Source organism: Schistocerca cancellata, chromosome 1 (genome assembly GCF_023864275.1).
Source record: "Schistocerca cancellata isolate TAMUIC-IGC-003103 chromosome 1, iqSchCanc2.1, whole genome shotgun sequence".
Taxonomy (NCBI): Eukaryota; Metazoa; Arthropoda; class Insecta; order Orthoptera; family Acrididae; genus Schistocerca; species Schistocerca cancellata.
Window position 1 is genome coordinate 55960350 of NC_064626.1, and position 72089 is coordinate 56032438.

A 72089-nucleotide genomic window follows, 5' to 3' on the forward strand; every position below is an offset into this window, starting at 1 on the left:
AGGTGGGCTGCTTTCAACCATGCCGACTTCTTATGTTCACTAAAACTGATAGATCTTGTCGAGCACAGAATCAAACTCAGCTACAACCACAATCGTCCATGCAATTCCTACTCATTCAATCGAAATGTCGGCACACGTGTGGTGGCTGTACTGGAAGTTACTTTTAATGTGACGTATTGGTCTCTAAAAACTCTGTTACCACCTAAATCAATCAAAAATTCACTGACCGTTGCCCACATAGCCACATTTTCACTTGTCTATAAAATAAGGAATCCTAATACAATGGTTTACGCAAAAAGTAATTGGTGGCTCTCACGTATATTGTAGCCCTGGTCTAAACAAAGCTCATACATAATGAGAAAAATAATAGATGGTCCACTCAACTGACATTTGTCCTTTGACAGTTGGTAAATGCGACATTCTCACTGCACTCTTATACATATGGGCTGTGAAAAGATATTGTGCATCTGAATTACACAGTCATATTGTTGAAATTGCCGTGTAAAAGCAAAAAACTGTGTAACACCTTACAAACAGGAACATATGTATAAATACAGAGTAGGAAACTTGAAACTCTGGATGTTGAATTAAACTCTGATTACTGTAGCCACTAGGAGGCGGCACACCACTCGCTCAGTTTAAGAATACTGTCAGTCAGTCAGATTTTAGCTCATGACCTCAGTGTTCCCCAGTACCACATTTGGTATGTGTTGTTTATGACTTTTTTACGTGATGAAGTTGTGGGCAGCATCCTCCTGTAACAGCAAGTGACGGCTTGAACCATGTGTCACCGAGTACCTGAAAATTTCAACAGTGCAGGAAATACAAACAATAATTTTCGTATACATTGTGACAGTCGCAAGAAAAATGTTGATCCTGAGTTGTGTATCTTACCAGAATGGTGACATTAAAAAGAAATGATAATATTTTGAATAGTGTACTAACATCAAGACTGAATGTTACAAGAACAATACAGATAAAATTCACGTCACATTGACAACTTAGATAGGGGACAGTTAGAAACTGCAATAATTGTGACGGAATTGTGGTGTATTGACTGAAACAAATTATGATCAGTGCAAAGACTTCAAAAGTATGTCGTGTAGGTATAGGTGTGGCAAATACACACACACACACACAAGGCAATGATAACTGTAGTCTTCAACCAGGAACATGGTTCTTTGTGGCGCTGCCCCAAGAGTTAATATTTTGGTGGGAACTGATTGTGTTGTCCCAGAAGGTAGTAAGTGGACACAAACGAAGTCTAACATGGAAGGCGGTGAATCAGTAGAGAGTCATATACAAGCATGGACTATCTCGCTAACACTTATCTAACGCAGGATTTCTGTGTTAGACTGCACTGACACGGAAGCGTATTGGAGTCACTGTGTTTGTTGAGTGCTGAAATGGGCAGGGGCATGACAGTCCCCAACAGGTGTATCACAGGACATGACTTGAGCAGCTATCTGCAGTGGGTATCACCCGACGTCCCTCCATCATGGCCATTTAGTGCAGAACAGGTGGCTCTCACAGTGGGTATTTGCAGGTGGCTGCACGTCGGCTCGACGTGGACACATCGACCGGCTGCGATAGAAGCATACAGGGTTAACCCTTTCTGGTAGTTGGATCGGTGCGTGTGCCCCTCCTACAGTGGACCACATCGTTTTAGCCACTCCCTTAGTACCCTTAGTCAGGTGTCAGAAGACTGTGACACTGGACTCAGCCACGGACAAGCAAAGAAATGCGTAGTTATAAATGAAGTGGTACAATTGTCCTGTCGCTGCCGTTCAGAACCCACAGAAGCAGACCAGCAGATCGCCTCATGTTCATGGGCGATAGGACATGGGTGCTCTCTCTCTAGGAGAGGAAGAAAACAATTAAACATGGCGCCCCTAACTGCTCAGCATTGGGCCGCTTTCCGGAATACGTTGACTTCAAAAAGTAATGTTTGATGCATTCGTCTTTGCGTGACACGACTCGTGGAGTCATCGCAGGTGACGCATGTGAGATTACCATAAAAGAGCCTCTTGTGTCCATCGTTTTCTGTCACAGTGACGGGTGTCTCTGGATTGAGCGCCTAAACAGGCGCCAGGTAGTCTGTACCTCGAGTGCTTGTACTCTAGCCGTCTGCCGCAGTGGCAAGTCCTTTCCCTGTAGACTGCCTCGGTCCCACAAACAGGTAGGCAGAGGTGGCTGCCCCGCTTACGAAACGCTGCAGAGCCACACCCAAGTGAGATTCGCGAGAATATGGGGTGCCCCATCACCAGTGTACCAGCGTCATCTGGATCTGCATCTGCGTCGAACTGCTGCAGGCGAGTGCCGAAAATGGTTCCCTCACGTTTTTCTGGGAGCCGCATTTCACCATCTGCACGTTACTATTGCCAGCCTTTCCGGTTGTCGTTCACAAAGCGTTGCTCAACTACTGTTGAACAGTATTGCTAAAAAATTGTTGTTACAAAGACATATAGGAGTTTTCTACAACTTTATAATACCTTCCACTAGTTTACACACAAAAAAAAACTACGGAATTACACATTCTGAAATGTATGCTACATCTAAAACTCTTACAGTATGACACACAGGATAGATATCTATTTATAAACTATGAATAGTCTTACAATCCACCTATTGTATCGAGAAATGTTTTGATAACACATACCGTGTAAATTACCAATCAGATGACCCTACGTTGAGAGCCAAATTGGGATTTCTTCTCTGTTCCTTGACATTAAAGGAATGGCAGATGACTCCCACATTTGGATTCAATAACTGATGTCAGTAATAAAATGAAATCAAGCACAAAAGACTGTGTGATTAGATGATTGATAATCCAATGGAACAGACTACGTAGATGAATAAAATATGAAATTAATATATTTTAGTAACTTTTGAACACAAACCGAAACAAAAATTACTTTTCTCAGGGTCGATTTGAGCCGGCTTGGACACGACTCTGGTACTAAGTGGAAGGAGGGGTGGGGGTGGGGGGTGGGGGGAATCAATCATCTGACCATTCTCCGTGGATGCTGGCTCGGGACGGCACTGTGCGGTGCTGTGCGTCGCGAGTAGGCCGTCCTGGCCAGTGGTTTGCATCCGTGCGGCGTGGCCGCAGAACGATGTCTGCATCGACAGGTCGCCGTGTCTTTCCGCAGTGGAAGCAGCGTTGTCACGGTGTCGGAAGGCAGATGGAAGAGACCCCATGTCCTCTTCTTTCCTCAATTGATATCCAGCACAATTCTCACATAGAACCTTTCCTAAAACAAGATTTATTTCTTTTCTGTTTTCAAGCTTAATTCTGTTAGGGTTTAGGTTGGCAAGGATCCAAGTAGATGAATTTAATATTGAAGTATAGGAAGTACTGCTTTCCGTTTTTTGGTCTTATTGTCAGGTAAGTACTTTGACAATGTTGTTGTATGGATGACTGACAGTAATGACCGTCCTCAGTATATTGCTATTCACGACTTCCATGAGTGAGCGTGGATGCGTATAGACATCTATGGTATGCTTACGGCTCACAACAGACGCTTGCTGTTATGCAGGAGCGTGGCCATGTTATCCGAGTGCTGAGGTTTCAGATTTGTAATGTGTGTCGAATCCTAGCTGACTTTGCGATATTGATGACGTCGGTGCAGCTTGCTCTTTCGAGTGAGGTTGAGCACACATCACTTGCATTACGCCAGTTTTCGAGAGATTTTCGTGGGAGTCTGGTTAAGCCTTAGTTGTCTTCCCCCAATTTTCGTGTTAGTTTCGGTTGAGTATGACTACGCCTGAGTATCTTTCGGCTCCTATTTCGTGGTGACAATGTGATGCTAACATGGTTTCTGAGCCCGCCCAGGCGACTGTAGCGTTGGTTCCATCCTCGTTGAAGTCAGGAATTTTTAGTAAATGTGCCATGTCTGCAGACGTGTCCATTTGATCGAGTGTCATTGGAGACAAAACGCGTGGGTGTATGAGCTGTGTGGGTGTATGAGATGCAACTCCTCGACAGCGTCGTGACTAAGGGTCGAGTAAATAAAAGGTTTACGATCAAACATTACCTCGATGTAAATTCGCTCGAAGGCAGTTACGTTAATAAGGAGAGGATGCGATATTTTATAAAAGCCTGACTATCTGCACACTTCGGCTGAGACATGTCTGAAACTTTCAGTAATTGTCGTTTAGATGTACGAGGGTGATCCAAAGCCAACATCCCTACTGACTGCTGCCGAAAGTCCTGTGATGCAACACACGGCCAGCCACTGAAAAGAGGAAAATCTATAGTAAATAACGTCGGTCTTCCTAGAGTGTAAGTATAACCAATCATTTCATATGTTCGGGCTCGCAGAATCCATATTTATAATCCTGTCACATTACTTTTAGTGTTTTTGTGTTTGGTTTCATTGTGTTCACAGGCTGACATGCAGGAAATTCTCAAGGTCGTTCGTTGCCATGAAGGAGATACATAGCACAGTAGTTAATTAGATTTAATATTAGTAGTTAGACATAAGTCTTAGTGACGCACAGAGTTACCTATCATTTTCAGTAATTGACCCGTATGCAGATGTATGTACTTGTTGACACTGTAATCAACTTTCAATTTAGAATATGCGATCACACCACTTTAGTTCATTTTCCTCTTTCGTTTGGCGGTAATGATTGTAAAAGTGTAACTTTCATAAGTCTGTGTACACATTAGTATTAGCCTATAAGGACCCTGAAGCAGTCGTACAACACAGTGTGATACCTCCACTGGGGCCCACTTCCACCAACTCAAAGCGCCAGACGCCTGGGACGAGGGAACATGCGGTCCCCATGCGGCGAGCGCCTGAAACGTGGACACTGGCAAACGCAGTTGTGTGTAGGCGGGCAGACGCCCTCACCTCACCTATCAATGGACAGCTTGCGAAGAGGCTGCCTCGAGGACAACTGAAAGTGTGCCGAAAACTTATCTACTCGTGTATCCATAGGGACAGAACGTCAAGAATGCGCACATGAAAGCATGGGAATTTTTCTGGCCTGTCAGCAGCCATTTTACCTACATTAGAAACCAAGAACGTATTCACAATTCCAGCACCCCAGCAGACACAATAGCGCCAATAATTTGCACGCGTAGGCATGTAACACTAAAGAACTGCGAAAGAAGTAAGTCTGTATTAAGAACGCTTCCTGCAAATCATGAAAGCAGCAGGTTTTAGACGAATCCCAAACAAGAGACTGTCCAGTCATAGGGCAGAGAAATCCGTTACAACGAAATGTTGTGTGACTGCTTCCACAGCAACTTAGGAATACAGATAAACAGCGAAATAATGTACGACCAGCGCTGGGAACAGCCTTGACAGTGAAATCGCGAGGTCGATGGCAATTCTCGAGTAGCACAACAGCCCACATAACCGAGGAAGTTTCCACTCTCCACTTGGTGTCGTCGTCATGAAACGGTGATCAGTCATTGTCCGGCACTGAAAAATTAGTCCGCAATGACAACGTCGAGAGCAGGAAGATTTCGAGGAGTCGTTGAACATAGAGATGGATGATGAGTGAGGAGGAGTCGATGAGCGGACTTCACTGTCTCCAGTTCGAACGCATTCTGGTTCACTACTCCGCACTCGGAATGACCCGTTGTACACTGAAAACAGCTTGTGAAACATTTGTATTTCCTTCTTGAATAACCAAAAGGATTCTGCTAACACCTTTTGACCTACGGAAAACTGTCGCTCACAAGCTTCCATATCCCTTTGTTGTTTCCTGTTACAGCCTGGTACGTGAATCCTTTGAAGCACCTGCTCCACAATTTTCCTGCACTGCTCCATTGTCTTCGAAGAAAACTCTATAGTTTACCTATGAGGTCCTGGTTCAAAAATGGTCCAAATGGCTCTGGGCACTGTGGGACTTAACATCTGAGGTCATCAGTCCCCTTGAACTTAGAACTACTTAAACCTAACTAACCTAAGGACATCACACAAATCCATGCCCGAGCAGGATTCCAACCCGAGACCGCTGCAGTCACGCTGTTCCAGAATGAAGAGCCTAGAACCGCTGGGTCACACCGGCCGGCGGAGGTCATGTTGTTATCGATTATGCAGTACTGTAGCAAGTGCAAATTTTGTGACTAACTGTGGCGCCTAATTCGTGATATTCTGAAACTCTTTTAAGAAAATATAGCACCAAGTATGCTGTCTGCTACAGTAGAGCCTACAGAGATTTTCTTGTTCTTTCATCACGCATTCAGCCCTGTTCGAACTCAGGTGATGTGATGAAACACAGAGTAGCTCAATCCTATGCTTTCTGAGAGTCACTGTCCTATTCCTTGATGTGAGCAGTGGTCAATTATCAGAAATGATGTTCTCTGCATGTTCCACCAGCAGTAAGACGCCTTTGCAAAGAGGACGCGACACAGTCAGATTCTCGGCTCTCTTAAGTGGCGTAAGCATGACGAACTTGTGAAGTAGTTCTACAAACAAAATAATATAGATAAATCCGTTCTGTATCTGGGCCAATGGTCCGAAGAAATCGGTTGCAGGTAAATGTTTTAATTTATTCAGTACTATGGGGAACAATGGTGCCTGCATGTTAACATCAAGTGCTTGGCCTTCTGGCAGTCCTTACATACAGTTAACACTCGCCGAATTGTCACTTTCATGTTCCCGAAGTGACAGCGGGTCCTAAGTTTTAGGTAGCATATCCATGTGTCAAAATGCCCACAGCTCAAAAGGGGATGTCATATAACTTTGTTGATCAGATCATCAAGATGACTAAGGCGCCACAGTGTTTCCCATACATTGTTCCTATGGAGCAGGATACGTTTACGTAACAGACAGAACTGACGAATGGTAGCTTCTGTCTGATGTTTTTACTTCTCCTTTAATCTTAAGAGCCTTCTTTTCGTGTCCGTCATGCTGCAGTATATCTACCTTTCGCAGGCAACCTTACGCATATAGTAATGTCTAAAGCAGCTTCCCTCAACTCCCACTGGCGAGTGTAGCAAGGCATCTTATAATACATTATTGCTTCCCTCTATGTGCGTGGTAGCGAATTCATTGTGCTGCACGTAGACTACCCATCTCTCTGGTCTCTTCTGCTACAATTTGGCAGTGAGTAGGAATTCTAGGGCCTTGTGGTGTGTATACATTATAGTCTTTCTTCCATAAAGGAAGAATCTGAAGTTTTCGAACCCGCACCAAACTGACAGTGCCTCAAGTTCCATTAATTAATACATCCTTTAGCTTTTCGTAAGTACCCTGCTCATGAAGTCAATAGTTTGTCGGCCACAGTTCCCTTCGTTCACGTTGTTCTGCAATAAGCCATGACGCCTAGACCGGAATACGAACTGTCTGTGACCATGCAAGATCTGCTAAATTGGGATGGGAGAGAATCGACTTTTCAAGTAGTGCCTACTTCAAAGCCTGAATTCCTTTTCCGCATTGTCGTCCCAGAGCCACGCAGTTTCTTTTCCAGGAAGATGTCTGAAACTTGGACTGCTCTGTGTATCTACACGGATAAATTGGTTGTAGAAATTAACGATTCCTAGGAACCCATGTTATCTTCTGCTCGTCGCTCGTTCGAGCATTCCCATGTCCTCGATCTCCTAGGGGTTGTGTCTTATACCACCTGTGGTAACGACGTGGACCAGAAATTTCGCATTCGCCGTTCCAAAGCAGTATTTTTCGATATTTGCCATCACGCCGTTCTCGTTAGAAATGAGAAGTAGCTTGCGCAAAACTGCAGTGTTTTCGTGCCACGTCTTTTCTGCTACAACGTATAAGAACCTCGTCCACGCAACAAGTCGCTCACGATTTGAGAGAGTGAGACAGGATACTACGAAGACCCCGCGTAAATTGCGGTAGATGAAATGTTTAGTCCTACCGGCAGTCTTCAGAACTGGTAGTACACTCCTGGAAATTGAAATAAGAACACCGTGAATTCATTGACCCAGGAAGGGGAAACTTTATTGACACATTCCTGGGGTCAGATACATCACATGATCACACTGACACAACCACAGGCACATAGACACAGGCAACAGAGCATGCACAATGTCGGCACTAGTACAGTGTATATCCACCTTTCGCAGCAAGGAAAGACTGCGATGGAGATCCGTATGCCACGACAAACTGGCTGACACTAACGGCGGCGGTGCACAAATGCTGCGCAGCTAGCGCCATTCGACGGCCAACACCGCGATTCCTGGTGTGTCCGCTGTGCTGTGCGTGTGATCATTGTTTGTACAGCCCTCTCGCAGTGTCCGGAGCAAGTATGGTGGGTCTGACACACCGGTGTCAATGTGTTCTTTTTTCCATTTCCAGGAGTGTATTTACCAAACACAAACAAGGCCATGTACTGTATGCAGTTTTTATGGACTTCAATATACCAGACACTGGACTCGTGGTCTACTGATGAGAAAACAGAGACCCGGTGAAAATTCTGCAGAAGTTCCTATAGCTCCTCAGGTCTGTCAGTTTCTAGATCAATTATCGTATTGATCTGATGAGAGTCTAACACGAGCTGGATCAATCCTTCTTTCTTTTCTACTATAAGTCGTTGTTGTACAACGATCTTGCAGGCCCAATTTCACCACCTCCCAGCATCCTCGAGATTTTCATCGCTAGTTTATCCCTGTAGACAAGCGGAATAGCGAAGGGTGCAACAAAGAACTTTTTGCGGTCCTTGGTTTAGGCAGAGAAACTTATTGTTCTGCAGAAACATGTCCCGAAGCTCGTGACTTTCTCCATACCTTGCACCGGGTACTCTCTTCACTTTCTCCTCCGTAATATCAGTGATTTCTAACAACATTTCTCCCTTCTCTCGTTCGCCCCAGTTGTTGTAGTTGGTACAATTTAGTCTCGAGCAACTGACAGGAAGTTGTGCTTGAAGTGCGTGTTCTTCATCACGGGATTACTCTGAGACCCTTCTGCGTATGCTTGGCGTCAGTTTATCAGCGGGTTTGATCCTGTCGTTCACGGGTAGGATTTGGTCCACAGACCTCCACCCCCTCTCCTCCCTGGTGATCTATGTTGCTCTCACGCCAGTTGTGATCATATTGTCGCCCGTTGTTGCCACTATCGAATTGACTGTCAGAGTACGCTCCTGTCCCTTTTTGTCTTCGATGCCGTGCTCGCTTATGTTCTCATTTTTTCTGCGCTGATGTTTGGAACTTCTCATTTTTGTTCCGTTTTATTTGTCTCGCGTTCTGCTCTTCAATTATAAATTCAAGTTCGCGTAGCAGGCTTTTAGGTATTTCGACGCAGTTTCTGCATCTGCCTGCCAGAGCCCGCTAGTAGTTCGCTCTCATTGCATGGTGCGTCTAGGAACAAATTTTTCTTCAGAAAACCCTCAGCCATTTTTTCTGGGCTCTTATAACCGGACGACTCGAAATTCAAGCCCAAAATGATTTCCCCTTTCATCCTTTCTAGCATTTCATCGAATCAACAGATCCCCAGAAAGATGTCATTAAATTCCATTTACGCACGGCAAGTGACTACTATTCCACACTTTTTCTCCACTGCTGGTCCTACGATATTCCTACAGAGTAATATGATGTAGGAGAGAGGCACACTCGGCACTGCACTCCATAATCGGTATGCAATTCTGCGTATGTTCGCTCTCCGTTCTTTGGCGGGTGGCTTGTGCCCTGCTCCCATGTGGCGAGCCCGTGTGCGCCGAGCATACTGCCGGAGACGCGATTCTCTGCGCCTCTTCCATTAAATCAGAACGTGCTGTATCATTTCGCAGTTACTGTTCGATCTGAGATAAGCACTCGTCCACAAGCTAGAACCTTTATAAGATCCCTGGCAGTTACACCGACACCCTGCGGTTGATGTGATGCCAGCGCTACACTATTAGCACTTGCCGCGCGCCTAGCTTGTCTGGCACTATTATTTCAAACTTTAGCAAATTTCGTAGCGCCTACCGCTTGTATTCTGGCCAAGACAGCTTCTTTCCTCGGCCTTAATGCATTTTGGTTAGCATTTATACCAATCTTGCCTCAATGTTCTGCTCTAATTCGTACCCTTCTCGTTCGCACTTGCTTTGCAAGTCCTTGGATTCTGGTTCTCCCTTCTGTTTTGCCTCCCTCTAATTCCTTGTGCTCGTGTTGTCTCTTCTCTTTTGTTCCCTTCAGTATCTGAAAGAATAAATTTGGTTCTAACCGGTGCTCTGTCGCTTCTACAGGTGACGCAGCACGAGATTCCAGTGCGCTATTGCATTCATGGGAGAAGATAGACTTATTCACGCTATTGGCTGTATCGTTCCGGAAAAGCACTGTAGCATCAATATGTCTATTAACCTCACCCATGTCTTCTCCCTCGTTCAGTTCATTAATTCCCTCCAAAACCTCCAATTTTTCGTAATCTTCAGCTCCCATTCGTACTCACGGCTTTCTGCTCAGTGGTATAGTGCACCGTCTCATCCCCAGATAAATTTTTGTCCCTATCCCGTGCATTCTCCATTGTCTTCTTGCATACTATCCGATTCCCACTTTCTTCTAATCTAGGCTTACTTCTGGTTAACATTACAAACTTTACAGTTTGTGCATGACACTATAGAAATGAGCCAAAAAATTACGCTTCACACTTGAAAACTCATTCAAATTAATCAAGAGCGCTGTTATCGACGCCATTGGTCAGCCACAAGGTAGGATGTGGTGCAGAAACCACAAAACATGGAGATGTTCAATACACAAAATAACAAGTAGGTAAAAAGAACCAGCTAAAACAGAATGAAAGAAACACACGAATTAATCAATTCGAAGAAACAAATTATTCTACTGCAGAAGTAGGAAAACGGAAAATGATTGTGAAATTTGAATTAATTACTGATTGCCGCTCAGCCTCTTCCTGTTAAAGTTCTTGTCCTGGGAGGATCGAACCATTTGAACAAATGCCTGGTGGAAAGGTGAAACTAGTCCTTAGATTTGAGTGAAACCTATTCCTTAGTGTTGTGAAGATGCACGCTACACCCAATAACTGTCACTCTACCTCTTCCATGCAAGAATGTCTGTATGCGAAAGACTGACTGGACCTGTCTTCTTGACAGCTCAAGGGTAATTTGTAATACATTGAATAAGCACCCCCATAAATGTGATAAAGTGTAGGAGCTATAATTACTAAAATGATAGATTTAATATCACAATTAGATGTATTGATTTAAAACTCAAATCAATCGAATATTTAAATATTATGACAATATGTGGCTATTCAAATAAATGACAAGTAATAGAAGTTTCCATTAATAATTAGTTGCCCAGTTGAAATGAGGGTCTATAAAATAATTGTCGTTCCCATTTCCTGTATTACGAAAGGGATGAGTATACTAACAGATGCTAATTCGCTAACTTGTGGTACAGTGATCGAGTAATAGAACTCATCTATATAATGCGAAAAATAAATTAAATTTGTTGTGGGCTCTATGTAGGCATGCACGGTTTCGGTGACGTCAAACTAAGTTACTGAATCTCTACATTGCTGGAGCTGCCAAAAGCATTACTAACCGTCATGCTCGATTCGTACTGACTCAGCTATCGGCAATGGGCTGCACTGCTGCACAAGAGGTAGCAAGCAAGAACCCTGACCACCCTGACAAGCTGCGACCTTGGACCATGTTCTAATTTAGCTGCGGTATGGAGACTGAGTTACGATGACCGGCTGTCTGTATCTGCACTAACGAAAAAACTCTGTCCAGGCTATCGAGACATTGAATACTCTTGACTGATTTCCGGTCTCTACTCCACGTAATCTCTCTCCAGCGGTGTGGAGTGAAGTTCTCTGAGAAAATCCCGTTCTCTTCTGAAAGTCCGAAAAAATTAAGTTGCACTGGTCTTAGCTCCATATCACATGTGTGCAAATCGCTACACATAGCCCCTCCAAAAACTTGAAGAGAAGTCCTACTGAAATTGAGAAGTTTACTGCTAAAAACTAACGGCGCCTTGTTACATTGTAAAGCATCACGAACTGTTGCTCTTTTAAGGTGCTCACCGGAAGATAGTGGTGCAGAAGGAGTAAACGACATACAAAAGTACTGCGCCCACGTGAGGTGCGTGCTTGGCGGACACCCCACTGTCACCGAGTCGCCATTTTAAAAATACAACAATGCAAAGCCCGAACACCCTCGCTTAGGTGCCACAGCGTCGGGCTGGCAGATTACGTGCAATCCTCGTTCCTCTCTCTCTGCCGAAGAGAAAGCTGTGGGCCGCTTTGAAAGAGAGCTCCTCTTATCACCACTGTTGTCAGTGGGCCCGTGTTTCCTGGAACCTTGTGGACACAGCCGCACGCCAATCCCTTATCCAGCTCGCCTCTTCCACACAGAATGTCCACCAACATATCATGGAAATTATAACAAATGGAGTAGGACCAATTACCTTATTTAATCAGAAGAAAAGTGTAACTATGGTCCTTATTGCCTGATCATGTTACTGTCATCTTCCTCTGAGAGGTCAATTAAAGAAAATAAATGAGAGAGGACGAGCCAAAAGTGTGTCATGTCTTTCACAGTTTTGATTAGGAATAATTTTCCAGCACAAACCTCATCCCATGTAATCATATTCAACTATAGCCATTTGCCCATGTGACCATTTTCCTGTGTAAAACTTTTCCAGTGCAACTCTGCCATCGTAAATATTTTGTAAGTGTAATGTAATGATTGTCCAAATGGCTCTCAGCACTAAGGGACACATCTGAGGTCATCATTCCCCTAGACTTAGAACTACTTAAACCTAACTAACCTTAGGACAATACACACATTCATGCCCGAGGCAGGATTCGAATATGCAACCATAGCAGCTGCGCCGTTGAAAACTGAATCACCTAGAACCCCTCGGCCACAGCGGCAGGCAATTATTCGCTACCATAACTGTTTCCCTCTATAACCAATGTGAAAAAGAAAGCTAAAACTTGTTCCAGCAAAAATTCTATCTTATTGCAAGAAGCGAAAGTGATTAGTCAGCAAGTTGGAACTTATCGAAAATATCATGCAGTATATTAAAATATGTGTAAAAACAAAGTAAATTTTTTAGTGAAAAATATGAAAGTGATACTTAGTAAGTGCATGTTAGCTTCAAATGAAATGTTTGCACGTTTGCGAGTGGAAGCTCACAAATAAAACATGACGGGAAAGAATCAAACAGAAGAACAAGAGAGACATCAAGTCGGAGTAGCATATAGCAGCCAAAATTATTCATAATACATGTGTTCACTATTGTCAGGTATTATGTCAGACAGAAATATAACAAATTGTTTACTAACTGAACACTATACATTATTGATGATTTGGGGAGTGGCTCCCACTGTCTACTTCCCCTGACACAAAAATAGACGAAACATTCTGCTTATGTGATCTTCGAAGAAAAAAGGATCTTCAAATTTGATATGGTTCATTACTTACAGCACAGTAAGGCATTAACCAAGAGTCCGTGCAACAGCTCAACTCTCACCCCTGTGCTTCAGCTGCCGAGAGATCTAATATTGACTATTCAGAATTACGCTACTGGCCCTTAAAATTGCTACACCAGGAAGATGACGTGCTACAGACGCGAAATTTAACCGAGAGGAAGAAGATGCTGTCATATGCAAATGATTAGCTTTTCAGAGCATTCACACAAGGTAGGCGCCGGTGGCGACTCCTACAACGTGTTGACGCGAGGAAAGTTTCCAAGCGATTTCTCATACACAAACAGCAGTTGACCGGCGTTGTCTAGTGAAACGTCTTTGTGATGCCTCGTGTAAGTAGGAAATGTGCGTACCATCACGTTTCCGCCTTTGATAAAGGTCGGATTGTAGCCTATCGCGATTGCGGTTTATCGTATCGCTACATTGCTGATCGTGTTGGTCGAGATCCAATGACTGTTGGTAGAATATGGAATCGGTACGTTCAGGAGGGTAATACGGAACGCCGTGCTGGATCCCAACGGCAGTCGAGATGACAGGCATCTTATCCGCATGGTTGTAACGGATCGTGCAGTCACGTCTCGATCTCTGAGTCAACAGATGGGGACGTTTGCAAGACAAGAACCATCACCACGAACAGTTCCACGACGTTTGCAGCAGCATGGACTATCCGCTCGGAGACCATGGCTGCGGTTTCCCTTGACGCTGCAGCAAAGACAGGAGCGCCTGCGATGGTGTACTCAACGACGAACCTGGGTGCACGAATGGCAAAACGTCATTTTTCGGATGAATCCAGGTTCTGTTTACAGCATCATGATGGTCGCATCCGTGTTTGGCGACATCGCGGTGAACACACATTGGAAGCGTGTATTCGTTATCGCCATACTGGCGTACACCCGGCGTGATGGTATGGGGTGCCATTGGTTACACGTCTCGGTCACCTATTTTTCACATTGACAGCACTTCGAACGGTGGACGTTACATTTCAGATGTGTTAGGACCCGTGGCTCTACCCTTCATTCGATCCCTACGAAACCCTACATTTCAGCAGGATAATGCACGACTGTATGTTGCAGATCCTGTACAGGCCTTAGTGGATACAGATTAGATTACATTGGATTAGATTAATACTTGTTCCATAGATCATGAATATGACACTTCGTAATGATGTGGAACGTGTGAGGTTAATAAAAGATGTCTGTACAAGATATTACATTACACAAAATATTGCATGGCACTAATGTTTAAGTTGTTTTTTTCCCTTAATTTAAATCTAAAAATTAAGCCAATGAGTAGAAGGAGTTATCATCTAGAAATTCTTTTAACTTATTTTTAAATGTTAGTTGGCTGTCTGTCAGGCTTTTGATGCTGTTTGGTAGGTGACCAAAGACTTTTGTGGCAGCATAATTTACCCCTTTCTGTGCCAGAGTCAGATTTAACCCTGCATAGTGAAGATCATCCTTTCTCCTGGTGTTATAGCTACACACACTGCTATTACTTTTGAACTGGGTTGGATTATTAAAAACAAATTTCATAAGTGAGTATATATACTGTGAGGTGACTGTGAGGATCCATAGATCCTTAAATATATGTCTGCAGGATGACCGTGGGTGGGCTCCAGCAATTATTCTGATGACACGTTTTTGAGCAATGAATACTTTTCTATTCAACGATGAATTACCCCAGAATATGATGCCATACGAAAGCAGTGAATGAAAGCAGGCATAGTAAGCGAATTTACTGAGATTCTTATCAGCAAAATTTGCAGTAACCCTAATAGCATACGTAGCTGAACTCAGACGCTTCAGCAGACCATCAATGTTTTGCTTCCAGTTTAGCCTCTCATCAATGGACACACCTAAAAATTTTGAAAATTCTACCTCAGCTACAGACTTCTGTTCAAATTATATATTTATTACTGGAGTTGTGCCATTTACTGTACAGAACTGTATATACTGTGTTTTATCAAAATTTATAGAGAGTTTGTTTGGTGAGAACCACTTAATAATTTAGTGAAAAACATCATTTACAATTACATCACTTAGTTCCTGGTTTTTGGATGTTATTACTATACTTGTATAATCAGCAAAAATAACTAACTTAGCATCTTCGTCAATGTGGAATGGTAAGTCATTAAAGTATATCAAGAACAGTAAAGGACCTAAGACTGAACCCTGTGTTACCCCATACTTGATATCCCCCCAGATTGAGGAATCAGCTGTTGTTTTAATATTACATGAACAACTTATTTCAACTTTCTGCATTCTTCCAGTTAAGTATGAATTAAACCATTTGAGCACTGCCCCCCTCAAATCATAATGATTTAGCTTATCTAAAAATTTCCATGATTTACACAATCAAAGGCCTTTGAGAGATCACCAAAAGTACCAATGGGTGATGTCCGGTTATTCTAAGCATTTAATATATAATCAGTGAAAGCGTATATAGCATTTTCTGTTGAAAAGCCTTTCTGAAAACCAAACTGACATTTTATTAGTACTTTATTTTTACAAATATGGGAGGCTACTCCTGAATACAATACTTTCTCAAAAATTTTTGATAGAGGTGTCAGAAGAGAGATTGGGCGGTAGTTGTTGACATCCGACGTATCCCCCTTTTTATGCAATGGTTTTACAATGGCATATTTCAGTCTACCTGGGAAAACACCCTGCTCCAAAGAGGTATTACATACGTGGCTGAGAATCCTACTTATCTGTGGGGAACAAGCTTTAAGTACCTTGCTGGAAATGCCATCAATTCCATAAGAGCTTTTACTTTTCTGTGAGTTTATAATTTTACTGATTTCAGAGGGAGAGGTTGGTGGAATTACAGTTGTTTCAAGCTGCACAGCTGTGGCCTCTTCTATTAGTAGCCTTGCCTCTTGTAGTGAAGATCTGGATCCTATTTTCTCCACAACATTTAAAAAATGATTTTTGAAAATATTTTCAGTTTCTGATTGTTTGTTAGTACACTTGTCATTCATTTTTATGGTACTAAAGTCTTCTTGTGCCCTTGGTTGCCCTGTTTCGCTTTCAATAATATTCCATATTGCTTTAATTTTATTATCAGAGATACTGATCTCAGACATGATAAACATGATTCTGGACTTTTTAATAACTTTTCTTAGTACCTCACAATAGTTTTTATAATATTGAACAATTTTGGGGTCAGTTCTCCCTCTTGCTGTTAGATGCAGTTCTCTTTTATGGTTGCAAGATATTCTTATTCCTTTAGTTAGCCAAGGTTTTTTATACACTCCTGGAAATTGAAATAAGAACACCGTGAATTCATTGTCCCAGGAAGGGGAAACTTTATTGACACATTCCTGGGTTCAGATACATCACATGATCACACTGACAAACCACAGGCACATAGACACAGGCAACAGAGCATGCACAATGTCGGCACTAGTACAGTGTATATCCACCTTTCGCAGCAATGCAGGCTGCTATTATCCCATGGAGACGATCGTAGAGATGGTGGATGTAGTCCTGTGGAACGGCTTGCCATGCCATTTCCACTTGGCACCTCAGTTGGGCCAGCGTTCGTGCTGGACGTGCAGACCGCGTGAGACGACGCTTCATCCAGTCCCAAACATGCTCAATAGGGGACAGATCCGGAGATCTTGCTGGCCAGGGTAGTTGACTTACACCTTCTAGAGCACGTTGGGTGGCACGGGATACATGCGGACGTGCATTGTCCTGTTGGAAAAGCAAGTTCCCTTGCCGGTCTAGGAATGGTAGAACGATGGGTTCGATGACGGTTTGGATGTACCATGCACTATTCAGTGTCCCCTCGACGATCACCAGTGGTGTACGGCCAGTGTAGGAGATCGCTCCCCACACCATGATGCCGGGTGTTGGCCCTGTGTGCCTCGGTCGTATGCAGTCCTGATTGTGGCGCTCACCTGCACGGCGCCAAACACGCATACGACCATCATTGGCACCAAGGCAGAAGCGACTCTCATCGCTGAAGACTACACGTCTCCATTCGTCCCTCCATTCACGCCTGTCGCGACACCACTGGAGGCGGGCTGCACGATGTTGGGGCGTGAGCGGAAGACGGCGTAACGGTGTGCGGGACCGTAGCCCAGCTTCATGGAGACGGTTGCGAATGGTCCTCGCCGATACCCCAGGAGCAACAGTGTCCCTAATTTGCTGGGAAGTGGCGGTGCGGTCCCCTACGGCACTGCGTAGGATCCTACGGTCTTGGCGTGCATCCGTGCGTTGCTGTGGTCCGGTCCCAGGTCGACGGGCACGTGCACCTTCCGCCGACCACTGGCGACAACATCGATGTACTGTGGAGACCTCACGCCCCACGTGTTGAGCAATTCGGCGGTACGTCCACCCGGCCTCCCGCATGCCCACTATACGCCCTCGCTCAAAGTCCGTCAACTGCACATACGGTTCACGTCCACGCTGTCGCGCCATGCTACCAGTGTTAAAGACTGCGATGGAGCTCCGTATGCCACGGCAAACTGACTGACACTGACGGCGGCGGTGCACAAATGCTGCGCAGCTAGCGCCATTCGACGGCCAACACCGCGGTTCCTGGTGTGTCCGCTGTGCCGTGCGTGTGATCATTGCTTGTACAGCCCTCTCGCAGTGTCCGGAGCAAGTATGGTGGGTCTGACACACCGGTGTCAATGTGTTCTTTTTTCCATTTCCAGGAGTGTATGTTTTCTTGGAATTATGTTTAACTATTTTCTTGGGAAAACAATTTTCAAATACCCTTAAGAATGTATCGTGAAATAAGTTATATTTCAAGTTTGCATCGTGTTCATCATACACTTCGTCCCAGTCTAGCTGCTGTAGGCTTACCCTAAAGTTTTCAATTTTTATATTGTTAATTGAATGCACTGCTTTGAAAGTCTGATTTAATACTCTGCATGGAGCTATTTCATGTACTGTAACTAGCTGTGCACCATGACCTGAAAGACCATTCTCAACACTATAAGCATTTATGTCCTTAAACTTATCTTGGTCTATAAGAAAGTTATCTATCAATGTACTGCTGTTTTTTGTTATCCGAGTAGGAAAATCAATGATGGAGCTCAAATTGAAAGAACTGTGTAATACTACAAGGTCATTCTTCATAATACACTCTTTCAGGGAATCAACATTGAAATCCCCACAAATGGTAATTTGCTTCCCGCTGTCTGACAGATAGCACAACAAAGCATCCAAGTTTTCTAGAAATAGCTCGAAATTCCGTGAGGGGGACCTATACACTGTTACAATTATGAAAGTGCCATCATTTAGTTTAAGTTCAGTGGCACATGCTTCCATATGTTGCTCCACACAAAATTTTTTAGTTTCTAAATTTTTTTACACTGTGGAAGCTTTTGACATATATGGCAACTCCTCCCCTCTTCATATTATCTCTACTTACAAGTGCAGCTAATTTGTATCCATTGATGCTAACCTTTTGCATATCAGTGACAATGTGAGCTCAGACAGGCATAGTACATCTATTACATTCTCAGTTTCTATATCTTCTAAACAAAGCAGAAGCTCATCAGTTTTATTCTTCAATCTCCCAATATTTTGATGAAATATACTAACTTTATTTTTCACTTTACTTTTGTGAGTATCTTGAACTTTTTTAACATCTTTAGTACTTACCTTGCCGAGTTTCCCACTGGACACTGAACTTACACTAAATAAGAGTTTCCGCCATGAGATGTAGTTCCTCTCCCCTTTAAATTTCCTGCCATCAGCCCAGCCAGTTTACCCTTCCCTTTCTTGTTGAGGTGTAGGCCATGTCTGGTATAGTCCCACCTACAGAGTGAATCAACAGGAACCACACCAATGTGTGACTCTGCACCAGATCCAAGTAGCCGTTCCAACTCCAAATTAACTCTCCTCACAGAAGAGCTCAAATGAGGTCGGTCGTGGCGCTCCAGAACCGACATAAACCCAACACTGGTATGACTCGATGTTCATGCAATCTTTGCCAGGTCACCCTCTATGCTGTACCCCGGGTCTCTGTCAATACTGTTGCCCGGCCCACCCACAATAACCACGGTATCTTCATTAGTAAAGCCTCTACATAGTGAACCTAAATCCTCTGTAACCTGCCCCAGTCCAGCACTAGGTTTGAAAAAACTTGTGACCTGGTATTCTGACCCTAATTCATCCTGCACAAGTTGGCCTACACCCCTAGCATGCGAACTAAGTAGCAACAAGACTTTCTTTCTCTTGGCAGATTTCCCTACATTCTTATTCAATTTTCTGCTGAAAGCTTGTTGAGCCCTGTCTACATCTACTTCTGTGAGAGGCTCATCAGTTTCTGACTGAGGCAACAGGTCAAACCTCTTTTGTACATTAATAACAAAGCTGTCAGAAGAATTTCTTGGCCTGTTCCTAATGCCTGTTGCCACTTCCCACCCCTGTTTACCCTTCTCCCCCCTTAACCTGCCCAGTTCTCGCCTAGCCTCATCTAACTCAGCCTGAAGGGCAGCAATTTTCCCCTCCTGTTCCACAATCTTTCTATATATACTGCATAGCCTACAGAACCACTGATGAGTCTCGCTCATTTTCCCAATTCCCACGCCATTACAATCGCCCCAATGAAAAAAGTTACTACATCCATCACACCAGATCCCGGAGCTATCGATTCTACGACACGTCAGGCACTTTACACTCATGGTACAAATCGATTTTAGTGACAGAAAGACAATGAAGGTACCGGAAAACAATGAAAATGCGTGTACGAAAACTTAGGCCTACTCGCGACTATGTAAACAGTGGTTCAGAAGCTTTTTACTGGAAATTACTTAAGACATGACGATACTCTACAGATATAAAGGGGCAGCAAACGTATTTTGCACACTAAAATACCAGTAAATGCACTTAAAATTGCGGTATGAAGTTCAATCTGAAAGCTCTAAAGTTCGGCCTGGCCGCGATATGTAAACAAAACGAACTTTACTTGATTACTGTGAAAATACGCGAGTAAGACAAAAACCTTTAATGGTACGCTTGAATAGCAGTATAGTTAACGTAATAAATGAGTTTGAAGTGTTAAAAACAGTTTATTACTACTTAAATTACTTATATTGTACGAGAGCTGTGACTCAGACGTCCGTATAGCAGGCGCACGGCTACCAACCGCAAATGTTCGACTGCTGCCCAGGCCAGCACATTCTCCAGATCTCTCACCAATCGAAAAGATCTGATCAATGGTGGCCGAACAACTGGCTCGTCACGATACGCCAGTCACTACTCTTGAACTGTGGTATCGTGTTGAAGCTAAATGGGCAGCTGTACCTGTACACGCCATGCAAGCTCTGTTTGACTCAATACCCGGGCGAATCAGGGTCGTTATTACGGCCAGAGGTGGTTGTTGTGGGTACTCATTTCTCAGGATCTATGCACCCAAATTGCGTGAAAATGTAATCACATCTCAGTTCTAGTATAATATATTTGTCCAATGAGTACCCGTTTATCATCTGCATTTCTTCTTGGTGTAGCAATTTTAATGACCCGTAGTGTGTAAGCATGATTATCAAAGCCTCTATGTGTACCAGGAATTGTGGAACAAAGAATGACCGGGGTTTTCTTGAGCTAAGGGAAGACCTACGGTTCCACACAATAAACACGTTCATACCCGCTCGTTACTAGTGTGACGACTGTCAACTATGGAGGAACGTTGGAGCACTGCACACCTGAGATTCAATTGTGATCGCTTTAGGAAACAAGTGAACATTGTCAGCCGTACACCGTCCTCGCAGAGTGAAGTACTGAAGAATTTTGCGCCAACTCAAATCTTTTTCGGTACTAAAATCGGAATGATACGCGAATATTTCGTGTGATCGAAAGCTGTACTTTCCGTCCTCCCTCGTCTCTCAGAAATATATTTTCGTGGTCGTAGTCTGAAACTATGAAACGCATCTTGCTACCTCACTCAGTGCATCACCAGCTATAATGTAACATTCATTTCACACTGTACGTATTCTGGAAGGAGCGTAGTTTCATCTGACCATCCTCTCCTCACACGACATACTTTCTACATCATAACTACTAGCTATATTAACACATTCATCCTGCGTAAAACCACTACCACTAACAGTGTTTATATCCACACTCACTGTAAAAACATACACCATAAATGTAGACTCATGTTTAGACGAAACAGAACACCTTGAGCGACTAGAGATATTCAGAGCATATGAACTGCAGTAAGTTTCGCATAAATCATTAAAATTTTTGCTACATCAGCTCAGCATGTGTTCTGTTGCCTAATAGGATCAGGGTTCGCCACGGGCTCCAGTAACTTGTTCCATTCTCGATGGAATCGACGTGTATACGGCTACAGCCATCTACGCTTCACTTACCTGACTCGAAAGTTTATCTGTGGCGTTTTGCGTTGCTCACAGCGCTGCTCTAGTAACTTGTTCCATTCTCGATGGAATCGACGTGTATACGGCTACAGCCATCCATGCTTCACTTACCTGACTCCAAAGTTTATCTGTGGCATTTTGCGTTGCTCACAGCGCTGTACCCGTCGTTTCACCATGTCTGACACATTTTCGATTGTCGACAAGTCGGGTGATCTGGCGGACCAGGACAAAGGGCAGACGTACTGTGACACCAGGAATGAATGTTTTCGTGCTGCAACATGTGGTCGTGCATTGTCTTGCGGAAAGGATATGGCTACGAGCCGCCGGATGTCATTCACGTTGGTCACACTGGTCACTGTGCCCTAGACACGCCCCAACTGTGGTTTGCGGGTGTACTCGATAGCACACAACACCGTATGGCTTGAAGTTGGCGCTGTATATCTTGTGATGTCACTGTGATTCCTCTCCCGCTGTCTGCTGCGAACAAAGATGCGGCCGTCATTTTCAAACAAACAGTACCTGTTTCGTCCGGAAACATTATCTGGTGCCATTCACGTCCCCAGTGACGGTACATGCACCATTACTGTCTATCACGTTTATGAACTTCCGTCAAGGGTAGCGGGAGAATTGGGTGACGCGCACGTAACACATGCCGTAATAAACGGCGACGGACTGTACCCCTGGTAGTGTACAATGTATTACACTGTTGCGGCAGAGCCGTGGAGGACGCTGGTCTGCCCCCAATACCATTCGGCTGAGGTAGCGATTTTCTCAGGGGGTGGTCTGGGTGGCGCGACCTGAACCATGTCCACGGGCATGTTCTATGGCCTTTTGTGAACCATTCGGCACAAACCTGTTTCACTGTCGAGAAACTTCGTGCCACACGAGCAGCAATTTCCACGATGGCTGCATCACATTCTCTCATGTCAATAATGCGCCCTCTTTCAAATCCACTGATTTGACAGTACCGATGGTGCATACGTCTGTGAGGCACCCTGAACGTCTGCTCGAGTCACACTAATCCATTACCTTCGGTTTATGGCAATAACGAGAGCTGCAGACAAATTATATCGGTAGGTGGTGTGGCACCAAAATATCGATGAACCTGCGAGCCAGTAAGACTGAAATACTAATTGTTTCTGCAGAATATACTAATGCATTTGTCTTGTGAATATGAAAGGCCTATCTGTAGTCTTTCAAGGTGTTCTGTTTTTTTTAACATGCGTGTATTTGGATTTTATTAATAATGAAATGACAATTTATTAGGTATAAACCGTCATACTTGGTAAACTACGATACATCAGTGATTAATGGGTGTAGGTTTAAGGGAGTTTGCTGAGTAGATAACAGCGTAGAAGACGTACTCACCAGCTAATGCAACAATGCACTTCTGACTTCCTTGTATAACTACTTCATTATTTAGCATTATATTCGGAAATAAAGAAAACTATCGAACTAACAGTTTTGTAGACGCCTTAGACACGAAAAAAATTATAATCAACGTTCACATCTCAGTTTTCTTTGCTCAGAAGTATCCAAAACAGCTGGGTATTTAGAAAAAAGAAGCTGTTTTACAAGGAACTATATTAAAAATGGCAATTAACACAAATAGTAGAGCTGCCCAATCGTGGAACTGCATTGCAGTATTGCTTCAGGTGATGGCTAAATTACTGGAGAATTCAAACGGCCGTCAGTGTAAAATAAATAGTTGTAGCACATTGCACAATAGATCTCAATGCTAAATTAAGGTGTAAATAATATTCTGAAATTGAATCCTTGTTCGGATTTAATGTTCTGCTTTAATTCATATCTTCACTGAATTTTTCAGACGGTCTACAACAAAAGGGAAAGATAACAAACCTAGGCTTGATCTAGTCCTGTTATTGATCATTATTTTATTCGAATTGTGTTACGATTTGACAGCAAACGTATTACAGCTATAGACAGCAACAACATGCAAGGTAAGAAGAGCTATTAAATTTACGACACAACTTTATTTGCTAAATGTAATTGTTAGATGACTGAAAAATGATAAACATGAAGGGTGGCACAGTCTGAGGTCATAATAATGTGTGGTAATTATAATAATGTATTCTGTGCAGTTTCATATAGCACAGAACAGTTATATGTTCTGTTTGTTTCATTTGGTTTGTCCTAGTTCGTTACAACATGTATAAAGAGACTAAACCATTCATGTTGAAGATGAAGCCAGTGAGATTCAATCTGCAGGAATCTGTAGTATCTGTAGGGAGTCACCATAGGGATACCCAACATCACCCTGAAAATCAGCGGGGAAAAATTACACCATCTCAGAGTATTGTCCCTCCAATGATGAACAGCTAAGCGAGAGGCCATCATAAATAAAACTGTAACCCGGGAGGTTATGTAGAGATGTTGCTGACATGGCATCTGCATGAGTGTTCTCCCAGAATTTGATTTGTCAGGAACTATCAACTGACAGTTGCAAACCACCTCAGATTCCCAGTGCAAGTGGAATCCAAAGTGTCTTCATTGGTGAGGCTTCCCTCACCCGACTGACGAGTCGCTACCGTGGAGGTGTTCCTCTTACCTCAGCAGCGCATTTCTGCTAAAGTCGCAATCGTATAGATGAGACTAGGCGGTCAGCCGAGAAGTAACACATTCACAGTGTAGTCTGCAACGGAGAATCTTCACTTCTGTAACGTCCCCGGTAGTTTTTGGGCACTACTGTGAAAACAGCAGCTCTGATAGGTTGTGTGAAAGCCACGGGCGGCCAATGGATGCCAAGGCATTGATAGACTAGTACCATCAAAAGGTGACATAGCTAAAGCGCAGCGCAGCAGAATAGTCTAGGACGTTATAATATTCTTGAGTCACAGAGGTGTTGCTGGTATGTAGTTAGCAGCACTGTACTGATTTAAGAATGCAGTATATACACTCCTAGAAATTGAAATAAGAACACCGTGAATTCATTGTCCCAGAAAGGGGAAACTTCATTGACACATTCCTGGGGTCAGATGCATCACATGATCACACTGACAGAACCACAGGCACATAGATACAGGCAACAGAGCATGCACAATGTCGGCGCTAGTACAGTGTATATCCACCTTTCGCAGCAATGCAGGCTGCTATTCTCCCATGGAGACGAGTGTAGAGATGCTGGATGTAGTCCTGTGGAACGGCTTTCCATGCCTTTTCCACCTGGCGCCTCAGTTGGACCAGCGTTCGTGCTGGACGTGCAGACCGCGTGAGACGACGCTTCATCCAGTCCCAAACATGCTCAATGGGGGACAGATCCGGAGATCTTGCTGGCCAGGGTAGTTGACTTACACCTTCTAGAGCACGTTGGGTGGCACGGGATACATGCGGACGTGCATTGTCCTGTTGGAACAGCAAGTTTCCTTGCCGGTCTAGGAATGGTAGAAAGATGGGTTAGATGACGGTTTGGATGTACCGAGCACTATTCAGTGTCCCCTCGACGATCACCAGTGGTGTACGGCCAGTGTAGGAGATCGCTCCCCACACCATGATGCCGGGTGTTGGCCCTGTGTGCCTCGGTCGTATGCAGTCCTGATTGTGGCGCTCACCTGCACGGCGCCAAACACGCATACGACCATCATTGGCACCAAGGCAGAAGCGACTCTCATCGCTGAAGACGACACGTCTCCATTCGTCCCTCCATTCACGCCTGTCGCGACAACACTGGAGGCGGGATGCACGATGTTGGGGCGTGAGCGGAAGACGGCCTAACGGTGTGCGGGACCGTAGCCCAGCTTCATGGAGACCGTTGCGAATGGTCCTCGCCGATACCCCAGGAGCAACAGTATCCCTAATTTGGTGGGAAGTGGCGGTGCGGTCCCCTACGGCACTGCGTAGGATCCTACGGTCTTGGCGTGCATCCGTGCGTCGCTGCGGTCCGGTCCCAGGTCGACGGGCTCGTGCACCTTCCGCCGACCACTGGCGACAACATCGATGTACTGTGGAGACCTCACGCCCCACGTGTTGAGCAATTCGGCGGTACGTCCACCCGGCCTCCCGCATGCCCACTATACGCTCTCGCTCAAAGTCCGTCAACTGCACATACGGTTCACGTCGACGCTGTCGCGGCATGCTACCAGTGTTAAAGACTGCGATGGAGCTCCGTATGCCACGGCAAACTGGCTGACACTGACGGCGGCGGTGCACAAATGCTGCGCAGCTAGCGCCATTCGACGGCCAACACCGCGGTTCCTGGTGTGTCCGCTGTGCCGTGCGTGTGATCATTGCTTGTACAGCCCTCTCGCAGTGTCCGGAGCAAGTATGGTGGGTCTGACAGACCGGTGTCAATGTGTTCTTTTTTCCATTTCCAGGAGTGTAGATGAATTTAGCAGAGATATGATCCCTCCGTTAGCACCTACAATTGCGATAGAGCCACGCCTGTTAGTACCAGGTTATCGGCTAACAAGGAGCTGATACCGGTGTCGGCCTACATCTCCGCCAGACCATCTCCCTGTACTAGCCCAACTCTTGGGAATTTCGCGATGTGTGACTGATGAGCCGTTCCCAGGCTCCCTGCAGCAGCAGCGGAACGTGTGCATTGGAGGGCAATGATTCCCGTGAAGTTCGGTGTGGCTGCCTGCTCACTAACACCGGGAGCGAGCTCTTATCCCATGTTCTGACAGTCTCCACGAGAATTCTGGCATTTGTATGCGCCGCTGGCACTCGGCGGATGACATCTCATTGAGCAAACTGGCGCACGTGTTCCTTGGCGGGCAAAACAAGTGTCAGAACCGCTGGGCACCAACGTAATAGCCATCCACGCCGCTGGCAGCCGTATTCCGCAGCTGTCAGCTGCTTCTTCCTGCCGCACTCCTGAAGGGGTGTGGCTCCAGCATCACAGAATTACGAATGTCGTAAAGCGAGTTGAGTGAAATTGTTTATGTTTTACTTTCCAGCTGTGTTTTCCTAGTTACCAGTAGCTGGAATCTCGATCCCCCGCCGCCCATTCACCACTACTCGTTAGTGTATACAGTACAGTCAGGCGCAAGATGGCAGGTGGTGCCAGCAGACTTCACCTCCACACAGCGTGACAGCACAACGACAGTAGACATTATCGTCACAGAGTGGGCTTGTGAACGGCTACCTGTTCTTTTGATGGCTCTCCCTGTTTCGTGTGCACAGAAAATATTTTCTAAGAGGGGAATTCACCGGAGTTTGAGGGTAATTTTAAGGCAACCATCAGAAACGGATGTAATTTCTCAGTTCCATGGTGATACCAGACAGCAATATTTGCAACCTGTGATTTGTACCCGTTGTAATTGTCTAGGTCATTCTGCAGTGTGCGATGATTCAGAAGCAGCTGTTTGTTTTAACTGTCGTAGTTATGATTATGTGCCTAGACAATGCACGGAGACGAAATGGCTTGAAAGGAGACATAGGTCTGGTGTATAAGCTAGCACTCAGTGCTTCTCTTTTTTAGTTCGTGTGTATGGAAGATTGACATCAGACTCTACTTTGTGTTCTGCCGTACGGCAGGCCTTGTCATGGGGGAAACCTCATCAGGGAGGTCCACCGCATGACCATCTAGGGAAGTGGTTCCAGTGGTGGTTGAATTGGCTCTGAGCACTATGGAAATTAGCTTCTGAGGTCATCAGTCCCCTAAAACTTAAACGTAACTAACCTCAGGACATCACACACATCCATTCCCGAGGCAGGATTCGAACCTGCGACCGTAGCACTAGGGCGGTTCCAGACTGTAGAGCCTAGAACCGCTCGGCCACTCCGGCCGGCCTCCAGTGGTGGCTTCCCATTGCCTTCCACTGGTGATGTTGAAATTATAATTAGGACAACACCCAGTCCCTGAGTGGAGAAAATCTCTGACCCAGCTGGGAATCGAACCTGAGCCCCCTGGCGTGACACACCACCGCATTGACCTCTCAGCTATCAGGGCGGATAAAGACTATACAGTAACTACATAATGGTGAAGCACAAATAATTGCAGGTAAAACAGTCTTAATTGAGCAGCTTGCAGCTAAGGATAAACAATCAGCATCAGCCAAACAAACTAGATCTCCAGTAGATCCATCCACTATCAATTTGACCACTATGGTCTCTGGAAAGTCGACTGAGGGTATAGCCCCTTTATTGGGCGATATGAGATTAGCAGCTACGATGGGAGGTTGGTAACTGCAGATAGTAACGTTACCGCTGATTGGGGAAGAAAAAACTAACATCAGCTGTGCAGAGCATCTAAGAGACATTCAGACGTTTCCTGGGTTGTAAACAGGCCTCTGCCCAAAATTTAAACTGCGCTAGGGGTTTCCTCTAGCAGTTGAGTATTATAACGATGTATGACTGTGAGCCAGCGGAAAATTTTGCGGGCAGAATACATAAGATTAATGTGTCTACATATGACATGGGAGAATTATACTGGCGGAAAAAAACATAACACAAAAAATAATAAATGTAGAGTGATGAAATTTCTGGGATGTATTTGTCTAGAAACATATTTAAGTGACAAAGATTGCAGGATCTTTGGTTAATATAGCGCAATATAACCTATTGAAAATGTGAAATGCTGATACATTAATAAGCGGTGTAACGGCCAGAAAGTTGAAGCAAGCACGTAAACGTGAATCCATTGTGTTGTGCCGGTGCTGGATGTCAGTTTGTGGGCAAGAGTTCCATGGCTGCTTCGCTTTGTCGATCAATACAGAGAGAGTTAATGCTGTTTGTAAACGACGTTGGAGATGTCGTCCAATGAGGGCCTACTTGTGCTCGATTGGAAACAGATATGGTAATCGAGCAGGCCAAAACAACATGTCGACGCTCCGTACAGCATGGTCGGTTACAACAGCGGCTTGTGGGCGAGCGTTATTCTGTGCGAAAACAAACCCTGGAATGTTGTTCATGGACAGCAGCACAACAGGCCAAATCACAAGACTGCCTTACAAATTCCCTGTCAGGGTGCGCGAGACAACACAAGAATACTTATGCTGTCTTACGAAATCACACCCCAGACAAGCACGCAGAAAAATTTGCAGCAAGCCCTCAACTTGTGTCCCTCTAGAGCTCTTTCATCAGGAAACGCAGCATACCTCCACCCTGCCCTCAAATCAACTCTACCTTGACGCCACTGAAGTGTCCGCCCCCGGTAGCTGAGTGCTCAGTGCGACTGAATGTCAATCCTAAGGGCCAGGGTTCGATTCCCGGCTGGGTCGGAGATTTTCTGCGCTCGGGGACTGGGTGTTGTCCTAATAATCGTCATTTCATCCCCATCGACGCGCAGGTCACGTCAAAACGAAAGACTTGCACCCGGCGAACGGTCTACCTGACGGGAGGCCCTCGTCACACAACATTTATTACCACTGAAGTCGGAAACAGCGGTGGTGTGGGATCAGTGGAATTCACGCTACAGGGCGTCTGGCTCGGAGCTGTACTTGTTGTAACCGATTTGTAACAAGTCGTTCTATCACTGAAGTGTCAGCTGCTGCTCAGATTGCTGCTACAGATGCAGTACGCTGCGTCTGAGCCATTCTCTGGTAGCGCCACCTGGCCGTAAACAACCCGGTCTTCTCACGACCTCACATTCTCGCGACCACCGCCGCCCACAATTACATACAGTGGCTGCATTCCTAGCAACTAGTGCTGCAGTAACACCGAAATAACATTCATCTTCTCGTAGCCATATTACACGATCCCATAATAAATCAATGAGGAGTTGATAATCGCGTCTTTGCTGCCTTAAAGGCATTCTTGACTAAGATCAAATCATCACATGCAATCTCAAAGGAAATTAACACTCACGACCGCCACAGCGTGTATTTAAATAAAACCTGCTTTGTATCCTCATAGTATTGCCAGTAGCACTACTCTTAATGCGCTTGGAGCGGAATTTTAATACGCATCTCCATGCATATGTAGAAACACTCCCACCAACTTTCGTTTATGTCGTGCAACTCCCTCTTGGTACTGATTAATTTTTTTTTCGGTCAGTGTATTAGGCAAGCAGAGCTATATTCAAGGAAGCTAAGCTCAACATAGGGCACTAGATGCATGTCTGAGGCTATTGCTGTGGTGTCACCGCCAGACACCACACTTGCTAGGTGGTAGCTTTAAATCGGCCGCGGTCCATTAGTACATGTCGGACCCACGTGTCGCCACTGTCAGTAATTGCAGACCGAGCGCCACCACACGGCAGGTCTTGAGAGACTTACTAGCACTCGCCACAGTTGTACGACGACTTTGCTAACGACTACACTGACGAAGCCTTTCTCTCATTTGCCGAGAGATAGTTAGAACAGCCTTCAGCTAAGTCCATGGCTACGACCTAGCAAGGCGCCATTAACCATTTCTAGAGAGAGTCTCACTTGTATCATCAAGAATGCTGTATACAAATGATGGATTAAAGTTAAGTATTCCAGCAGCTACGTACTTTTCTTTATAGCATTCATTACGTATCCTGTTTCAGACCTAAGCAAGCCTGCGTGAATTAAGCGCGTGCCCTTTCGGCATCCTCGCCCTGTGTCTAGACTGTCTTGTCTAGACACAACAATTGCCACCAGATATGTCTAGAAGGATTAGGAAAGGTACTCCGAAAGACTTGTACACCGTTGTGTGGCTGGTTAAAGAGTGTGAGGTAAATAAGTTCCCTCCCAATTAAATTTAAGTTAAATTATTGTGACTGAATAATATCTAGTTATCTGAATGGAAACTTTTGCGCGAGTTGCTTCCCCAATATTTTTACACAATTACCTTCCACACTTCCAGGTAGAAATTTTGTTACTATTTTGAATTCTCAAATCTACAGGTCATAATCATACTCTGACCCTCCTCAAAGTCAGCACCTGGAATTAAATCTCTGTGGCTCTACAGAATTCCGCCGATCGTCGACTTTGATGATTCTTAAAATAATCACAGGCATAATCGTACGCCGTGCGGAAGCCGTCTTGTTTGTTATGACGTACTCACACTGCTGCATGGGAATCGGAGTCAAAGTTCAGTATCACTTTCGATAAAGTGCAGAATCTAATCTCTTAAAGTAGAACGTAAACGACCGTGGTGTAGGCTCTGCTGATTTCCCGGGGTACAAAGTTCGCTACAACTTATGACGCACCACGTTCCTAGTCTCAGACAAGGGAGAATTTCAAGTAACGAATGAAGTGAACGTTTTTTCTCCATTCATGAAATTATATTTTTCCATAAGTGATGTTCCTTGCTGCACTTCAGTATACAATACATCATCCTCTGTATAAGATGAAATGTTATCGTAATTCATCAAATTACATTAGCTATTCATAACTGAAGCTTACAACAATGCCGCTAATTACAATTTCACTGCGATCCTACTCTCCACAGTTCTTAATCAGAAGTAGTCAGTCCATTGTATAAGTGATGGCTCTGAGCACTATGGGACTTAACTTCTGAGGTCATCAGTCACCTAGAACTTAGGACTGCTTAAACCTAACTAACCTAAGGACATGACACACATCCATGCCCGAGGCAGGATTCGAACCTGAGACCGTAGCGGTCGTGCGGTTCCAGATTGAAGCACCTAGGACCGCTCGGCCACTTCGGCCGGCGTATACGTAATGTTCCATATTATATCCACAGAGTTTTTGTATCACGAGTCGGAGGTAATCCGTCCCGGGCAATTGTCATTAGTCTTTAAGGCATATAAATCACTTGCGATGTTACGCACAAAAATTAGACCAGACATTGCAGGTAGTTGATAACAGAAAGGGAGCACATTATGAGCGGGCTTTTGCCGCTAGTGTGAAGTTCTATATATGTGGAGTAACATAGCTAGATGCTAAGCCCGCAGCCTCAACGGAATAAGTGCGCTGTAGCCGGACACAGTCATCTCGATTGTATAGGGTAAGTGAGGATCGAAACAGACTATTTTAAAAACAAGAGGAAACACCAAATCCGCAGAGCGACGTTACTGTTAAATATAGATGCTACATGTACGTATTGAGAAGTGGAATCTGGTTCGGAGGGAGCTATGAGAGTCAAGAAGTACAACTTTTTTGTTGGACACAGGGGGCAGATGTGTAATTGGCAAATGTTGACCTTGTAGGTCGCAGGCGACTGAATCAGTTAGGTTGTTGTAACTGGATGTTACTATCAGTTTAGCCCAAACACTTATTTGTACAGGACTATAAAATGGGTGGCAGTGTACACTAGGTCTTACTAATCAAACAGTTGTTCGACAGGCTGGCATTAGAACAGAAATACGCCAACACGCTAAGAAATAGCCAATAAAATTTAGTAACTGTTATGATACAAAACTGTACTTTTCTATAATAAAAGTTAGCAGCATGGTACGTGATCTCCTACATGTAATACAATGAAATTTAAATAACTTCTCTGTCTGTTGGCAACCTATTCCTTTTCAGTATGACTGAAAGCAATAACGCAGACACTCGTTCCTGATTGTCCTAGATCTCCATAAATAGCGACCGCTAAGTTGAACTGCGGTCTTCTGAGCGGAACTGGCAGAACTGTACTCTGTAACATAATTTACAGGAAATGTGGCACCTGCTGGAATGGCTGATTGGAACAAGCAGTTGGCGCCGTAGGGCCTGAACTGCGAGCGTGTCTGCGGTGGTGTCCTTTCTGCCCGTCGGTGGATCTCCATCTCTGCCAGCACTAAATGGAAGAAAAGTAGTTCCTGGTTGACAGCGCTCTATCTGGTGGCCAGCAATATTATCGGCGGATGAATACGACGAACTGATCGACGGAAGCAGAAAGTGGTCCCGAACAGCGACCACCATCTGGAGGCTGCTACTCGGAACTGAGAAGGTGCCAGTCGCTTGATGGACCTGTGTCGTGGCGGCTGCTCCTGATATTGTTGTGCACTTGTTGAACCATGTGTACAACAAAACACACTCTGCTATAATCTGCTTGGGGTTGGGTATGGTAATATGGAATCTTTGGTTTCAAAAAAATTCAGATTCAGCAAGAAAATTTTAAGTAATGTGCAGATATCGCGCATCGTGTATCTGAAGGTTACTGCATGATTCTAGGGTTAGACATTCTTATAACACAGGATGCCTTTTGACTTTAGTGATGTGTGGTATAACTTAGAGGGCAACATTCTGCCTAGGGGAACTTGTCAACAGTGAAGTGCTGTCCCAAGTATCTTTCGTGTTAAGGAGTGAATTCCTTGAAACGTGAACAACAGCATTAAGGCTTAACTCGCTTGGTATAAGACAATAGGTAGTTGTTTCGGGTGATTGTGGAGCCGGAGTCGCCTAATATTATGTTGTGTACGGTAGCATCACTTGCAGAAAATAATTCACGGCACACATCACATTGATTTGCAAAAAGACGTTTTGTACATGCATGTCAGAAAGAGCCCTTTGGGTTGTCACCACCCCCCTAGGTATTGACCATTCCCCCTTTGGCTGATCATCACCATTCCCCACAGGTGGCCACAATTTCCCCTTTGGGTGGTCAGCATTCTTCAAAAGTGGCCACTCTTGCCCGTTTGGGTGGCCGCCATTTCACCTAGGCACCCAACAATTCTGTAGGTGGCCATCCTTCCTCTAGGTGCACACCTAGTCACCTTGAGTGATCACCATTCCCCTGATGAATGGCTAACATGGCCACCTCCTTTGGGTGGTCACCAGTATGCAACTTCTCAGGAGGTTCCTTTAAATGGTGCTACTGTTGCCCATCTACTAAAAATTCTTAATAAACAACAATTGGATACACCAAATAGGACGTACCTTGCTGCTGCATAATCAATCAAATGAGGCATTTTACGTAATACTATACTAACACTCTCACTCTCTTGACGCCTAAGCAACGAGTGACAAGATGGTTCATATTATACCTGCCAAATACTGGAGAACATTGTGTTCACCATCGTAAGTGACATTGTCAGCGGCATTACTTATTTTTACAAACACTCTTGTTCTATAGCTTTCCTTCTTGGTCTCACAACATACGGTACATCATCTTGATGGAGTCACTGTCTCAATAATTCTCCTATTATGTGCGATAATACAAATAAATATTGACGTTTTATCATGGTCTACAACGATTAATTTTCTGTCCCATAAATTTTTATGCAGCGCCCCACCTGTAAGGACTTGCTTGGTCGTAGATAGTGTAAAGGTGCACATGCTTTCTGGATCATTCTTCTTGGGACCGAGAAGAGTAAGAGGAGGGATTATCGCCTTTATTGCAGCATGCATGGAAGATCATAAAGACAGGAAATTCCAGGAGGAATCCCCTCTTGATGATTCACACAATACAATTAATTATACTGCAGAGGCAATAGAGTTTTTTTTCCAAATATTTACTTGAAAAGGCTGAACTCGGTATTTTTGATTCAGCTTGCTTAATCTACATCATGATTGGACTTGCAGACGTCTGCACATGCATATTGATGCATTCTCCAAGCATGTTATATTTTGCCGGATATGAAAGTTGATGTGTGGGTGATTTGTTGCATTTAGTTGTGATTGCTGTCTAACAACAATGCATAAACACGGAATACATGTCATAACGCTATATTAATTTTGTCACAAAAAAAAACTTGTTATACTTTTAAGAAAACTAATAGTTTTACGTAATTCTACAACTGCTTCACAGGCTCCGATAGATTAATTTATCACGTTACAGTTCTAAATATCTGGCTGGAATAAGGAATGGGATTCCGCCAATGTACGTTTTGAAATTGAATAAACTGTCGTTCTATACGTTCTAGACTTCCCTACCTCAGACTACCTGAGGTGATAAGAGGAATCGGACCTGGGTCTTTCCACAACGAAGACAGCGACACCAATCACTCGGTACACAGATGGTCGATTTTATTGTACATGTAACAATCGTGCTAACGATGAATAAAACTGCCTCTCGCCCTACTGCTTGCTTTAACGATGCAAGAAGCGTTCCGAAAATTGACTTCGTTTGGGCTTTAAATAGAAACTTTCCATGGATGAAAATATTATATACACATTATAACTTAATTTTTTTGCTATTTTTCAGCATAGCATTTTAAGTTAATATATTTATCATAGCGTATCATTAATTTACAAATTCCTTGTTCGTAAAGTTTGGCCACACGGGCGCGTAGCTATTCTCTCACAGAAGTTCGAATTTTGTTATCTTCATCAAAGTGCTACGATGCAAACCACTACTTCATGCGAGCGAAGAGATGAAACTCACTTGGCGCCAGGTATAGGCCATATAGGGTATTATCGGAAGTGTTCCAATTAAATTTCATCAAAATTTATAAAGTTTTTAGGCGTTGCCAGAACAAGTGTTGTCACGTAAAAATACAACACCGGGGGTCAATATACAGCGATGTTTGTTTAGAATGGCTCACTTCATTTTCTTCACATTTTCACAGTAGACGTCTAATGTGACCCTGGCTCCAAGCTCCATGAATTCAATCAGAAAAATCTCTCGGTATCCCAAACAACCGTAGCTACAACCTTCCTCGAAGACAAAGATTGGTGAGCTTTTTTCGGATTGATGGAGAACTGGTAACGGCCCCAAACTACTCTCTGATACTTTGTTTCGGCGGTTACGTGTGACACCAAAGTTTCATCTCCAACCGGAGTTCTCTTTAAAACACCTTCTCCTTCCGCAGCATAGTGTGAAAGGAAGTCTAAAGCATAGCCCATTTGTCAGGCTTTGAGGAATCCTGTGAGCAATTTCGGTACCCACTGAGCACAGAACTTTCGGTACCCCTACTTATCGGTTATAGCTGCGTACAGAAACATACGGGAATTGTGCAGAATGTTCAGAGGTGGGGAATCCTCGATTTTCACGAACTATTTCGTCAGTTTTCTTGACCAGATGATTCCTAACAACAGCAGGCGTTCCACTCGTCTGTTCATCATAAACGTTTGTTTTGCGTCTTCTAAAAAATCCAGTCCATTGCGGCACAACACTTTCACTCATATAGTTTAGAATATATACGGTAAACAATTGACGATCACTGTCTGCTGCTGAAACGTTCTGCGCCTAAAGAAATCTGATTACTGATCGAACTCTCCGTTTCGCTGGATTTTTTTATTGAAGCTCGCACATTTCGAGATTACAATAAGAAAATGCTCGAAAGAGCAAGGTTCGCACGTTCACAGCTGGAGGCTTACTGTATCAGAGGAATGCAGATGTAAAAATGGCGGCCCTCCGCACACAAATACTAGTGCCCCGTTAGAACGGCAGTTAATTTGCGACTGCTCTCGTATAGTGTAGAGAGAATGAGAGGTTATTACGTTTACTTTAACGAGGATATAACAGTTTTCCACTGTGTAACTGCAGAGGTTACAGTACTGTGCTGGTGGTAGGCATTCTGATTATATTGCTATGCATTCCAAGATGTAAGATGAGCTGTCTTCTGTAGTTTTGTAACTGTTTACCTTGACAGTTCTCGCTGTGAGCTAAATCTGCAGCAGCGATCTAGATGAAATTAATGTTCTGTGTAATTTAATAAATAGTGCGAATAATTTAGTTGCAGAAATATTTAATGTGCTTGTATAGGAGATTAATTTTTGGTGAGTTTTACACAGGAGACTGACACTGTTGCATTTTCAACTGTTGATTTGCCGTCTTCCTTACGTGTAACTAATTTTTACGTATTTTGATGAATTTAACTTGTGGTAATCAGACTGAACCACGATTATATACTAAATTATAATTTTTGTATGCTGTGACAGTAGGACAGTTGCGTGCATTTTAAATCGTATCACAGGCAATTTAGATGTGAAAACATTTAATTTCAAGGTTCACTGTGGTTGAAAAGCGTTCGCAATCTTACATGTAATAAAAGTTTTGCTCGAAATGCCTTATGGGTCTGTAATTAGACTTCTGTATTATGATACCCAGCCTGCAAGTGTGTGTGTGTGTGTGTGTGTGTGTGTGTGTGTGTGTGTGTGTGTATGTGTGTGTTTACTAGATAAATGATAAACAATTTTACGAGACCCTGCTGAAAAGTAATGCCTCGGAATTTTTTATGTGAAGACTCGTAAGAATTTTAAATAAGACAAAGGTTATTTGCCATTCTACGTCTTTATCCTTCGTATTTACATATTTGCAGCCCTCTTGTGATAGAGGGCTCCAAATTGTAGTGTGTGACGTGGAGGTGTGTATCGTAATTATGTCACTGTGTGGGAAACAGCGTGCTGTAATCGAGTTTCGAATTCTAAGAGTTAATCTCACATCCTATCCTTCAGCATGACAATGCCGGACCATGCACGAATTCTGAAACATCATTAATAATTCGATTCCTCGAGTTCACTCTCATCGATTGTATTCCATACAGTCCCGACGTAGTCCTATCCGAATTTCATCCCTTCCAATACTTAAAGAAGACTTCCGGTGACATCACTCGAATAATGATGAAATTGTGCAAGCAGAGACGACGTGTCTCTCTGAACAAAGTCAAACAGTCGCTTGTGACGCTATCAACGAACTGGTCTCTCGTGCCAAGGTGACTATACTGAGATATAAATGTGTAGACATGAAGAATAAAGATGTAATATATTGATAACGTTGTTTTATTTAAAAAACTTTAAGAGTTTCCACAAAATTAACGATGACATTAATTTCCAACATGCCCTCATATTTCCATTGGTATTGACCCTGACATTGTCTTTGGAGGCGTAACATCTGTATCACCATTTTCTTTAGTAGTCGGGTGGTTGTGTATAAACAAAGCATATCATTCTGCAGTTAAGTGATATATCCTAATCAAACACCTTCTTCCTTCCTAGAAAGGAAGTGGTAAAACCATCTTCTTCCATTCTTAAATTGAATGGTGTACGATGACATTTACGTTACAAACTGGTGTGGTTGATCACCGTTTTAGAGAGCCGTATTCCTGACTGCCTTTATACCGTTTTGTACTTAATGTCGAATAGGTCTATTAATTTGTAATATTATCCATCGATTATATTCTTCTGCTGATACGTTGTCGTTTCTCCACGCCTGCAACACCCATAAATTGGCGATGAAAAACGATATGTGACGACATGTATTTATGTTGACTACATGTTATGTGTTTAGATATTATTGTAATGTAAACGTTTGACCTTAATTTTGTCAATGGCGCATTTCAGCACACATTTTTGAATACTGTAACATTTAACAAGCGTCGTAGATGTGAAAAATAAATAATTTCGAACTCTGTTGTATCTGAAACCTAGAATGGTACTCATATCACTGTTTTTAAGGTTATTAGTTGCAGACATATACTGGCAGAGACAGGCAACTGGAGGAGCATAAATCAGTAGTTGATTTCATTTCGTACATATGGAGCTTTGCACAGTATTTAAAGGAAAAGCTATCTTTAAAAATTATGTAACAATAATTAAATCTGGTTTCGCTGGACAGACCGTATCAGGTTATGGTTGTGGAGGGGGTCGTAATTAGTTGCTGTTAGTTCCGCAAAACACACAAACTTTATTTTCCTAAGAACTGCTTATTTACACATTGCCTTAAAAGGATTAAATTAAAACAATACAGTTAAAGGTCTAGTCCAGAAAACTTGCAATATCTCCTGGGCTGAAGGCCCAAAACCACACCAAATACAAGAATGGCCGAAGTCCTGAACACAAGTTATAAATGAATTGCTTTAAAGAATGCATTCGTCTGAAGGCCTTATTTTATACAACTATTTCATGTAAATACTCGGCTTAAGGCCACGCACAAGTCATTGAGAAACTCAGGGCTTAGGGCCTGGATAGCATGAATTTCAGAGAGAACAAATTTTTAAAAATGTTAGTTTTAAACAAATGAATTTCCAAACTTTTAATTTAAGGCGGCTGAAGGCCAAGCACTGTACTTCAGACTAAAATGAAAATCACAAACTAAAACCAACAGAACGGTGGTGCTCACAAGTGCTCCTAGTGTTGGACCTAAAGAAGCTCTAACGTAAGGTGATTTGAGACAGGCAGCCAAGAATAAGGTTAAATAGTCAGATGGCAACCCGACCTAGGGACGGCCGAAAGACCGATCAACAACCTAACGAATTCCCTTCTGACCGACCAATGGTATGACAACGGCAAATATCAGCCGAGGACGAAGGTACCAGCGGCACTATGTCTTGGCGTCTAGAAACAGCCAAGGCACAATAACCACTCCTTACAAAATTTAAACAAACAACGAAAAGGCTGTCGAACTACACGCCATGCTGGACATCATCTACACAGCGAGGGAAATGCACTGTGGAAAACTACGCTAATGACCAGGACCGGTAAGTGGGATGTTAATGGCCACAAGGCAGAAAAAACCGCTGGTGCACTTCACTGATAAGGAACAGGCAATTTAAGAGTTAAACACCATACAGGAGGACGGCTATAAAATTTCCCTGACTCCAACACACCATACGTTGCTGGTAGCCGGAACAGCCCAGGAAGCAACAACCAGCAGTTGAGGTTTCATAACCGGTGAATTGATCACTCAACTTCAGTGTCCAGGTTCGGTGGGCAACGAACTCTGTAGCTCTTGCAGCTAGCACCTCACAATCCGACTGCGCGTGCACACCGCCAGCAGTCCCAGCCTGAACTCGCGCTATGGAGATTTCTTCACTGCTCTGTCCCAACCGACCGACTGCCACACACACCTCCACATGGAAATATAGCGGTCACACCAAAGATGGTAGAGCAGTGCTAATATCCATAAGCGCTGGTGCTGCCACTGGTGGAGGCAAGTCATCAACTCGTTATGTTAGTAACTCAGGGAGATTTAAGATGCCACTCGATTGCGACAAATATGATAAAGATCAAACAGCATGAATGCGAGCCAGCCATGGCTCAAATAATTAGTTTGTTACACTGTATAACCAAATATTGGCTTTCTAACTCTTTATGGAAAATATACTTCTTCTCGTTCTAGAATTCCTAACTGAATGACTTATAGTTTCCAATTAAATAAGAGGATGTGACTGTCTAGCCAGTCCATGATCAGCTTTGTGTCGTCAGTAATGAAAACATAGTTGAAAAAATATTTGGAGTCATTTTATGTAATACTGAGAACGTAGTGTTGTTGGTATGTATTTTAGGTCATTCAGATACTTTTGAGCAGAGCCTAGGTTGATTTACATTATGACTGGCTGCATTATTTTAATGGCTGCTAATATACCGTACTAAGTTTTGTTTGGGGATAAGGGTGTGGAGGAGAGGGCTGCAACAGACGCGTTATGTTGTGTGTGTGTTTGTATGTGTGTGTGTGTGTGTGTGTGTGTGTGTGTGTGTGTTTGTGTTTACGCTACTTTATGTAAATATCACAGAAACAATGCACCTTGAGGACATGCTAATGTCTTATTTTAATGCTATGACTGGAATGTCTGGAACGAGGAGTGGGGGGGGGGGGGGGCGGAGGCATGGGAGTGTACAGCACAGTTTGGCTAGTTCGATTTCTCTTCTAATTTATTTCTTAAAAATACAATCTAATTGTATATCGTAGTACTTCACTGTGATTGGTTTGTAAAGAGAAGGATGTGGTGGAGCATAAACCACAACTCATTTAGTTATGTCATCTTGGATTTAATGACTGTGTTGTAATAGGGGAAGAGAAGGGGAGGGGTGGAAAGGCGAGGGGACGGTAGAAGTTTATTAATTTCCCATTAACACATCTGGGTTAATTCAGACATTGTTCATTTTTTGACTGGCTATTTCGTTTTTATTAACATATTGAGATTGATTGACAATAAGAGGACGAGGAGTGGAGAGGAGGATGAAGTTGAGGGAAAACGAAGGGGCTGGAGAGGCGAATGGAGAGGGAAGCGGCTTGTCACTCATAAGGATGATGACATAACAGGTAAGGGTGATGATGTTATGAGTTCAAGGTTATTGACCACTTTATGTCTAAACGTCATGGCCATGTGACAATCATGTGATCACTTTGAATCTCATTTTAAGGCAATTTGGAATGGAAAGTCTAAGACTATACTATTATTGAGGCACTGCATAGTATCATTCCCAGTCACCCCTTTGTATACGTGGCAGTGTCATGCCGTACAAGATCATCTTCATTTTAACCCTTCCGTCATTTCCATTTGCAGTTAATGCTCGTGGTATTTTCTGTGACATTCGTTTCTGATCTTATTTTACACATCAACATGTGCTGCTCGTAAGCAAGTGTCGTGTATGTTCCATACGGAAAAGTACATTTACACCTATGTTCTCTCAATCAGTCCTGTTTTCACGTTTAATTTCTTTACCACGCCACAATGTCATTTGTCATTCATCCCTTCCTGATAATAGGTCGTGTTGCGATTTATGTCTAGAATAGTTGGTAGGTGTACCATTTGAGACCCATTCTGCCTTAGAAGTGCAAAGCTCGTGGTCAAGTGTCGGCACCTGTCGCACCACACCAGTTGTGAATAACTTCCACCAAGTGCCCCAATGCTCCAGCAGGATGCCACATGCGCCATGGTGGGAAACTGAATAGCTGAAAAGTATCAATAAATGACTCGAACTTCCCTAAACATAGGTTTTGTTGTGACTTGTGTCTAGAATAGTTGGCAGATGACTCATTTGAGACCCATTGTGTCTTAGAAGTGTAAAGCTCTAGGTCATGTGGCAGCACCTGTGACACCACACCAATTGTGAATAACTGAGACCAAGTGCCACAATTCCCCAGCAAAATGCATATACGCCACAGTGGGAAACTGAATAGCATAAATGTATCCATGTATCTTCCACCTTCCCTGAAAATAGGTTTTGTGTGTCATATGTCTAGAATAGTTGGTAGGTGTATCATATTTGAATCTTTCTGCCAGAAGTGCAAAGCTGTAGCTCTAGTGGCGCCACCTGTCGCAACTCACCAATTGTGAATAACTTTCACCTAGTGTCACAATGCTCCAGAGTGGTGCCATATACGCCACAGGGGGAAACTGAATAGCTTAAACGTATCAACATATCATGCGACCTTTCCTGAAAATTGGTTTTGTTGTGACTTATGTCTAGAATAGTTTGTATCATTTGAGACCCATTCTGCATTAGAAGTGCAAAGCACTAAGCCTAGTGGTGGCACCTGTCGCACCACATGAATTGTGAATAACTTTCACCATGCGACACAATGCTTCAGCATGGTGCCTAATAGGCAGCAGTGGGAAACTGTATAGCTTAAACGTATCCATATATCTTCGACCTTTCCTGAAAATAGGTTTTGTTGTGACTTATGTCTCGAATAGTTGGTAGGTGTATCATATGCGACCCTTAATGGCAGATGTGCAAAGCTCTAGGTCTAGTAACGGCACCTGTCACATCTATCAAATTGTGAATAACTTTCACCAAGTGCCACAATGCTCTAGCGTGGTGCCAAATACGCCACTGCGGGAAACTGAATAGCTTAAACGTATCAATATATCATTCGACCTTTACTGAAAATAGGTTTTGTTGCGACTTATGTCTAGATTAGTTTGGATCATTTGAGACAAATTCTGCCATTGATGCGCAAAGCACAAAGTCTAGTGGCAGTATCTGTCGCACGACATCAATTGTGAATAACTTTCGCCATGTGCCACAACGCCCGAGCATGGTGCCTTAAATGCCACAGTGGGAATCTGAATAGCTTAACCGTATCAAAATTTCTTCCACCTTTCCTGAAAATGGGTTTTGTTGTGACTTATGTCTAGAATAGTTGGTGGATGTATCATTTGAGACCCAATCTGCCTTAGAAGTGCAAAGCCCTAGGTCTAGTGTCGGCACATGTCGCATCACACTAGTTGTGAATAACTTTCACCAAGTGCCACAATGCTCCAACATGGTGCCATATACGCCACAGTTGGGAACTGAATTGCTTAAACATATCCATATATTATTCGACCTTTCCTGAAAATAGGTTTTGTTGTGACTTGTGTCTAGAATTGTTGGTAGATCAATCATTTGAGACCCACTGTGTCTTAAAAGTGCAAAGCTCTATGTCTTGTTTCGGCACCTGTGACACCACACCAATTGTGATTAACTTTCACGAAGTGCTAGAATTCTCCAGCATGGTGCCATATCCGCCACAGTGGGAAGCTGAATAGCTTAAAATTATCCATATATCTTCCACCCTTCCTGAAAATAGGTTTTGTTGTGACTTATGTCTCGAATTGTTGGTAGGTCTATCATATGCGACTCTTTCTGCCAGAAGTGCAAAGCTCTAGGTCTAGTGCCGGCACCTGTCGCATCATACTAATTGTGAATAACTATCACCAGGTGCCAGAATGCTCCAGCATGGTGCCATATACGCCACAGTGGGAAACGGAGGAGCTTAAAGGTATCAATATATCATACGACCTTCCCTGAATATCGGTTTTGTTGTGACTTGTGTCTAGAATAGTTGGAAGATGAATCTTTTGAGACCCATTGTGTGCTAGAAGTGCAAAGCTCAAGGTCTTGTGGTGGGACCTCTGACACCACACCAATTGTGAATAACTTTCACCAAGTGCCACAATTCACCAGCATGGTGGCGTATATGCCACAATGGGAAACTGAATATCTTAAACGTATTCATATATCTTCGACCTTTCCGGAAAATAGGTTTTGTTGTGACTTATGTGGAGAAATGGTAGATGCATAATTTGAGATCCAATCTGCGTTAGAACTGTAAGTCTTGTGGCGGGACCTGTGCCACCACACCAACTGTGAATAACTTTCTCCAAGTTCCACATTTTCCCAGCATGGTGCCATATACCCCACAGTGGGAAACTGAATAGCTTAAAAGAATCCATTTACCTTCCACCTTCATTCAAAATAGGTTTCTTGTGACTTATGTCTCGAATAGTTGGTAGGTGTATCATATGCGACTCTTTCTGCCAGAAGTGCAAAGCTCTAGGTCTAGTGGCGGCACCTGTCACACCTCACCAATTGTGAACAACTTTCACCAAGTGCCACAATTCTCCAGTGTGGTGCAATATACGCCACAGTGGGAAACAGAATAGCTTAAACGTATAAATATGTGATACGACCTTCCCTGAAGATAGATTTTGTTGTGACTTATGTCTACAGTAGTTTGTAACATTTGAGACCCGTTCTGCATTAGAAGTTCAAAGCACTAAGTCTAGTGGTGGCACCTTTTGCACCACACCAATTGTGAATAACTTTCACCATGTGCCACAATGCTCCAGCATGGTGCCATATACGCTACATTGGGAAACTGAATAGCTGAAATGTATCAAGATATCTTCGACCTTAACTGAAAATAGGTTTTGTTTTGACTTATGTCTAGGATAGTTGGTAGGTGTATCATTTGCGACCCTTTCTGCCAGGAGTGCAAAGCTCTAGGTATAGTGGCTGCAACTGTTGCACCTCACCAATTGTGAATAACTTTCACCAAGTGCAGCAAAGCTCCAGCATGATGCAATATACACCACAGTTGCAAACTGAATAGCTTAAACGGTTCAATATATCATTCGACCTATCCTGAAAATAGGTTCTGTTGTGACTTATGTCTAGATTAGTTTGTAACATTTGAGACCCATTCTGCCCTAGACATTCAAAGCACTAAGTCTAGTGGCGGCACCTGTCGCACAACACCAATTGTGAATAACTTTCACCAAGTGCCACAATGCTCCAGCATGGTGCCATATACGCCACAGTGGGATACTGAATAGCTTAATCGTATCCAAATATCTTCCAACTTTCCTGAAAATGGGTTTTCTTGTGACTTATGTTTAGAATAGTTGGTAGATGTATCACTTGAGACCCATTCTGCCTTAAAAGTGCAAAGGTCTACGTCTAGTGGCGGCATCTGTCGTACCTCACCAATTGTGAATAACTTTCACCAAGTGCCACAATGCTCCAGCGTGGTGCCATATACGCCACAGTGGGAAACTGAATTGCTTGAACGTATAAATATATTATTCTACCTTTCCTGAAAATGGGTTTTGTTGTGACTTATGTCTAGAATAGTTTGTATCATTTGAGACCCATTCTGCCTTAGAAGTGCAAAGCTCTAGGTCTAGTGGCGGCCACCTGTCGCACACCAGTTGTGAATAACTTTGACCATGTGCCTCAATGCTCCAGCACGGTGCCATATACCCCACAGTGGGAAACTGAATAGCTTAAACGTATCCATATATCTTTGACCTTTCCTGAAAATATTTTTTGTTGTAACTTATGTCTAGAATAGTTGGTAGATGTATCATTTGAGACCCATTCTGCCTTAGAAGTGAAATGCTGGTGGTGTAGTGGCGGCACTTGTCACACCACACCATTAGCGAATAACTTTCACCAAGTGCCAGAATGCTCGAGCATGATGCCATATACACAACAGTGGGAAACTGAATAGCTTAAACGTATCCATATATTTTCGACCTTTCCTGGAAATAGGTTTTGTGGCGACTTATGTTTAGAATAGTTGGTAGATTTGAGACCCATTCAGCCTTGGATGTGAGAAGCTCGTGGTCTAGTCGCCTCACCTGTCGCATACACCAATTGTGAATAATTTTCTCCAAGTGCCACATCGCTCCAGCATGGTGCCATATACGTCAGTATGTCGTTGTGTAGTGATTAGCGCCGTTGCCTGTAAATGATGGGGTCCGAAGTTCGACACCTAGATGAATTTGTAATGTTGTGTTGTTTGGGGAAGGAGTCCTGACAGCGAAGTGATCGGTCTCATCGGATTAAGGAAGGACGCAGAAGGACGAAGGCCGTGTCATTTCAAAGTAACCAATCTGGCATTTTCCTTGAGCGATTTAGGGAAATCCATGAAAACCTTAATCAGGATGGCCGGACGCAGGATTGAATTGGAGGTTTCCTTCACTCAGGGACAGGGTATTTTGTTGATACTGTAGCTAAGCGTGTTTAGTCAACGGCTTACCACCCTCTGTAATAATAATAATAATAATAATAATAATAATAATAGTTATAATAGCAATCTGAAGTTGTCATCGACGGCGTTTGAGAGATTCCATACGACACCCGCACAGAAAAACGTGCTTTAAGATTCACAAACAATTTTTACTTCATGAATGGCTGCCAGATTTATCATTTATGGTTGTTATAATAACGCATGATTTAACTTTAAAACTGTTAAGATAGATGAGATCGTAACGAACGGGTGTGATCAAGTCAGACTTACTAATGGAAACAAGTTTTTCTTTTGAAAAGCATGCGAAGAGCGAATATTTCGACTACGTTGTGGCATGTAATGAAAACAAATTCAGTGCAAGGAAACTTTATCGTACTAAAAACACGTGTAAATACGAATAACTGTCATGTTGACAACTGAATTCGGAACAAGGAAATTCACAAATTTTCGAATATTTATTGCTTTGTAGCTATCTCAGTTTCTTCACTATCTATTGAGTCATTTCCTCAGGTAATGTTTTCGACATTGTTCTGGTTACACGCTTTTTCTGGTGAGTATAGGCTCGACAAAAGTTTGGAACATAGAGTTATCTCATAGAAATCCATAACGATTTTCACAGGTAATTCTCGCGTTATGTCTAGAAACCTCTTGTATCTTCGGATCTTAATGAGGGATTTGCGCCGTCCTTTGTGACCGAGTGGTCCGAGGCGCTTCAGTCCAGAACCTCGCAGCTGCTACGGTCGCAGGTTCGAATCCTGCCTCGGGCATGGATGTTGTGATGTCCTTAGGTTAGTTTGGTTCAAGTAGTTCTAAGTCTAGGGTATTGCTGACCTCAGATGTTATGTCCCATAGTGCACAGAGCCATTTGAACCATTTTGAGGGAAATGCATTACTTGGATCGAAATAGATACTAACATTAAAAAATATCAACAAGGCTAAATGAATCTGGGATGTTTAATGTTAAGGTTAACACAAACTGTGAATGTTGTTCTCGAGTACGGGATGAGTTGATTGTTTTTAGTATGGACTGAAAATCCCTCTGACTGCTCTCATGCGACTGGAATCTGCTTCGAAGGGATGTATTGGGAGAAATTGTCAAAGTCATGTACCACAGATACCAATGGAGACTACAGTACTACCCTCTTCAACGGATATTGTGTCATCCGCTGGAAACAGAGGCTTATTTACCGCTTGTCCTGCAGAGCCAGTTGCCAAGGAAAAGTCAGCGACATTATTTGACTCAATGACCAAGGCACTGCTTATTGTCGTGTTTCCAAGATGGGACACTGTTGGGAGACAATCGTGATATTATGTTCTATTGTAACTTAGTTGAGCACACTGTACGAATTCTTAAAGCAATAGCCTTGTTTGATGTCGACATTACCACAGTGCAGTATATTATGTGCTGTCTTGGATCGTTCTGACTGGATTTTTGGTCATTATTTCGATTTTGTACTGTCGTATGTATCATATTACGTTCAAAATGTTCATATGTATTTTGTAAAACTGACGATTCTTTTGTGCTCATTGTTCTCTTCAATCATTCATGAATTATTTGTTACACGATTTTGGCGCTTACAGGGTTGTGAACTGAGGGTAACAGACAAATATGGCTGACTGGAAACAGAAAATACTACTTAAATGTCGTCATAAAAACAGCACAGATGTCGTATCAGATTGCAATACTGCACCATCGGTACTGACAACGGCAATTAATTAGAATAACTTGGAGTGATGGACGCTGTTAGAATTAATAAAGCAGTCGACACGATCGAAATCAGGAATGCAATTAAATAATTGCGATGGATCAGTAAGGTAAAGTTAGTTACGAGCAGTTAATGATAGTGGCCTCAAACTCAGTTCCACAGAAAAGTAAACGGGATGCCATGTAGTCCTTACTTCGCCCGCAGTGCTGACAAAAGTAGCTTACTGTACACGAAATTTCCGTCAGTCTGTGTTAACGTCAGATATGTGCAACATATATGATCAATATGGTGTGTGATTAGGTGTAGAGCATATGTTTCAAATTTTTCTCACTACCTAACTGAGGTAACTATTCATGTTGCATCCCAAGTGTTCGTACTTTGTAATGAAAACATACAGTTTCAAAAATGCTTTCACACCACTGTACTTAGTGATTCAGATCTGCGGTCTCAGTGGCGACAGAAACGTGCTATGTAGCGGTCGGCTCGGACGAATTCTAGGTGCGACTATAACTGTGTTGTGGTTAATTGTCATGACGGGTGTCAGCTCGTACTGGAGCTACTACCACCTGCACGTATATTCAGTCCCAAATGAGGTGCAAGCAACACAGTTTCCCTTAACGGTCATGTCTGTGTTGATGTGGCTGGAAACCACATCACTGTTAATCACGTGTCTTGTTACCAAGAAGCGGTTTATACGTGAACTTACAGATCTGTTAGAAACTGTGGACATTTTACTTGCACATCAGGATGTCAGTATTAGTAAGCAAACTTTCAAAAAAACGAGAATGATGTCTCTTCTTTTGGTTGCTAGCGTTACGATAGGCTTGGTATCTGTGCTAGCATCCAGTATCTTTGACTTAACTGGCGGATGGGGAGTAAATATTACCCACTTCGTCGTACCGTAATCTCACCTGTGGCGAATGCAGTTATTCAGTATAGTGCTGACAGTGCGCGACCGGATGGGCGTCGTCTGTACATTGCTGGTGGGGAGTGTGCGACCGCCGCTGGATGGGGAGGCCCAGCTGGAGGAGGCGGCGGCCTCCGAAGGGCAGCGGTGGGTGGCGGAGGGTGACCAGCGGCGCCTGCAGAACGCCACGCTGGCGCTGCACAGCGTCGCCCGCCTCTGCGGACGACACTTCGGGATCGCGCTGGTGCTGTCCGTGGTCAACAGCTCGATCCGCATGGTCCTGCTCACGTACGGCGTCGTGCTGATGGTGACGCGGGTGCAGTTCCTCGAGAGCGTGCTTATCGTCGCCGGGTGTGTGGCCTGCACGAAGATGGTGGTCGCGGCGGGTAACCCTCTGGCCCTCTGCTGGGCCTGTTCCTCCGCAGCGGACCGTGCCGCCACGGTGGGCAGGCTGGTAGCCCGGATCCTGGCTCTCCCGCTGCCTTCTCCGGCGTCACGTGTCCTGCACCTGTCAGTGGAGAGGCTCACGTTCTCTGCTGCCAACTTCTTCGATGTACATCTGCACTTGTTTGTTGCTGTTGTTGGCACCGTCGAAACTTACATTGTCATACTTGCACAGTATTTTGTTTAATACTTTGATTCAGATGATCACCGTAAAAATTTAAAAGAAAAATTCTCACTGTGTAGCACATTTCAGAAGCTGTTCAATTCCTTAATCCGTCCGAACAGGAACATTACACCCGAACGTTGACAGTGAGCATGTCTAACTCAGCATGACGCAAAAAAAAGCGTCTTGTGCATACATTACGCATGTCTGAACGTGCTATACGCGATCGCAGCGCTTCCCTGCAGCAGTTGTCGGCTGCATACGGCTCGCGAGTCACACACTTTGTTTACGAAGTAGACGGGCGTGAAAAGCCAACGACAGACCTGTTAAAACGTAAATGTCCTCCCTTGTCCACATGCTGAAGCTGTTGTTGTGTCTGTTGTAATACACTCCTGGAAATTGAAATAAGAACACCGTGAATTCATTGTCCCAGGAAGGGGAAACTTTATTGACACATTCCTGGGGTCAGATACATTACATGATCACACTGACAGAACCACAGGCACATACACACAGGCAACAGAGCATGCACAATGTCGGCACTAGTACAGTGTATATCCACCTTTCGCAGCAATGCAGGCTGCTATTCTCCCATGGAGACGATCGTAGAGATGCTGGATGTAGTCCTGTGGAACGGCTTGCCATGCCATTTCCACCTGGCGCCTCAGTTGGACCAGCGTTCGTGCTGGACGTGCAGACCGCGTGAGACGACGCTTCATCCAGTCCCAAACATGCTCAATGGGGGACAGATCCGGAGATCTTGCTGGTCAGGGTAGTTGACTTACACCTTCTAGAGCATGTTGGGTGGCACGGGATACATGCGGACGTGCATTGTCCTGTTGGAACAGCAAGTTCCCTGGCCGGTCTAGGGATGGTAGAACGATGGGTTCGATGACGGTTTGGATGTACCGTGCTATATTCAGTGTCCCCTCGACGATCACCAGTGGTGTACGGCCAGTGTAGGAGATCGCTCCCCACACCATGATGCCGGGTGTTGGCCCTGTGTGCCTCGGTCGAATGCAGTCCTGATTGTGGCGCTCACCTGCACGGCGCCAAACACGCATACGACCATCATTGGCACTAAGGCAGAAGCGACTCTCATCGCTGAAGACGACACGTCTCCATTCGTCCCTCCATTCACACCTGTCGCGACACCACTGGAGGCGGGCTGCACGATGTTGGGGCGTGAGCGGAAGACGGCCTAACGGTGTGCGGGACCGTAGCCCAGCCTCATGGAGACGGTTGCGAATGGTCCTCGCCGATACCCCAGGAGTAACAGTGTCCCTAATTTGATGGGAAGTGGCGGTGCGGTCCCCTACGGCACTGCGTAGGATCCTACGGTCTTGGCGTGCATCCGTGCGTCACTGCGGTCCGGTCCCAGGTCGACGGGCACGTGCACCTTCCGCCGACCACTGGCGACAACATCGATGTGCTGTGGAGACCTCACGCCCCACGTGTTGAGCAATTCGGCGGTACGTCCACCCGGCCTCCCGCATGCCCACTACACGCCCTCGCTCAAAGTCCGTCAACTGCACATACGGTTCACGTCCACGCTGTCGCGGCATGCTACCAGTGTTAAAGACTGCGATTGAGCTCCGTATGCCACGGCAAACTGGCTGACACTGACGGCGGCGGTGCACAAATGCTGCGCAGCTAGCGCCATTCGACGGCCAACACCGCGGTTCCTGGTGTGTCCGCTGTGCCGTGCGTGTGATCATTGCTTGTACATCCCTCTCGCAGTGTCCGGAGCAAGTATGGTGGGTCTGACACTCCGGAGTCAATGTGTTCTTTTTTCCATTTCCAGGAGTGTACATTAATAGAAGCTTCAGTATCTACGAACAAGTTATAAGGCACAAAATGTCCTCTCGATCAGGCGATGAAGGGCCAGCGGTACCGACCGGCAGCAGTGTCATCCGCCGCCGACAGGCGTCACTGGATGCGAATATAGAGGGTCACGCTGTCAGCACACAGCTTTCACGGCCGTATATCAGTTTACGAGACCGGAGCCACTACTTTTCAATCAAGTAGCTCCTCAGTTTGCCTCACAAGGGCTGAGTGCACCCCGCTTGCCAACAGCGCACGGCAGACCTGCTGGTCACCATTCCAAGGGTTAGCCAGCCCGACAGCGCTCAACTTCGGTATTGTTACGGGAACCGGTGTTACCACTGCGACAAGGCCGTTGGCTCGTAACACAAAAGGGATAGGTCCATATACAGTCAGTAATGACATCAGCTCACGAAAATTCCGTTACAAACAGCGCGATACAAATTTACAACGTTATTCCAGATAAGACAAAAATTCTTTCATCATTCTCACTTTTTAGTAAAACCTTATAACAGTTTCATAATAGAATCTTTACCCATGTGAAATACAAGAGCAAACAATAATCTGCAAAATATGTTGCTGCAAGTGCGGTACTGCAAGTTCACATGCCTATAATGCCAGTCGAAACGACACCCCGGAGAGAGACCACTTACGTTTGCATAAAATAGAATATTATAGAATATACTAGTACTAATTAATGAGAAAGTCCTAGAAAATCTTAGAAGATGAGGAAAAGCCATTGGGGAGTAGTGATCCGTGAGTCTGCAGCACATGACGCATCACTTAGTGATACGAAATTTCTGTTTACTATGCTACACATCGCTTCCATAACATGCGACGTGGTCTTCCTACGTTACTGTCTGCTGAAGGCTTCAGTGGCATTTGTGTTATTAAATGACATATAGTTATTGGTAGATTTTCAGTGTTTCTTTGCCTCGTAACTGCACCCTAATTACAAGTCGAAAATTATTTAACGAAGAATATGATGTTGCCCATTCTACCAAAATACATTGCACCCATAAACGACTAGTTTTAGGGAGATATGGTGTTTTCATACATTCAAACGCGCGTTCAGAATATCTGTCGTACTTGAAATTCCTCTTCACGTTCGCAACGATTCCCCATACTATGGCGTCAGAAACTCGGCACGCTCAACGCAGACGTTGGAATGCACGTGCCGTGTGCCGAGGACTTTAGACTCCTGTCTCTCCTTTCATTACTTTTTGAGAAGTGTTACAGACACCTGATGTAAAGAGAACTGAAATATTATTTTGAAGAATAAATTGGAGCTGTGATGTTTCGGCACTAATTTTCGAAGCCCCCAGTTTCCTCAATTTTGTGCAAAAAGTCGTTGTACGAAGAGAACAAGGAAATACGTAGTTACTAAAGAATCGGCATCGATTGACAGTAATTTTATTGGTATCCCATTGTGTGAACTGCTCTTAGCAAAGGTTTTGGGTTATGAATGGAGAGCTCTCACCTTTCTCTCTTTTCAGAAGTCCGTTATGGAAGATTCATTATACCTGGCACAAGTGGTGTTACAAGATACCGAGTCTGTTCTAAGATTGTCTTTAAGGTCGCGGAGAATATCGTACACATTCCCATCCTCGCCGGGCTTTGTCAATGAGTCACCATCCCTCACAATCCGAAATGTCAAAGGTTCATGATGAAAATCATAACCGTTTCAGTATACGAAAACACTTTGATACATCGTCTAAGATTATATAAAATTCTGTATGGTCAGAACGAATATAACTCTTTTTTTTATGGAAGGTTGAAGAGCATACTTGTTGATTCATCTCTTGGAAAACATTGTAACTTCAGGTCTTTTAATGCGATTAGCACATTTAATCCGTAGGCTCTGGTCCGATTCATCTCTGTACTTTAATCTGTTTCATAGTTTGTTGTGAGGTATTTAAAACTTTAATTTACTCTGTATCGACTCATATAGTCATCAATAAAATAAAAACGCAGCTGCAGTCCAAAGCAAATTATTTTCTCTAATAATAACGAAATCAGTTAAAACGTATCAAATCACTCACACTTGCCACTTTCCTAGTTATTTGTAATACTGAATATTAGTATAATGTTTTAATAATAGCAGGAATAGTTAGACATAATTAGTAGGTAATCCACTGTGCCAATCACGATTGTGCAACGTTTCTTGGACCACTTACGTCTTAAGGTATTATTTCATATTGTTGTTGTTTACATTCCGTCACCAATCCGAGCTTTAAATGAAGTAACCTTGCATATGAAAGAGGTGGGACTTCCGTAGACAAGCCACCGAAATAAGAACACGTAAAGAGAATAAGTACTGGCTTTGCATTTACGTTTTGTTGATAGGTCACATTTATAGTAAGAGTCGCCTAATCAATTTATGTATTTTAACATTGTCTCATTCGTAATCAAGGACGAAGCTGCTGTATCTAACTATGATCTAAAATATTGTAACTTCTGTCTCTGTAGTGAAATAAACTCTTTGCCATGAAAGCTATTACTAAACGAAATGCTTTAAACTGCTATGTGGCTGCTGCTGTGGAAAGTGATATGAAATATTTTGTAGTATTTGAATTTGCTGCGTAATGGTGGCTAACTGTTGCACACCAGCAGCGTCCTGAATCCTGTGTGGGGGAGGGGGGTGCAGCTATAAATTGCTAGAAACTGTTTGAATGTTCAAAACATTGACATGAGGTATCGGAAGCTTACTTTAATTATTAATATGGCTAACGTTCCATACATATATTAACAATTACAACATACTCACCTCCTCAAGGAGAATAACTCTTTCTCCAAGAACAGTGAGAACAAAAGTAAGACAGACAGAAGATGAGGCGGCTATTACGACCGCTTCTTTTATAGAACAAGAAATTTACTATTATTTGTAACTGAAGTTGCAGTGATGGTAGCTATATTGTTCGGACTATGTCTCTCATGAAAAATAATTACTGTACACTTCAGACATTTTAGTAACAAGTTACAAGAATCGCCCAGTCTTTAATGTAGTAATTTCCAGTTTTACATTTCGATTACTTACATTCCACTTGCTTGATCTGAACTCTTAGAAATGCAAACTTTTATGTGAAGCTTTAGTTGCAGCTTTTTCGTGAGCAATGTAGCCATATTTAAGTCTAACAACCGTAAAAAAAAAGACTTTGTTATAACAGCAATGAAATATACCATAGACAAATGGGACTATTAGCATTTCGTAATACTAGGATAATTGTGAGACATATTCTAGCAATTATGTGTCGCAAGTGGTGACCGCGAATCGTGAAAACACATCCGCAGCATTAGCTAACAAGGAAAATGGTAGCCCTTTGCGACAGCTACTGACAATATGCGCTTACACAAGACTATTTTAAATTCCATGTGGACTCATTAAAACACTACAGTTTCAACAGCTTGCAGAATAGTAAAGTAATAAATCCCGAAAAGTCGCATATGAAACTGTATACGATAAATTTTCTAAGCTCCATAATCGAAAACAAAAAAAACTATTACATGTAACCGATTTCCTCTCCCGAAAAATACACTCTGATCGACTAACAACTACGTGAATTTATCCGTGACGTCGGTTCGTTGATTGATTCGGGTGTGTGGACCAAACAGCGAGGTAATCGGTCCCATCGGATGAAGGTAGGATGGGGAAGGAAGTCGGCTGTGCCCCATCAGAGGAACCATCCCGTAGATTGCTTGAAGCGATTTAAAGAAATAACGGAAAAACTAAATCTAGGTGGCCGGCCGCGGGTTTGAACCTTCCTCCTCCCGAATTCGAGTCCGGTGTGTTAACCACTGTCCCACCTCTCTATGTCGTCCTTGACGTGTACATTTTCTTATTGGGAGATAAGAATAGTTTTCTCAGTTTTATAGTTCCTTCTCGTTATTGTGCGAGGGCTCTATGCTCTGTATCGCTCGACATCAGAACGGAAGTGTTGCCATAAGACAAAATTACCACCTGTGTTTGCAAATAAGTATTAATAGTGTAAAATAAGAGTGTATGCTGAAACTTCCTGGCAGATTAAAACTGTGTGCTCGACCGAGACTCGAACTCGGGACCTTTGCCTTTCGCGGGCAAGTGCTCTACCAAAGCACGACTCACGCCCGGTACTCACAGCTTTACTTCTGCCAGTACCTCGTCTCCTACCTTCCAAACTTTACAGAAGCTCTCCTGCGAGAGCACTTGCCCGCGAAAGGCAAAGGTCCCGAGTTCGAGTCTCGGTCGGGCACACAGTTTTAATCTGCCAGGAAGTTTCATATCAGCGCACACTCCGCTGCAGAGTGAAAATCTCATTCAAGAGTGTATGCTGTTTCCGTCAGTGTGATATTAATAGTGTATACTACCATTAACTTGTTAGTACTGGCATCAAAACTACCAATGAGGTTTACTCCAATAGTGGATACGTTTTGCGACGGAGCGGTACGTTGCAAAGTTCCGCTCACCTTGCGTGAGTCTCCTCTCATACGTAAACCTCCTTGAAGTTACTGAAATGCAGTTCTCAGCCGGTAGAAGCCACAGAAGAAACAGCTTTACGCCTCGTGACCATAAGTAGTGCTAAAATTTGTTTTATCGATCGAAGAAATAGTTAAATGAAAGTATTTATTTATTTCACCCAGTTACAGTAAGTTTGCCTACACCAGTCACTACCAAACACTACTCTAAGCTACAAAGCCAGAAAAGACCACAAACTCAAATCATTCATAGCCGTAACCAGTTCATGGTAATTGTTAGTAATACTTCTCTGGAGGTTTACAAACGAATTGTTTCTTTGAGAATAGCTCGCTAAAATTTTGCTATTAATCAGTCTCATGTAACAAAATGTTCACGTTCGCGAGTAAGCAAATCGCCACGCGGAATTTAGTTATTTATAATGATACCAAAAGTTCTGAATTCCACACTATGGTGTAAATCGAACTCCTTCCACACTTTATGGGACTTCTCAAATATTTTGGTACCGAATATTAATAATATCCAACGGAGCACGTTTCAATACGTCTGATGTTTACGAAATACAAGCCTCGACTCTACTGTCTCTACACAAAAGAAGTTTCTAGTTCCCAAAATACTTATGAATATACTAATTTCTGAAAGGCAGAGAAACATCACAGACAATCGTAAAGCAGCACCAGTCCCACGCATATACACAGAAACAATCAAAATTTTACACGGTATCAGGACAGAAAGTTAACATAAATAAATTTTGAGACCTCACAAATATAAAATCAACTCCCTCTTCACGAAACTACTTTACCGAAATCATAGTGTCATTTCCCCACTACCATAAACTCCCGAAATGATTTACGACGCATTACCCGGTACGAATGAGGACACACACATAATTCTCGAGCATTCCCCAAGAAGCTACATATTTCAGTGTATAGTGTAAAAACATTACATGAAACATTATTTGACATTCATACCAGCATTCACTGTTTTAACTAAGGACTATTATAGTAGTATTTAATCAACAATTAGAAAATTAAACAAACAGAACTGCAAATATAAATGACAGTATATATTGACTGGTACTCAAGCTGTGTGCATCAGCCAGTGACCTCTACCATATCGCAAAGAAACTACATACACACGGGCATCTGACGCCGCCTGTCCTGCTTGTGGTTCATACATCACGTGTGTTCACTTCCGGTGCTATCTTATGCACAAAGTAAGGCGCTACGCCACGCTTTGAACGCAAACTATCCCCAGAAGGGAAAAAGAAGCTTTTATATCAAATGCGACCTATCAGTCTGTACTTTTATTAGGTGACACATCGTTGATGACTATATCAGTGCACATGAGAGACAAACGAAGTAATATAAGGACCTATCAAAAAGTTTCCGTTCGAAGGCTGTACACTCACGGATCAGTATGCCAATCAGGCAAAATCACTGTGAAAATTGAGACTGTTATCCCACCGATTCATCATGTTGAAGATAAACGTTCTATAAAACATAGTGTCCGGCTTCGTGAAAACGTCTGTAGCTGCCTGCTGCAAGTCCTAGTTCGTCAGGAATCATCGATCCTTCCAGGTATTTGTTGAGGAAGAGAAGTCTTTCTAATCACACGCGGAGAGATCAGGACTATTGGGCTGGTGTTCGATTGTCTCCCATTTGAGTTGGCATGACCTGTGCGTTACGACATTCCTGAGATGTGGACGACCGTTCTCATGAAGCAGTACAAGGCCTGGCACACCATTCCACAGCGGTGGATTTCGGAAGACGTACCACACCACACATATTGTTCACTCTCCAATGGACATCAACCGGCTTCTGTCCAGAGGCAACAAAGAACGGAGTAACAGCACGTTGATCCTGTTTTGGACGCATTTGGTAATTATGCTGGCCTACACCTTCGCCAACACACCGGTCGGCACTAGAAAACGTTTTACAGCAGGTGCTGAACTAGCCGCGCCTATGACAAGAGAACAACTAGACACACCCCCAGGCTACGTGATGATAACGACCTCTGGGCAGCGTGCATATAGGCCGCTGCAGCCGACCAATCTCTCTCAATCTCTCGATCTCTGTCCCTCAGTATGTCGCATCGGGACTCAGTTCGTATTTCATCTCAATACGTAACACTCTGCTCTGGTCTCATGCAGTGACAGTCGTCGCCTCACACCTTAGCTAGCTGTGAGGAAACGCTAGTCATCGTATATGATTGTGATATGGACAAGGACACGATTCAAGAATTAGTACATGTTATTTGATTGCTGTTAACCACAGAACTTCAGAGTGGACATCACTGACGTTACGTAATTAATTGGTTCCTGTAATAAAGTATATTTTAACCAAGTGTGCATATTGCGTTGTAGTGAGTGGAAACTGGCCACTCACCTGTCATACAACCCTCTCTTCGTCCAGCCAGGAATCACAGAACATAACAAGAGGGCACAGCCACAATAGTAATAACGTCGCCACAGTTTACGCTTCCATATTTCCCTCACGCACGTCGGATAGACACGAATGCCACTCTATCCCCTTGCCCACATCTCGGTGCTTACATATCCACATCGGAGTCGCGAGACTTTGCATATACCCAGCAGCAACATCGTCAAACAGAAAGGTTTTGCTCGCCACTAATATATAGCAAATTTACAAAGATCTAACTTAAACGTTCAGCACTGTGTGAATGGTATCACATTGTACTGTTTTGTTCCGTATTTGTCTCAATCTTAACTCATGATGATGAGGTTACGGTTAATTATGCACATAAAAATTAGTGAGCATTTATTTGCATTTTAAAGTACTATGATGAGAATATTCAAACGTTATGGCAAAGGAAACTGGAATGGAATGATCGTGTAGCATGCTTCGCCAGAATACCACGTGTATGGTGGCTCCACCGCCTGGTTCAGTTCTACATCTACATCTACATCTACATCTACATCTATACTCCGCAAGCCACCCAACGGTGTGTGGCGGAGGTCACTTTACGTGCCACTGTCATTACCCCCCTTTCCCGTTCCAGTCGCGTATGGTTCGCGGGAAGAACGACTGTCTGAAAGCCTCTGTGCGCGCTCTAATCTCTCTAATTTTACATTCGCGATCTCCTCAGGAGGTATAAGTAGGGGGAAGCAATATATTCGATACCTCATCCAGAAACGCACCCTCTCGAAACCTGGCGAGCAAGCTACACCGCGATGCAGAGCGCCTCTCTTGCAGAGTCTGCCACTTGAGTTTGTTAAACATCTCCGTAACGCTATCCCGGTTACCAAATAACCCTGTGACGAAACGCGCCGCTCTTCTTTGGATCTTCTCCATCTCCTCCGTTAACCCGATCTGGTGCGGACGTCACTTTGGCGACGTGCGCGTTGATGATGGTGAAACGAAATGGATTAGGAAAACACGCACACAACTAGTCCCAGAGCGAAAAAAATCCCGCCCCCCCCTCCAAAAAAATCGAATCCGGGTACCGGCAGTCTAAAGGTAACGGCGCTAGCCACTAGATCACTTGCTGCACTACAAATGTAAAGTTCAGAAGCGACAATGTGAGGTCGCGTTGTGAATCGTGCGTGGAAAGCAAACACTGTAAGAGCATTGCCCGTGAAAGGGCAGGTTGCGTGCTCGATTCCCGGTTTGGCGCACAGTTTTAATCTACCCAGAAGTTTCAGAAGAGTACACATTCTGCTGCTGTGTTTTGGTGGGTATACAGTCAATTACGCGCAGAGTAATTGGGAAAAATTTACACCCGCCCAGATATAATCATTATCGTAAATGTAAAGTGCATAATTGATGTTGTAGAATTGAGTGGTGCGTCGTGACCAGACAGCTCATTCAGGAAGACCACTGAACGCATATGTCAAGGTACGAGGTTGGAGTCACGGTGTGGCACACAATTTTAATTTGCCAAAGAGTTTCAGAAAAATTCAACAACCACTACAGTGTGAAATATTCATTCTGCAATTTAAATATCTTCTCAAGTGCATCCATATGGCAGCGTACTTAAGGTGCTCAGATCCTGTTTTCTTGAGAAATCTTGAAATTGTATTTTGTATAAACAGAACAGTTTAGCCACCTGTAACACCTCGGTTCGTCGGCTGCCGCGTTCACTTTTTGTGCCGACAGAATCGACCTTATGTTAACTCTAAAATGCTAATCTTCTGTAGTGGCTGCTAATAGGGAATATCCCCATCGCAGCCCAATCAGATTTAGTAGTAAGAAGGCCCTGTGGATATCACGACAAAAACTGAACATAGTTCAACATTGAAAACAGGAAGAAATTGTACCGAACTGTGAAAAAAAGAAAAGCAAAACCGAAGTCCACGCTGATGTACAATGTCGAGCGAATTTGAACCGCCACAGCGTCGTCGTTACGTGGTCACAGTGTTAGACTGCGCAAGGGGAGATCCGTTCAAATTGTTCAAATGGCTCTGAGCACTATGGGACTTAACACCTGAGGTCATCAGTCACCTAGAACTTAGAGCTACTTAAACCGAACTAGCCTAGGGACATCACACACCTCCACGCCCAAGGCAGGATTCGAACCTGCGACCGTAGCGGTCGCGCGGTTCCAGATTGAAGCTCCTGGAAACGCTCGGCCACAACGACCGGTGGGGGAGACCCGTCTTCAAATCTTTCTAATGAACTGTAATTTTTTTCCTTCAAAATTAAGACCTGTCCGGCTGACCATTGATGTGTCTTTTTAGTTGCATTCAAATTTTTGCCGGTGTCGTGGTGTAATGTCCGTTTCGCCATAGTGAAACCTAAGGAAAGGACCTCCACACGTACGTATATCCTACTTTTTCTATGCATTTACCACATGTTAATGACCCCTGCATTTCGTTTTGCAAGTCATCACTCTTGAATTGCGTTGTTGTAACATAGTTCACACCGGTTGTTGTTTTTATTTCTGTGAGGCGTCTATAAGGCATCTCGCATGTTCTCGCTATTCATGACATTTAATTATCATTTGACTTATATTCTATGAACAATGTATAGAATGACAATGGCCAAGACTACAGAAAGAGAAGAGACACGTCAATGACATTTCGGAACTTTTGTGAAAAACATATACATACACTCCTGGAAATTGAAATAAGAAAACCGTGAATTCATTGTCCCAGGAAGGGGAAACTTTATTGACACATTCCTGGGGTCAGATACAGCACATGATCACACTGACAGAACCACAGGCACATAGACACAGGCAACAGAGCTTGCACAATATCGGCACTAGTACAGTGTATATCCACCTTCCGCAGCAATGCAGGCTGCTATTCTTCCACGGAGACGATCGTAGAGATGCTGGATGTAGTCCTGTGGAACGGCTTGACATGCCATTTCCACCTGGCGCCACTGTTGGACCAGCGTTCGTGCTGGACGTGCAGACCGCGTGAGACGACGCTTCATCCAGTCCCAAACATGCTCAATGGGGGACAGATCCGGAGATCTTGCTGGCCAGGGTAGTTGACTTACACCTTCTAGAGCACGTTGGGTGGCACGGGATACATGCGGACGTGCATTGTCCTGTTGGAACAGCAAGTTCCCTGGCCGGTCTAGGAATGGTAGAACGATGGGTTCGATGACGGTTTGGATGTACCGTGCACTATTCAGTGTCCCCTCGACGATCACCAGTGGTGTACGGCCAGTGTAGGAGATCGCTCCCCACACCATGATGCCGGGTGTTGGCCCTGTGTGCCTCGGTCGTATGCAGTCCTGATTGTGGCGCTCACCTGCACAGCGCCAAACACGCATACGACCATCATTGGCACCAAGGCAGAAGCGACTCTCATCGCTGAAGACGACACGTCTCCATTCGTCCCTCCATTCACTCCTGTCGCGACACCACTGGAGGCGGGCTGCACGATGTTGGGGCGTGAGCGGAAGACGGCCTAACGGTGTGCGGGACCGTAGCGCAGCTTCATGGAGACGGTTGCGAACGGTCCTCGCCGATACCCCAGGAGCAACAGTGTCCCTAATTTGCTGGGAAGTGGCGGTGCGGTCCCCTACGGCACTGCGCAGGATCCTACGGTCTTGGCGTGCATCCGTGCGTCGCTGCGGTCCGGTCCCAGGTCGACGGGCACGTGCACCTTCCGCCGACCACTGGCGACAACATCGATGTACTGTGGAGACCTCACGCCCCACGTGTTGAGCAATTCGGCGGTACGTCCACCCGGCCTCCCGCATGCCCACTATACGCCCTCGCTCAAAGTCCGTCAACTGCACATACGGTTCACGTCCACGCTGTCGCGGCATGCTACCAGTGTTAAAGACTGCGATGGAGCTCTGTATGCCACGGCAAACTAGCTGACACTGACGGCGGTGGTGCACAAATGCTGCGCAGCTAGCGCCATTCGACGGCCAACACCGCGGTTCCTGGTGTGTCCGCTTTGCCGTGCGTGTGATCATTGCTTGTACAGCCCTCTCGCAGTGTCCGGAGCAAGTATGATGGGTCTGACACACCGGTGTCAATGTGTTCTTTTTTCCATTTCCAGGAGTGTATATATGGCACGAAAGAGATTTGAACGATAATTTTCTGCGTTGCAGTGTAACACCGTGACCATACAACCTCAAAATTGTGCTTCTACCAAGTCGCTGGCCGATGCGGCCGAACGGTTCGAGGCGTTTCAGTCTGCAACCGCGCGACCGCTACGGTCGCAGGTTCGAATCCTGCCTCGGGTATGGATTTGTGTAATGTCCTTAGGTTAGTTAGGTTTAAGTAGTTCTATGTTCTAGTGGGCTGATGACCTCAGCAATTAGTCCCATAGTGCTCAGAGCCATTTGAACCATTTTTTTTTCCTACCAAGTCGCTCAATGTTACATATCTTTTGTTTAGCTTCGACCGTTCATTGTTTCTATTTTGATTCATTTTTCACACAGTACACGTTATTTTTTTTTCACGCTTGATCTGTTATCTGTGTTCAGTTCTGTCTGGACGGGTTATCCAGTGGTCCATTTTACCACTAAATCCGGTGGGGAGGGGGGGAGGTTGCGATGCGGAGTTTCTATTGTAAGTGTGGATCTTGCGCTTCTTGGTTTCATATAGTCACTCATGCAGCTACTGTGCAGGTTTCCCGCTTGCTAGCCTGGCTTGTAACCAATCACCCTAAGATATTAGGTCACCTGAAACACAGAGACCCATGAGAAACACAGGCGGTGGCGCGTACGTCGCAGCACGTCATACTACAAGTCTTATGAAATCCAGCAGTTGTCTCTCGCGGGGAGCGAGTAGCTATTTCAGATGAGTTTAATAAGTCTTGACTGCGTTTCACAAGCTGCGACATCGTCACGAAAATACACAGTAACCCGTATATGTAATAAGTTTCCTTTAAATTACGTCTATGGTCACAATCTTTTTAACAGATTACCGGTTTCGGTCTTTAATGACCATCATCAGATCTGTTTCATATGACTTTGATTTTATGAAACAGATCTGATGATGGTCATTAAAGACCGAAATCGGTAATCTGTTAAACAAAAAGATTGTGACCATAGACGTAAATTAAAGGAAACTTAATCTTGACTGCGTATTTAAACGAATGCAAGAAGTCGAAAGCACACGGTGAAAATAAGGCTATTAGTGGGTACCTATCCAATTAAATACAGAATTTCCGTAGGCTCTGCCCAGACACATTCATTCACAAAGTGTGGCGGAAAAACCAACTAGTGCGACTTTTCAAGTTCGATGCAGAGCCTGTTTCTCACGTTGCACCCCACGAAGCACCGCATGACGCCGCACTGCTGAAACGTCCCCTTAGAAAAATTATTGAATTACTGTGCTGATAAATCTCTTACATTATTTGATTTTCAAATAGCTGAGCAAAACTGAACGTTCCCAGTCATTTCGCTCATTACCTATTCTGATCAACACTAAACTGGCACACAATATTTTCTAGCGCAACGCCATCTGACTTTAAAGAATCCCTACAAAAGAATGGCCCTGACTAACAATAACCTATACTTTTCATAAATCACTTACCTCACAAAAATCTTCGTTACTCGAACTACTGCAATACAGCGAGCGCCACTACTACCAGCTAAATAAAAGATTCAAACTACTGAAGGCACTATCTACTGATAGGCATAGTTAGCAAATGAAACATTTTGATAGAGAACAAACAATGTATTTACCTTAATAGTGTTCAAAAGTCATAATACACTCCTGGAAATGGAAAAAAGAACACATTGACACCGGTGTGTCAGACCCACCATACTTGCTCCGGACACTGCGAGAGGGCTGTACAAGCAATGATCACACGCACGGCACAGCGGACACACCAGGAACCGCGGTGTTGGCCGTCGAATGGCGCTAGCTGCGCAGCATTTGTGCACCACCGCCGTCAGTGTCAGCCAGTTTGCCGTGGCATACGGAGCTCCATCGCAGTCTTTAACACTGGTAGCATGCCGCGACAGCGTGGACAGGAACCGTATGTGCAGTTGACGGACTTTGAGCGAGGGCGTATAGTGGGCATGCGGGAGGCCGGGTGGACGTACCGCCGAATTGCTCAACACGTGGGGCGTGAGGTCTCCACAGTACATCGATGTTGTCGCCAGTGGTCGGCGGAAGGTGCACGTGCCCGTCGACCTGGGACCGGACCACAGCGACGCACGGATGCTCGCCAAGACCGTAGGATCCTACGCAGTGCCGTAGGGGACCGCACCGCCACTTCCCAGCAAATTAGGGATACTGTTGCTCCTGGGGTATCGGCGAGGACCATTCGCAACCGTCTCCATGAAGCTGGGCTACGGTCCCGCACACCGTTAGGCCGTCTTCCGCTCACGCTATGTGCCTGTGGTTCTGTCAGTGTGATCATGTGATGTATCTGACCCCAGGAATGTGTCAATAAAGTTTCCCCTTCCTGGGACAATGAATTCACGGTGTTCTTATTTCAATTTCCAGGAGTGTATATATAGCAGGTCATGACATCCAGTCTTACAAATGTACTGTCTCTGATGGGCACACGTCCAGATCATCCGCTCTCAAAATTTCGCCATCTCTCTCCCCACATCCACCGCTGCTGGCGGCTCACCTCCAACTGCGCAACGCTACGCGCTGTTAACAGCCAACTGCCCAACACTACAATAGCAAACAACAATGCAAACCAGCCGCAGACTGCACACAGCACAGCCAGTGATTTTCATACAGAGCGCTACGTGGCGTTACCAATATAAAAACCTAAACACCTTACTTACACTGCTTTAACAGGGGCCGACGAGATATACGAGCTTCGCAACGTACTTACAACGTCCCACTAGTCGGCTTGCCCGCCACACTTCGCGAAATCTCGGCCCCGTGCACTGCCAACGGTTAATCAGTACTTAATTAGAAAGATGTCCTCTGAAGTTCTCAATTTTGCTGTGCGCTATCGAGAGCTTCTATGCGTTTAAACACGCAGTTAAGAATTATTAAACTCGTCTGAAACAGTACTCGCTCCGCGCCGGAGACGGCTGCTGGCACCCCTTAAGATCTGCAGTGTGACGTACTGTGACGTACGAGCAACAGCCTCACTTTCTCGTGGCTGTCCCTGAGGCGTCTGGTCGCCTCTACTGCGGTCATGAGATTATCGCTGACTGAGATGTCCCACATGCCCACGCGAAACACACCCACTACAATGATCTGACGTTTAATGATGTCACAAACTATGCTGGTATTCGTAAGGTGGTTCACATCATACGTTGTACTACGTGATTATTAGCGTCAATAGCAAATAATGCCTGGGATTTAAACACCCTTTGGATAAATTCGGAGAATATATCGTATATTATAACTCATTATATCCGGAAAAACTGAAGTATGGAATATCTAAGTAAATACCAGAGATTTTTCTTTCATTAATTGGCCACGTGCGAGTAGGACTTCTGCTCTGGGTAATCCTTACAAACTTTGTTCACACTTCCTTCGAATCAAGTAACTCAACGATTTTTGTTTGTTATCGATATCGATATCGGAAAGATGTAGGTCTCAGGAATTCCAAGACCATATAAAAATCTCTACTTTAGTTCCTCAGACAAGCCAGGACCTACAAACAAAAACGAGCAGGAAAATTCGCATTTCTATATTTAGAACATGTAGTTAAAGATTTTTTATTTAGTTACTACAACATGGTTACTACTTAACATTTTACGATTGAATACAGTTTTGTTCGTCAGTTACGCTTTTAACGGATTGTGAATGCAATATATGTTTGGCAAAAGATATTTTCTTAGGTGAAATAATCACGCTTTACAAAGTTTCACATTTTTAGGCTTCTGTGCATCTATCTGTAAAACCGGAACGCCTTAGGATCGGTTTGTTGTCCGTCTGTCTGTCGGTCTCTCTGTCCGACGGTTAAGGAGCTTTTTTCTCAGGAACAGGTACACGTATTGATATTATTGATATCAGGTTTATACCAGATAATGAGTCATATGATCTCTTGCCGGAGTAAAACTTTTAGGCCTCTAAGTCGATGCGATGAAAGCATACCGCCATTCTTGTCATATATTTTAATACTCGAAAAGTCGCTCATCAAAACCTATAGGCTACTTCCTCTTGGCCGCGGATCTTGACATTTGGCAAGGAGAAAGGTATCACAGTATAAGTAAAACAAACTTATTAAACAGTATGTAATTCACATAAAAGATATGTGTCTGTGATTTGACTGTACATTGCATTCATAGTAGGTCGAAAGCATAGGACATTACTCTATGCAAACATTGATGTAACCTGTAGTCGTGTTTGGGTAAGTAAATACACAGAAAAGCTAAAAAAGCAGTTACACCTCCCTAATATCGTGTAGGACCCTCTCGATCAGGTAGAAGTGCCACAACACGACGTGCCATGTACTCGCACAATGTCTGAAGTTGTGCTGGAGGTGACTGGCCCCATTAATCTTCCAGCGTTGTCCACAAATACGTTAGAGTACGAGGGGGTGGAGATCTCTTCTGAACAGCAGACTGGAAGCAATCCTAGATATGTTCAATAATGTTCAAGACAGGGCTGTTTGGTGGCCAACGGAAGTGTTCAGACTCAGAAGAGTGTTCCGGGAGCATCTGTGTACCAATTCTGGACGCGTGGGGTGACGCATGGTCCTGCTTGAATTGTTAAAGTCCGTCTGAATGTGCTATGGACGTCAATGGATGCAGGTGATCAGACAGGATGCTTACGTATATGTCACCTGTCAGAGTAGTATCTAGACGTGTCAGGGGTTCCATATCACTCTCACTGCAAACGTCCTACACCATTACACAGCCTAAACCTGCTTGAACAGTCCCCTGCTCACAATCAGGGTCGGTGTATTCATGAGGTTGCCTCCATACCCGTGCACGTCCATCCGCTCGATATAATTTGAAACGAGACTCGTTCGACCAGGAAATATGTTTCCAGTCATCAACAGTCCAATGTCGATGTTGGAGGGCCCAGGCGAGGCGTACAGCACTTGTGTCGAGCTATCATCAGGGGTGAACTAGTGGGCCTTCATCTCCAAAAGCCCATATCGTTGATGTTTCTTTGGATGGTTCACACACTGACATATGTTGATGTCGCAGCTATGAAATCTGCAGCAATCTGCGGAAGGGTTGCACTTCTGTCACGTTGAAGGATTTTCTTCAGTCGTCATTGGTTCCGTTCTTGCAGGATCTTTTTCCGCCCGCAGCGATGTCAGAGATTTGATTTTTTACCGGATGCCTGATATTCACGGTACACTCGTGGAATGGTAAGGAAAATGTCCACTTCACCGCTACCTCGGAGATACTGTGTCCCGTCGCTCATGCGCCGACCGTAACACCACGTTCAAACGTATTTAAATCTTGATTACCCGCCACTGTAGCAGCAGTAGCCGATCTAACAACTGCGCCAGACACTTGTCTTATACAGGCATTGCCGACCGCAGCGCCGTACCCTCTCTGTTTACATGTCTCTGTATTTGAATACGCATGCCTATACCAGTTTCTTTGGCGCTGCAGTCTGAAGGACTAGTGTATAGATTTTGATAAGGTCTGGGAATTCCTAGTACTGATATTGACAGCAGGCCAAAATACTTGGGATTCTCGATTCCCAATATGAGCTATACATGAAAATAACTAACTCTCCATTCGTATACATATAATTAAGTATGTAAACAACTCTCAGTGCGCCAGTCTTACGGGCACGTATTCAATTTTTTGCCTTATTTGTATTGTGAAACTTTGATTCTTGCCGAATTTCATGATTTTAACGGGAAGAACCCAATACATTTCCATGAGAGAGTTTCTGAGTATCAAAATATGCGACAGAAATAACCGAAACATTTGACTGCATTGACTTTTTTATTGAGTCGTCAGATTTCTGACCGTTACCCCCCTGTTTCTACCTTTCCATCTCAGAGTAGCACTGGAAATCTACAAACTCAGAAGTTTTATGAATGTATTCCAATCTCTGTCTTCTTCTGCAGTGTTTACCCTCTAAATTCCTCCATTACCATGGAAATTATTGCTTGGTGTCTTAGCAGATCTCCTATCAACCTGCCCATTTTACTTGTCAGTACATCTACATCTACATCTACATCTATACTCCGCGAGCCACCTTACGGTGTGTGGCGGAGGGTACTTATTGTACCACTATCTGATCCCCCCTTCCCTGTTCCATTCACGAATTGTGCGTGGGAAGAACGACTGCTCGTAAGTCTCCGTATTTGCTCTAATTTCTCGGATCTTTTCGTTGTGATCATTACGCGAGATATATGTGGGCGGTAGTAATATGTTGCCCATCTCTTCCCGGAATGTGCTCTCTCGTAATTTCGATAATAAACCTCTCCGTATTGCGTAACGCCTTTCTTGAAGTGTCCGCCACTGGAGCTTGTTCAGCATCTCCGTAACGCTCTCGCGCTGACTAAATGTCCCCATGACGAATCGCGCTGCTTTTCGCTGGATCATGTCTATCTCTTCTATTAATCCAACCTGGTAAGGGTCCCATACTGATGAGCAATACTCAAGAATCGGACGAACAAGCGTTTTGTAAGCTACTTCTTTCGTCGATGAGTCACATTTTCTTAGAATTCTTCCTATGAATCTCACCCTGGCGCCTGCTTTTCCCACTATTTGTTTTATGTGATCATTCCACTTCAGATCGCTCCGGATAGTAACTCCTAAGTATTTTACGGTCGTTACCGCTTCCAATGATTTACCACCTATGGCATAATCGTACTGGAATGGATTTCTGCCCCTATGTATGCGCATTATATTACATTTATCTACGTTTAGGGAAAGCTGCCAGCTGTCGCACCATGCATTAATCCTCTGCAGGTCTTCCTGGAGTACGTACGAGTCTTCTGATGTTGCTACTTTCTTGTAGACAACCGTGTCATCTGCAAATAGCCTCACGGAGCTACCGATGTTGTCAACTAAGTCATTTATGTATATTGTAAACAATAAAGGTCCTATCACGCTTCCTTGCGGTACTCCCGAAATTACCTCTACATCTGCAGATTTTGAACCGTTAAGAATGACATGTTGTGTTCTTTCTTCTAGGAAATCCTGAATCCAATCACAAACCTGGTCCGATATTCCATAAGCTCGTATTTTTTTCATTAAACGTAAGTGCGGAACCGTATCAAATGCCTTCCTGAAGTCCAGGAATACGGCATCAATCTGCTCGCCAGTGTCTACGGCACTGTGAATTTCTTGGGCAAATAGGGCGAGCTGAGTTTCACATGATCTCTGTTTGCGGAATCCATGTTGGTTATGATGAAGGAGATTTGTATTATCTAAGAACGTCATAATACGAGAACACAAAACATGTTCCATTATTCTACAACAGATTGACGTAAGCGAAATAGGCCTATAATTATTCGCATCTGATTTATGACCCTTCTTGAAAATGGGAACGACCTGCGCTTTCTTCCAGTCGCTAGGTACTTTACGTTCTTCCAGCGATCTACGATAAATTGCTGATAGAAAGGGGGCAAGTTCTTTAGCATAATCACTGTAGAATCTTAAGGGTATCTCGTCTGGTCCGGATGCTTTTCCGCTACTAAGTGATAGCAGTTGTTTTTCAATTCCGATATCGTTTATTTCAATATTTTCCATTTTGGCGTCCGTGCGACGGCTGAAGTCAGGGACCGTGTTACGATTTTCCGCAGTGAAACAGTTTCGGAACACTGAATTCAGTATTTCTGCCTTTCTTCGGTCGTCCTCTGTTTCGGTGCCATCGTGGTCAACGAGTGACTGAATAGGGGATTTAGATCCGCTTACCGATTTTACATATGACCAAAACTTTTTAGGGTTCTTGTTTAGATTGTTTGCCAATGTTTTATGTTCGAATTCGTTGAATGCTTCTCTCATTGCTGTCTTTACGCTCTTTTTCGCTTCGTTCAGCTTTTCCTTATCAGCTATGATTCGACTACTCTTAAACCTATGATGAAGCTTTCTTTGTTTCCGTAGTACCTTTCGTACATGATTGTTATACCACGGTGGATCTTTCCCCTCGCTTTGGACCTTAGTCGGTACGAACTTATCTAAGGCGTACTGGACGATGTTTCTGAATTTTTTCCATTTTTGTTCCACATCCTCTTCCTCAGAAATGAACGTTTGATGGTGGTCACTCAGATATTCTGCGATTTGTGCCCTATCACTCTTGTTAAGCAAATATATTTTCCTTCCTTTCTTGGCATTTCTTATTACACTTGTAGCCATTGATGCAACCACTGACTTATGATCACTGATACCCTCTTCTACATTCACGGAGTCGAAAAGTTCCGGTCTATTTGTTGCTATGAGGTCTAAAACGTTAGCTTCACGAGTTGGTTCTCTAACTATCTGCTCGAAGTAATTCTCGGACAAGGCAGTCAGGATAATGTCACAAGAGTCTCTGTCCCTGGCTCCAGTTCTGATTGTGTGACTATCCCATTCTATACCTGGTAGATTGAAGTCTCCCCCTATTACAATAGTATGATCACGAAACTTCTTCACGACGTTCTGCAGGTTCTCTCTGAGGCGCTCAACTACTACGGTTGCTGATGCAGGTGGTCTATAGAAGCATCCGACTATCATATCTGACCCACCTTTGATACTTAGCTTAACCCAGATTATTTCACATTCGCATTCGCTAATAACTTCACTGGATATTATTGAATTCTTTACTGCTATAAATACTCCTCCACCATTGGCGTTTATCCTATCCTTGCGGTATATATTCCATTCTGTGTCTAGGATTTCGTTACTGTTCACTTCCGGTTTTAACCAACTTTCCGTTCCTAATACTATATGCGCACTATTTCCTTCAATAAGAGATACTAATTCAGGAACCTTGCCCTGGATACTCCTGCAGTTTACCAATATTACGTTAACTTTTCCTGTTTTTGGTCTCTGAGGACGGACGTTCTTTATCAACGATGATAATGTCCTCTCTGGTAAGCCGTCAGGTATTTTATCGTTTCGCCCAAGGGGGGGTCCCTCTAACCTAAAAAACCCCCGTGTGCACGCCACACGTACTCTGCTACCCTAGTAGCTGCTTCCGGTGTGTAGTGCACGCCTGACCTGTCTAGGGGGGCCCTACAGTTCTCCACCCAATAACGGAGGTCGATGAATTTGCAACCATTATAGTCGCAGAGTCGTCTGAGCCTCTGGTTTAGACCCTCCACACGGCTCCAAACCAGAGGACCGCGATCGACTCTGGGCACTATGCTGCAGATATTAAGCTCAGCTTGCACTCCGCGTGCGATGCTGGTTGTCTTCACCAAATCAGCCAGCCGCCGGAAGGAACCAAGGATGGCCTCAGAACCCAAGCGGCAGGCGTCATTCGTTCCGACATGTGCTACTATCTGCAGCCGGTCACACCCAGTGCGTTCAATAGCTGCCGGAAGGGCCTCCTCCACATTACGGACGAGACCCCCCGGCAAGCACACCGAGTGCACACTGGCATTCTTCCCCGACCTACCCGCTATTTTCCTGAGGGGCTCCATAACCCGCCTAACGTTGGAGCTCCCTATAACTAATAGGCCCGCCCTCTGTGACTGTCGGGACCTTGCCGGAGAATCGGCCACTGGCCCAACAGGCGAGGCATCCTGTGGTGGCTCGGAAACGATGTCATCACCACTAGGAAGCACCCCGTACCTGTTGGAAAGGGGTAAGGCAGCTGCCACGCGGCGAGATCCCACCTTCGCCTTTCGGCCAGGCACGCGAGAGCCCACCACTGTCCGCCATTCACCCTGGAGTGATGGCTGACCGGTAAGATGCTCACTGCCGGAAGACGCAGCGACATCAGGGGTTCCATGTGATTCCAAGGCCACCGAAGTAGGCATAGGTCTCACCACAGTTGCCCCAACGCCCCTACGAGCCGACGCCTGCGCCTCGAGCTCGATGAGCCTAACAGACAAAGCCTCCACCTGCCCCCGAAGAGTGGCCAATTCTCCTTGCGTCCGCTCACAACAACCACAGTCCCTACACATGACTATGTTTACCCTACCCTATACGGTGACAAATTCCCAAGATGATCTTCTGATGAGCTACTCAGATAATCAAGAAACACTCACTGAAATACGAGACGCGAAAACTACGCTAGGTTTTCCCAGAAAAACTATTTAAAAGCTAAGCGCAGCAAATAAGTACAAAAACGCTTTATACAAACAGTACTCGCTGCTGCTGGTGCTCTCGCTCTGGCTGTCACAAGACAACTGCTGATTCAAGTGACTAGTGGCTAACGGCCGCGAAACAAACAAATGACGGTTTTAGGGCGCTTTCTGTTCCAAACGATCAAGAAAACACTAAGAAATCTAACACGAAAACTACGTAAAGTTTTATCAAGAACTGTTAGTTACTATGCAGAGCAGATAAACACAAATAGAATCCCTTCCTTAGTGGAAGGTCGTAAACAAAATGCAAAATAAACGCTTTATACAAACAGTACTGTGCTGCTGCTGGTGCTCTCGCTCTGGCTGTCACAAGACAACTGCTGATTCAAGTGACTAGTGGCTAACGGCCGCGAAACAAACAAATGACGGTTTTAGGGCGCTTTCTGTTCTAAACGATCAAGAAAACACTAAGAAATCTAACACGAAAACTACGTAAAGTTTTATCAAGAACTGTTAGTTACTATGCAGAGCAGATAAACACAAATAGAATCCCTTCCTTAGTGGAAGGTCGTAAACAAAATGCAAAATAAACGCTTTATACAAACAGTACTGTGCTGCTGCTGGTGCTCTCGCTCTGGCTGTCCCTTTTGTTGACGATT